Source organism: Oncorhynchus kisutch, linkage group LG11 (genome assembly GCF_002021735.2).
Source record: "Oncorhynchus kisutch isolate 150728-3 linkage group LG11, Okis_V2, whole genome shotgun sequence".
In the NCBI taxonomy this organism is placed as follows: Eukaryota; Metazoa; Chordata; class Actinopteri; order Salmoniformes; family Salmonidae; genus Oncorhynchus; species Oncorhynchus kisutch.
Genome location: NC_034184.2, coordinates 17067954 through 17128901, shown reverse-complemented (window position 1 = coordinate 17128901; position 60948 = coordinate 17067954). Strand labels below are relative to the sequence as shown.

Here is a 60948-nt window from a genome sequence, read left to right as displayed (position 1 = left end):
CAAATGTCCTGGTCAGTGCACCTATGGTGAACTGCAAAACCAGCCACTCGCCCCTACCAACTCGCTGGGAAGGCCATCCATTGTCATGTGTTTCTGGTGAAACAGAGGGGGACTTCAAGAGTGGCGAGGGGATCGAAGAAACCCATCAACTTCAGAACACTTGTGACTTGAATGATGCAATTCATGTTCCACGTTTCAATAATAAAACAAGCATTAAATTCAAATGAGAAAAATCCCTGTAATTTTACAAGATATAAACATTGGTAACATAAACATTTAATGTGGGAAGTATTTAATGTTACATGTGTAAAGCCTCAACATTAGACACAAACAAATAAAGGTGGCTCATAACAAGCCACACCGCATTTATTTTGTGTGAAATTGCGCAAACTCAAAAATAACGCAGTGAGTTATAGTATACCACATCACTCTGAAGCGGAGAGCATAGCTGACTCGGTGAAAGTGGCTATCGGGGATCTAATTAGCCATCCATTATTTTCACACCCCCAGCACAAAGTGTGCATATGGCGAATGGGGCACGTGAACACGGAATTGGAGGGGCGATTTGGGATTCAGCACTAGTCTGCCTTTTTAATTCAGTCGTGACAGGTTTCTTAAAGCTGCATCCTTTAGTGAGTCTCATGCTAACCTAAGTCTATTTCACACCAAAATAAAAAGAAATGTTACAGCGATAATAGGGGGAAAATGAAGCTCCCTGAAAAAGGAGATACTGAAAATAAGTGCAATACATAATCTAAAACATACAAAAACTTAAATGGCAGATTACCTAACGTATACATACGGTAGTGTATACATGGTTTTTGTTTGGAAAAAAAAGTTACATCAAGGTTGAAGAAGTGAAGGAATATACTGACATAGAAAATACACACCAGTAGAGGGTTGATATGGCAGATCTTTTGGCAGTTGTAGTAGCAGACAGCTTGTAGGAAAAGTGGTTTATTACATAATGATTTACGGGTTTGGCAAGAAACAAAATGCAGGAAAAAAACTGTCAATTCTTGTTTTCTAGAGCAGGTATGTCCGTTTAATCTTCATCTGTCCTCTTCCTCATCCAGACCTCTGTTCAGGTTTGAAGATTGGTAGGAGACGGTTCTGAGTTTGTGGTTCTGAGGGGAACCAGCCAGACAACCCAGTTCCAGAGAGACACAGTGTGCTTCCCAAATAGCACCCTATCCCCTTATATAGTGCACTACTTTTGACAAGGGTCCATAGGGCTCCTGTCAAAAGCTATGCACTATATAGGGGACAGGGTGCTATTTCAGACGCAGTCGTAGAGACCTCTTCACCTCCTCCAGTTAGATCCTCTGGATCTCAAACAGTCTGACGTCGGTGTCGTACCAGATTGGAGGATCCACGTTACTACGGTAACAAAAGCCCAGGGGAAAGGAGTTAATAAAGATCAGATTCAATTTGAGAGAATCACTCACAATCACCTGTGAGTCATGGAATAAGTGACTCGGCAAGTAGATGTGACAAACACACTGACTGACCACCAGCTGGTACACTTTATTCCTAGACCTGGGAGCTGGTAAAGATAGCTGGATCAAAAATAGTTAGCCAGATGACCAAAATTGCTTGAAATCATCTTGAGAAATATAATGATAATGTTTAACTGACTTGACAACAGCCAATATACAAATGTTGATTTCTTTATCAACCAGAAAATCAAGTTGTGTGGCTATTAATCAAAGTTAGCTGGCCAATTTAATAATCCTGCTTTTGGGATTCGGCAATACCCTGCACTGCTCTTTTGTAATTACTCCAAAGTAGATCTTAACTTAATTATATTCATTCTGTACATGGATTGGGTCTTATACTACAAGTATTTACTGTCATCACCATCAAATATTTTAATCTTTCCCTTTTCATTTGACCCATGTTGCTTACCGTAGGTAAATGACACCCCACGTGTATGTGCGGAACCACATGGCAGTGCCCGCGTTAGCCTGGTACTTCCTGATGAGGATGGGGTGTGGCACAGGCAGCAGGCCCACCAGGGTACCATGCTGCAGGAACTTCAGGATCTCTGACTCATCTGTCAGGCCCCTGGAAGAGAAAAATATATACTTTAGTTTTACAGGGACAGTGCACATTAATCAACAATACTGTCAAAGTGCCTGTTTTATCCAAATGGCTCATTTTTAACTGTAGTCCCTGGGCAGGTTAGATTAAAAGGATTGGTATATCTCATCCATGCTAATCCAGTTCTGGGGAATGATATTGATCACTCTGTGTTCTGGTCAGTTATGGGTTCCAAAATCAAAATCAAATGATCCTACAAATGCTCTGTCATACTCTCTTGAATTGAAAAGTAACCCCCTCCCCCCCGCCCATTTTACATTGTTGGAAAGATTAGGATCCTTCTCCCTTACTTGTCTATGCAGATCTTCTCCACCTGAGGAACCAGGACTTGTAGCAGCCTCATGATAGTCTGGAGAGGAAGCTTACTCTTCCAGGAGAGGACCTGACGGAGAACAGTACAGAGAAAGGAGAGCAGGTCACCATCTATCGGGAGGGAGAGAAGGAAAGATCTTACCAATGATGTACATAACACCCCAGCTGTGAATGTACTCTATGTTTAGGGTTGGATGGAAAGGGGAGGGAGTTCTCTTACCCAGTCTGGTGTAGGGTTCCAGTATGTAGCTGATGCTGACACTCTGGACAAACAACCCCTGGCTGGGTCTGACACTGGTGGAAAAGCCTCCTGACAGGAATAAGAATAACCATTGTGGTCATCACTAAGCTCAACAGCATTTTCTTTACAAAATCATGTCACTGAGAAGTTGCATTCTGTATATATTTTGTCCTGATACATGTTCGTAATTCACTAAATCATTCCCCCATGGATTGATTTCCAGTGAGCTGGGTTCATGAGTCTCCCCTATCAGAGCTCTTACCTCATTGTCTCTCCCTGAGTTGGACTCTGTGTTGCTGGCTCCTACTATACCACTGGTGTTGGTGTCAGAGGACTGTGGAGAGTGTTTGTGCTGGTCACCAGCCGTTTGAGGCTGCAGGCTGTGTGTATGCTGGTCAGCGGTCATCTGTGGAGAGTGTGTGTTGTGCTGGAGACAGACCATGGTGCCATCCTCAGAGACCTGAGCCTTCTTTGTCAGCTTGTCAATAGCTACAGTGACAGCAGATTCTTAGAGAATTGTTCAATGGTTTCTAACAATGGAACAAAACTGATGTCAAATAAGGGATTGCTATGATATTTGGTGAAAATGACTAAACCAAATCAACTGCTGTTTTTTTTAATAAAAAGGGCTGAGAGAATTCCAATATCTGTGATGAACTGAGTTGTAGAGTGATAGGTTATAAGTTAGTGAAGCTTAGCGGACAACCGGCAAAGCCAAGTTAATAGAAAACATTAGCATACCATTGGGAAATGTGCTTTGCAAAATACATGCATGCATGGAGAGCTCCAAAGAGGAGAGGGGGTACCTGGTATTGCCACGAGGCTGGCTTTGAGGGTCCCTGGCTCAGCTGGGACGGCCGGTCGGGACCCATCCATGGAGATGGTCTCCTGGGAGTTGGTACGGGAGATACGAGCCAATGTCGTCTTCTTCATCTCTAGGGCCTTGTTATGTGGATGGAGAAGAAAATTATCAATAAAAGCTTCAATGATTCAACTGCAACTGTGTCAAGAGAGTGCTGGCCCCTTTTTCATTTTAAGATCCACCGTTTGCTGTAACATGGACAAAGTTGTATGGTATAGACTTTTACATTAGAGAGCACATTCTCTCCCTCTTTACCTTGTGGATAGTGACCGGGTCAGAGGTCAGATTGGCCAGCTGATGGAAGATGTTGCGCTTGCGGATGAGGGTGTACACCAGGTTACAGTTACCTGGAGGGGGGAGGAACAAACAGTGGGCAGGTTTATAATGTAAAGAAAAGTGCTCTTAAATAGTGTCAGTCTGGCAGTTTATGTTCTGGTCATTTAAAGTCAACCATGTTGAAACAATCCCAATATCCACCAAGAGATGGTGTAGTTCCCATAATGCCCAGTCAGTGCTTGGTAAAATCTTTGGAGGAGTGAGCCAACCTAGCCTCATGACCCCAGGTTTGCTCTACTACTTTGTGATGACTGACAATGTGAGACTATAGAGCCTGGGTCCCAGATCACTTTGTGCTGTCTTGCCAACTCCTTGTCATTTATTGGCAAGACAGCACAATCAGATATGGAACCCGAGCTAGCTACAGCCAGGCCTTACCATCAAACTGATACTGTATGAGGTTGTTGAAGACCTCAAGCAGGAAGAAGATCAGATGATGGTTCTGGGAGGCAGAGAACAGGAACCAGTTGGTGGAGAAGGCTTCCAGGAGGTGGAGCAGCTTGTTGGCTGCTACCATGGACAGACTCTTCAGGTAGGGAGACACTGTGGAGTACTGGTGTCAAGAAACTGTAATACCCAGATGCTGCCAACAGGTGGTGACCATTTCACTGACAGTCAGACACTCACCCACAGATTTAAATAGAATAGGAGCGCTCACCATTCACTATGATGGTAAGCAGGCAGTCAAAGAGAGGCTTCAGGTGCTGGTGTCCACCTGTGATGATTTTGTGGAAAATCTAGACAATCACAAATGAACTAACATAAGGCAACTGTGCACAGTTACCTTAATAGTGTACTATGAATAGTCTCCACACACTTGAATCAGTGGTAGTTTCAGTTTATGTGCCAGGCTTTTCGGTCAACAAAGACTTTCATCAGAGCATGTAAAATATATAATTCCCTCCCATCCAGGGAAGCACTGAGAAATCTCCCATCCAGACAGCACCAGTAGCACTACTCACCATGATGAGCAGATCAGCATGTGTTCCAGTGAACACAGGGATGTCCATGGGGACCCGTACCGAGTAGGTTTTATTCAGACGCACACCAAAGTTCCTCTCTCCACTCAGCAGCAGCAGGATAAAGACACCAATGTGTATCAGGCCCACACAAGCTGCACACACACACAGTGCATGTCACACAAACACACACTATAAACTAAGACAGAGTGCATGTACACCTAGTACCCAACAATCCCAAAACATACAGACTGCATACGGAGCATGCACACAAATCACATTTTATTGGTCACCTACATATATTTAGCAGATGTTATTCCGGGTGTAGCGAAATGCTTGTAACTGCAAATCTGCTTAGGAGCAAGAAGCAGAGCTGTCATATCTCTCAGTGCCACCTACTCAGACAGTTCTATGTGACTCACACTGGTCAGCTCGTGCATCATTCAGGTAGAACAGGATAGGCACCAGGACATCCAGAACATCACTGCTCTTTAACACGAAGAACAGAAACTTCTGAAACACACAAAAAATAAAAACGTTTTTTTATTTGGATCCCTTTTAGCCCACAAAGGGGCTAAGAGATTGAGCTTCAATAGTATATGAATAGTCTCCCCTGTATGGTGTGCAACAGGAACAGCAGTACTGTACTTAAAAATGTCACAGACAGAAACCCAGAGGTTAGACACAAACACTTTAGACAAGCTTTGTCAAAGTTAAAACTAAATTATCAGAATCGTTAAGACCTTGCCCTCTAGAGAAGCTGCAAACTTATGTTTGCAGCTAGTTTACATTTATTTAGAGAAACACTTTAAAAAGGCACCTCATCTCCTCAGTGCATACCCGATGAGAGAGCGAGGAGTATGTAAACATGTAATCAACGTGCGACGCAATGAGGCATGTACCAGGTAGCGCAGTATTGAGGGAAGAACGGTAGAGGAACAGGATGCAGAAAGTGTTGAGAAGTGAATGGATGAGAGAGGCAGTGTGCAGCACAGAGCTCCAAAGACCGTGGTACCTAACAAACACAGATGTGCCACTTTACCCTACTCTCTAGACACCCCTCAGTGTTCTTAATGAACCGAAATGAGAGATGCAAAATTATTATTATTCAATGAACTGTAAATATATGACTAAGGACCACTAATGTTGGGAACAGCTGTGAAGAGTGAGGCTAGATGGGGGAACACATGTGAAGAGTGAGGCTAGATGGGGGAACAGCTGTGTAGAGTGAGGCTAGATGGGGGAACAGCTGTGTAGAGTGAGGCTAGAAAGAGGGAACAGCTGTGTAGAGTGAGGCTAGATGGGGGAACAGCTGTGTAGAGTGAGGCTAGATGGGGGAACAGCTGTGTAGAGTGAGGCTAGAAAAAGGGAACAGCTGTGTAGAGTGAGGCTAGATGGGGGAACAGCTGTGTAGAGTGAGGCTAGATGGGGGAACAGCTGTGTAGAGTGAGGCTAGATGGGGGAACAGCAGTGTAGAGTGAGGCTAGATGGGGGAACAGCAGTGTAGAGTGAGGCTAGATGGGGGAACAGCAGTGTAGAGTGAGGCTAGATGGGGGAACAGCAGTGTAGAGTGAGGCTAGATGGGGGAACAGCAGTGTAGAGTGAGGCTAGATGGGGGAACAGCAGTGTAGAGTGAGGCTAGATGGGGGAACAGCTGTGTAGAGTGAGGCTAGATGGGGGAACAGCTGTGTAGAGTGAGGCTAGATGGGGGAACAGCTGTGTAGAGTGAGGCTAGATGGGGGAACAGCTGTGTAGAGTGAGGCTAGATGGGGGAACAGCTGTGTAGAGTGAGGCTAGATGGGGGAACAGCTGTGTAGAGTGAGGCTAGATGGGGGAACAGCTGTGTAGAGCGAGGCTAGATGGGGGAACAGCTGTGTAGAGTGAGGCTAGAAGAGGGAACAGCTATGTAGAGTGAGGCTTGATGGGGGAACAGCTGTGTAGAGTGAGGCTAGATGGGGGAACAGCTGTGTAGAGTGAGGCTAGAAGGGGAAACAGCTGTGTAGAGTGAGGCTAGATGGGGGAACAGCTGTGTAGAGTGAGGCTAGATGGGGGAACAGCTGTGAAGCGTGAGGCTAGATGGGGGAACAGCTGTGAAGAGTGAGGCTAGAAGGGGAAACAGCTGTGTAGAGTGAGGCTAGAAGAGGGAACAGCTGTGAAGAGTGAGGCTAGAACAGAAACTAAGAACCATATGACCTAGGATGGTCTTAGGGCAGAAGAACTCTGTGTGCTCCGAAACCTTGTTGAAGTCCCAAACAGATCTGGGACCAGGCTAGAAGTGATGGGGTGAGACTACTAGTCCATCTAGGACAGTATTAAGGCTACTACAGCACTGTTGTATCCTTCAACATAGGAATGAGGGGATGCCGGTGCTAGGGCTCCAGTCCAAACCTTGTTGAAGTCACAGAGCTTCCAGAAGAGCACCAGGAGTTCCTGGTGGAACTGGATCTTCTTGGTAGAGTTGGGCAGGTAGGTTTGGATCAGAGGGTTGGTCATCAGTCTGGCCAGGCCCTTCAGAATGAAGCTGAAGTCCTGGGGAAAGACAGGAAGGAAAAACAACAATCTATCAATTTACAGTGACTTGAAAGGGTTAAAAAAAGGACCTCTGATTGACCCATTGAGTGATATGGCTCTGGTTTGACCGTTTGAACAGTGTACATTAGTCTCCTACCTCCTCCCTATGGATCCTGGACAGGTAGTTAACAAACAGGTTGTCTGGTCCCACAAGCTGAGAACACAAGGAAGAGAAATGTTATCAGATGATGCAACAACAATTCCATGTGGCCAGAGGCAAGCTGGAGCTACCACCATGTTGCTTATTCCTATCCAGTTCTCCACAAGTGGCTGAGATGTAAAGCAGGGGTGTCAAACTCATACCATAGAGGGCCTAGTCGCTGCTGGTTTTATTTTTTTCCTTTCAATTAAGACCTAGAAAAGTAGATGAGGGGAGTTCCTTACTAATTAGTGACTTTAAGTCATCAATCGTGTACAAGGGAGGAGTGAAAACCCACAGACACTCAGCCCTCCGTGGAAGGAGTTTGATGTCTGTTGGGGAAGCTATTCAGGTTCTCTTACCTCCTTGTCTTCCATCGCAGAGGCAGAGAGGGAGTGTAAGTGGTCCAGGTTGTGTTGAGCTGTGGCTGCAGCTGCCCCGGCCTCGTGCTCCAGAGTCACTATGAGGATCTGGACAGCATGCTCCACCAGCACCTCTCGGTAGTCAGAGAACATCAAGTAGTTGTAGGGGATACCGTACCCCACTGGGTCATAGGCGCACACCACGTTTAGGAGAGATGTGAAGAGAGGCAGGGCATGTCTGGGAGGGGGAGGAAGAAGTTAGGATGAGTGTAACACACACACACGCTTCAAACCAAATCAGTCATAAAGTGTGTGTGTGTTACCTGTTATCTGTAGAGCTGAAGAAGGTAACCCAGCGGTTGAGGATGTTGTTCTCAGCAGAGGGGGGCAGGTACATGGCGTCAGAGAAACAGGTCAGAAGCAGCTTCAGCAGCTCCGTCCTGACCAGGACAGTGGAGAGGAAGATGGACACATCTTGTAAATTCCAAATCAACCCCTTGCCCCTACCCTCTAGGCCAGAGGTAGGCACCTAGATTTAACCACGGGGCTGATTTAGTTTATCCCAGCAAACGGTCAGGTTTCAGAAAATAATTATAATAATATGTACATCGCGGAATTGTCGCCGTACTAATTATATCTATCCAATCCTCTCATATCTACACAAGTAGATCTAGGAATTCAGAGATGCCCTCTCTCCATCCTCCCTGGTGCTGTGATCTCACCTGTTGAGGTCGTGGATGTAGTCGAGAGGGGGTGACTGAGCGAACCCCACCCCTGCCTCCCAGATGTACTCACAACTGTCTATCGACTGCATGTCCTCCTCTGTGTCCTTGGAAACAAGAACACTGATGTGACCTTCAAACCTAATCAAGCAGGGTTTTTAAAAGTTTTTTCTTCTTCATGGAATCCTACAAAATTCGAATAAATGTTGTTACACTAATGTAGAACAATGATTGTTTGGTTTACTATAAAACATGGACGGACTGACTCAGTCGGGGTCTCAAGTTACTGTTGAGCATTATAATACAAAAGGAGCTATTTCAAAATATGGTTGTGCATCAGCAGTTTCTCTCTTGTTATGTCAGTCACTGACTGTCACTCAATTAGCCAATGTCAGTTTGAAAACTGTAAAGTTACTCTAGCGGCCAGCTATCTAAACTTTTTTTTTTAAATGGACCTTTATTTAACTAGGCAATAATAACAAATTCTTATTTTAAATGACCGCCTAGGAACAGTGGGTTAACTGCCTTGTTCAGGGTCAGAACGACAGATTTTTACCTTGCCAGCTCGGTGATTCAATCTTGCAACCTTTTGGTTACTGGTCCAACGCGCTAACCACTAGGCTACCTGTCGATTACTTGTAGTAATCATAGTTGAATAACTGTCCGGGGGACACAACAGATTTTTTTTAATCCACTCTCATTCAGATATCATAGTAAAAACTGCAAATATTTCTCTCTAGCCAATGGCAAAATGTGTAGAATTACAGCAAACTTCCTTTAAAACTGGACATTTTCTCAATACCCAACAACAAAATGTAGAATTGTAGGAAATAAACTCTAAAACTTCTCTCCACTGCCAAGAGGGGGGCCGCTGAAATGTTTTGCTTGCAAGGTGGGGGGGGGTTTGGGGCCCAACAAAATGTTGCTTATGGCCCCCCCAAAAGGATAGGGCTGGCTCTGACTACATGTGTGGGTACAGAGCTGGGTACGCAGACCTGCCGCTCATGTTGAGTTCCAATTTTTGATGGCTCCCATCCCCATCAAAGTTGCCCATCCCTACTTTATATACATCACTATTCCTGACCAGGAATATCAAACCGTTATTTCAGTTTGGTCAAAAGTAGTGCACTATATAGGGAATGGGGTGTCATTTGGGACACAACCTTTGTTCACACTTCTGTCCACCTTGTGATTTTACAAGTGGCCTGAGCTGAGCACTCATCTGACTTTGCCCACCTATTGTTCAACACCTCTGCAGAGAGAGATTTTAACTGCCTAGAAGGAGTGTCAGCAGCAGCCCCATTTTTAATCTTCATAGATTACTATAGTAAATTCAGTTGTGTAGGAACTCTGTCATGATATTATTCACTCTAATCAATAGTTAGACTCCAACCTTGGTAGTGATAGACGTGTGTGTGTGTCTGTGCATGTTCCTCAGGCAAGCAAATTAGCCTTTCCAAATAGTTAGCAGTCATTCAGCCTTAACTGCCTGTGTGTGACTGCCTGGATCCTTGAATCGATAGGGATACACAGAGTACACACAGCCCCTGGCTATTCTCCATCTCCACTCTGCTGTCCATTTTTTTCCTCACACCATCAAGTGCTCCACTGAGTGTGACATTTCCGTGTGCATGCACGTGTGTATGTTGAGTAGCTGTGAGTGAGTGGTCAACTGGAGGATAGGGAGGGTGGAGGGTGACCATTTTATTTTCACGGCCCTATCAAACACCATTGGGCCCTGTGTGGCCGGAAACAACAGCATAGAGGTGTTTGCACAGTGGATAAGGAGTGTCCACCACCCTCCTCCTCCTCAGCCCAGTTGACAAACATGGCCCAGGGTCACGCCTTACACTCAGGACTTGAGTCACTCATTAACCATGGCGCCTAGGTGCATTACACACAGCATGGAAGCACAACAGGGGTCTAATGGGACATTCTGTTCACTTTGGAACCAATATTAATTTGAGATTAATGCGAACGTCTGCATAATCTCGTTTTTGTGAGCAGATCTTGAGTTACAATTTTCCCCCACAAAATTAAATACAAACTTTAAATTAAACAGTTGGACGGACCCTATAGCCTTCTTAGACTCAACAACTCTGAAGCAATTATCAGCAGACAAAAAAATAAATCACTAAAAACAGATCACCCAAGAAGAAATATTCATGCAGAGAAAAGCACAAGGAATGGATGGCATTCCCATAGAATTCTATTCAACATTTTGGGACAAAGTAGCGCCTCTATTTACACAAATGACAGCACACGTCACACAATTCAGTACTTCCTAGTTCCATGTATCAAACCGTTATTTCAGTTTTATTAAAACCAGGAAAATCTGGAGAGTCTCTTACTGATTATAGACCCAAGTTTAAGTTTATTAAATTGTGTCAATAAAATAATAACAAAGCTTATAAGCAATAGAATGGCAAAAGTCTTACCAAATGTGATACATATCAAATGGTATTTATTCAAATTTGACACTGACAAACAAATACAATAAAATGTTCCAGTTTAATACAATACTCAAAAAACAAGCTATAGGTTTATCAATAATGGCTGTTGATATGGAAAAGACTCTTGTAAAAAAAGCTATAATATACACAAATAATACTGTACATTATCTGATTCAATTTCTTTAGAAAGGGTCAGGGTCACAAGACAGAGATGTCCCCTCTCCCCCTCCTGTTTGCACTGGCAATTGAACCAGACCCAAACATAACAGGTATCAGTAATGGTAAACATGAATATAAACTGAACTTATTCACAGATAACCTCCTGTGATACCTGACCAATATACTACAATCAAGATATAAAATTTACGTGGGGAAAAAAATATGGCAATAGGAAAATAAAAATAATAATTCAAGATCTGCAGCAATCCTTTAAATACTTAGGATGCTTACTAAGTGACAACAAACAACAAATATTTAAAGATAACTTTATTCCATTACTCAACAATATGAAAGCAGATTGAATTAAATAAACCTATTCAGAGTGGCATGGCCAATTACCTAACCGAAGACATTCTTTAAAAAAAATATACTCGGTCATAACAGACTTTATTTGGCCAATTAAAAATGTATTGAATAAAAAAGGAACGTTTTATATCTTTCTACGTCTGAAGGTGGTTTTAACCTTCCAGACGTGGGATTGTATGAACTAGCTACGCAAGGCTTTTTCTTAATAAATATAGTTAAATGCACTAGAAGAACAAATGGGTACAATTGAAGATGCGAATGCTCATCCCCAGAATACCTTCATAGTTTATAACAATACGGAAGAAAATGAAATGTATTCAACAAGAACCAATATCACAACATTATGGAACAATCCTTGGATAGCTTATCAGAATTCACTGATAAATTGGTCTACATGGAAAACTAAAGGCATAGAAACTGTAAATGACTTGGTAATAGGAAATAAAACATTTTCAATGACAGCTTTAAAAAGCCATTTTGGATTGACCAATGCAGACAAAATTCAATGGAAAGGCAAAACCCTCCCCTAACCCGGATGATGCTGGGCCAAATTGTGCCCCGCCCCATGGCTGTGACAGAGGCTGGACTCGAACCCAGAATCTCTAGTGGCACAGCGAGGCAGTGCCTTAGACCATTGCGCCACTCAGGAGGCCCCCTCTCATAGCGTTTCTGTATGAGGTTACTCACCGGGCCGGCTCTCTTGTGGCTCTGAACGGTGAAGTCTGGACAGAAGAGCAGGTCAGATACAGCCAGGAGGAGAGACTCAGCCAGGGGCCTCGCTCCATCATCATTATCTTCATCCTGCTAGGAGACAGACATCATCATCGTGCTCATCCTAGGACACAATGATCCTCCTTGCCTTCATCCTGCTAGGAGACAGACAATCATCCTGCTAGGACAAAATAATAATAATTATCATCCTGCTGAGAGACAGACATCATCATCATCATCATGCTCAACCTAGGACACAATCCTCCTCCTCATAACCTTTATCTTGCTAGGAAACAGACAAAGAGTTCGGCCACAGGAAAGAACACGTATTTTAGATACTAATAGTGCATGTATACAGTACCAGTCAAAAGTTTGGACACACCTACTCATTCCAGGGTTTTTTCTTAATTTTTACTATTTTCTACATTGTAGAATAATAGTGAAGACATCAAAACTATGAAATAACACATGGAATCATGTAGTAACAAAAAAGTGTTAAACAAATCAACATTTATTTCATTTGAGATTCTTCAAAGTAAATCAAATCAAATCAAAATCAAATCTAATTTATTTATATAGCCCTTCGTACTTCAGCTGATATCTCAAAGTGCTGTACAGAAACCCAGCCTAAAACCCCAAACAGCAAGCAATGCAGGTGTAGAAGCACGGTGGCTAGGAAAAACTCCCTAGAAAGGCCAAAACCTAGGAAGAAACCTAGAGAGGAACCAGGCTATGTGGGGTGGCCAGTCCTCTTCTGGCTGTGCCGGGTGGAGATTATAACAGAACATGGCCAAGATGTTCAAATGTTCATAAATGACCAGCATGGTCAAATAATAATAATCACAGGCAGAACAGTTGAAACTGGAGCAGCAGCACGGCCAGGTGGACTGGGGACAGCAAGGAGTCATCATGTCAGGTAGTCCTGAGGCATGGTCCTAGGGCTCAGGTCCTCTGAGAGAGAGAGAAAGAGAGAATTAGAGAGAGCATACTTAAATTCACACAGGACACTGAATAGGACAGGAGAAGTACTCCAGATATAAAAACTGACCCTAGCCCCCCGACACAAACTACTGCAGCATAAATACTGGAGGCTGAGACAGGAGGGGTCAGGAGACACTGTGGCCCCATCCAAGGACACCACGGACAGGGCCAAACAGGAAGGATATAACCTTAGCCACCCTTTGCCTTGATGACAGCTTTGCACACTCTTGGCATTCTCTCAACAAGCTTCATGAGTTGTAGCGATGAGACAAGACAGTAACTACTAACAATTGGATACCACGAAATTGGGGAGAAAAAGTTCATTTGTGGAATTAATGCTTTTGAGCCAATCAGTTGTGTTGTGACAAGGTAGGGGTGGACGACAGAAGATAGGGCTATCTGGTAAAAGACCAAGTCCATATTATAGCAAGAACAGCTGAAATAAGCGAAGAGAAACGACATTCCATCATTACTTTAAGACATGAGGTCAGTCAATTTGAAACATTTCAAGAACTTTGAAAGTTTCTTCAAGTGCAGTCACAAAAACCATCAAGTGCTATGATGAAACTGGCTCTCGTGAGAACCGCCACAGGAAAGGATGACCCAAACTTACCTCTGCTGCAGAGGATAAGTTCATTATCCCAAATAAATGCTTCACAGAGTTCAAGTAAGACACATCTCAACATCAACTGTTCAGAGGAGACTGCGTAAATCAGGCCTTCATGGTCGAACTGCTGCAAAGAAACCACGACTAAAGGTCACCAATAATAAGAAGAGACTTGCTTGGGCCAAGAAACATGAGAAATGGACAACAGACCGGTGAAAATCTGTCCTTTGGTCAGATGATTCCAAATTTTAGATTTTGGGTTCCAACCGTCATGGCTTTGTGAGATGCAGAGTAGGTGGAATGCAAGGTACACTTAACCAGCATGGCTACTACAGCATTCTGCAGCGATACCCCATCCCATCTGGTTTGCGCTTAGTGGGAATATCATTTGTTTTTCAACAGGACAATGACTCAACACCTCCAGACTGTGTAAGGGCTATTTGACCAAGAAGGAGAGTGATGGAGTGCTGCATCAGATGACCTGGCCTCCACAATCACCTGACCTCAACCCAATTGCGATGGTTTGAGATGAGTTGAACCGCAGAGTGAAGGAAAAGCAATCAACAAGTGCTTAGCACATGTGGGAATTCCTTCAAGACTGTTGGAAAAGCATTCCAGGTGAAGCTGGTTGAGAGAATGCCAAGAGTGTGCAAAGCTGCCATCAAGGCAAAGAGGGTTACTTTGAAAAATCTCAAATATAAAAATATATTTTGATCTGTTTAACACTTTTGGCTACTACATGATTCCATGTGTTATTTCTAAGTTTGACTTTCTTTACTATTATTTTACCATGTAGAAAATAGTAAAAACAAAAGAAAACCCTTTGAATGCGTAGGTGTCCAAACTTTTGACTGGTACTGTATCTTACATTGTAGTATAAAATGGGTTAAGGATTATCAATAACGAGCATGACAAAAACATATCAAACTCAATTGTGTTTCGAGACCATGGTACTACCCTTTCCAAATACTTAGCAGGTCTTCAGGCCACTTTCACCTTAACTGCCTGACTGTTTGTGACTGCCTGGGTCCTTGAAGCTATCGGGAAAAACATAGTACCCCAACCAGTTCAGTCTGTAGTAGAGAATGCCTCACCGATTGCTACAACCGTTCCGCATTCACACCGACTCCCATAAGAGTTTGGCATTCACCCATCCAGCCTCTCATTTTAATTAAAGGCTATCCAATACCTACCCAATTCAACCACTGGCCAGGAGGGAGGGATGGGGGAGAGCGACACAATAGGAACAGTGTTCAGGCAGGCTGAGATGCTCTACAGGCCAGGTTACAGGAGACCCAGCTGGTCCAACAATTAGCAGACATGGAGGGAGAAGGAAAGCCCCACCTCAAAAGAGTTCTCTGCCTGGGACAGTGACCTGACTCAACACCAGGTCCGTGTTCATAAGGCGAAAAACCCTGGAAGAAGATGGACTGTAACGGGGAGGTTCTACTAGGGCTATAGCGGTCACGACATTCCGTCAGCTGGTGAGAGTCAAGCAAATAACTGTGGGTCTCACGGTAATGGACATAAACACATTTAGCGTCTCCTGGCTTCCACAGGTAGCCTATAAGCCACTGATGCAGATCTTTGGAACATCTACTTTTTAAAAAAGTATAATAAATCCATGTAATATAGCCTACACCTTCACAATAAATCCATTATTTATTTTAAACAGGTTTAAAGGAGCATGATATGAGGAAAATATAGTCTATTTCAGAAGAACAGAATAGCATACTCTGATTTGACTTTATGTTAGGTCCTGATCTGGCTATGCCATATGGCTGTGGGCTACACTAGTTCCTTTAGCAGACCAGATTTGCTTAGAAATCTGTAGCATTATTGTATAGTATGAAGAAAACAATTGAACAAACGATGAGGGCGCAACATGATGCTATTATGTATTGAGCGGTTAACAAATAAATATGTATTCCTATATGCTTAATTTAGAGTTATTAATGTAACTTTAGTTCTACAAACATTGGGTTATATGTTTTGATTTTTAATACATTGTAAGGCTGTATGATGCGACGAATGATGATTTTAAAAAAGTTTATTGAAAAAGGCATGAGCTCTGCTTTGTTTTTTGCACACGCTGTACACACTACATCAGTTACTCATTTACAATTTGACAAGCACTAGATAATGCCTAGAATTTCAAGGAGGCATCCCCTTTGTTTGGCTGTAATGCACCCTAAAATAAATCCATGCCTTTTGTGGCCAGTGGCCTTTGTGCCCTTCTCCCTGAGTGTTGAGCAAGCCGAATCCCTTCTCACTCACATGGCTATCCATCATGTGATTGGGTCTTTCTCACAGGCTACAAGTGAAGAGAGCCACATCGGGGACGCAACTGCGTGCGACCTTGTCCAATTCTGAGGTGCATATTGAAGATATTGGAAGATCTGTCCACATTTACTTGTCGTCAGCCAACAAGAGGAGTAGGCTTAACGAACAGCAAAAATACATCTACTATCCTCCATAGTACGAAAGTCGACCTATTGTATTCTCTGCAAGAAATAAATATTCCAAACATAGTCTGGGACAATTGTGGGATGCAAAAGATCCCAAATTAATACAAGCACTAGCAACAACAAAAACCTTTTTACACAATGTGGCTGACGCATCAGATCAGAACGTTTAGTTTAAAACGTTGATAAACTATTAGGCCATTTCTTCACATTATAAGCGTAGTTACGACGGCTATAAGCGCAAATGTTCCATTAGCGGAAAACACCATTATCAAAAGTGACCGCAAATGCAATTATACATGTAATATTTTTATTAAAAAAGGTGCATTTTTATGGTGAAAATGATCTTCCCCAAACTTGAAACTCATGCGCTGATTATGTATGCAGGTTAGGCTCTACACTCCTTGCAAAGCAGATTAATTATTTGGCCACTTTAGTTGTGATACAAACCTTTTTAAAACATATAGCAGTCCCTCCAGGATTCCACGATCGCATTATTCAATGCAAAATCAACCAATCAGCGCATATTATGCAAGACCTCGCCATTTTGACCAATTCCCGCACTTTTAGAGCATAAAAGGGTCCAATCAAAGCGGGTTAGTAATTTTGACCAATTACTGCACTGTTACCGTGGAAAATGGCCCAATCAAACCACAAGTCAACAACGTTTTTTCCCCCCTGGCCTGTCAGCTTATTCACATGCGTAGAGGATGGGTGATTGTTGATGGCTGACAGGCAGTACAATGAACAGAAATCAATCTAATTTGCCAACAAAAATAACAGCTAACGACCGTGCAAAACAATTAAGTCACTTGGAATCCGCAAAGCATATGAGAATGTCAGAACAGTTCCCAAAGCAGAGGTAGATCACATTGACTGAAGTTAGGGAAGACTGTGGCAAGCCCTGAAAGCATCAAGGTGAGTGGCATTTTACTCAACTTTGACTCTGCTAACCTTGGATTTAATAGGGTGCTCAACACTGCTCTTCCCAGTCTGTCTATGGAGAGCACTGCTCAAAGCACTGAGTGCAATTTGTCAGCATTGCCGTATTAAACTCTAAAACTCTAAAATACGGATCACAAAAGCAAAATTCTGGATTTTTTTCAAATGGAATAATAATCAACCACAACTCTATTTTTTACGTATTCTGTTCTTTATCTCCCTTACGACCCTTTTCAGAAAAAAAATCACAATATCAAGAATTTTGACGACAACTTATTAGAAAGAAATATCAATCCTCAAATTGAAAGTGATTGATCAGCTTTTAATCTATTTGTTTTTTTTTAAGAGATGGAGAGAGAGTAGGAATGGGAGGTGCATCTCGTGTTGATAGCAAGCCCCAAGCCTGATGGAGAGGTGTGTGAGAGTGAATGTGAGTGAATTATGACAGAGCTGTTTGTTCAGGAAAATAAACAGAATTGAGCACTTTAGATGTTTCTAATTGTTTTTGTATTTTGTATTCTGCTTAAAATCGGCCTAAAACTGAGCACATATGACTTTATTGCTTTATATGAAATTAACGTGTAAAAAAACAAACATTGTATAGGCTAGGCTACATGGGGTGTGCGACTATGATTCGAAAAAGTCGCAAAAAAGGCATTATTTCTTATGCTGGGCATGATTCACAAGTGATAATATATCATTCATACTTGATAGGCCAATATTGTCACCCATCAGACTATTCTTGATTTAATCTTATCTTTACATATACTAAATAATATATGTGTGACATTTGTTTTGATTTAGAATGGACCATTATCATGCACCTGTATCGAAACAGGGGCAGCGGGAAAAATACATGTCATCTATGCACTTAAATAGCGAATGCTTTTCCCCATGGTTTATTTTCATGCCAGCCAGGTAGGCTATAATCCTGTGGTAAATATAACCAATGTGCTAAATATTAGGGAAGTTGAGAAATAAATATAGTAGGCCTAGCCTATAGAAAGCTGATGGCCTCTATTAAAAAGAACAGGATCCCATCACTCTGTTTTCTCCTGCAATTGCATAGCATATAGAAATGTTGCGCAACATGAGCTCATGGGCTCTCATGAAGTGTTTGATTAGAGTTTCGATACATTTGCATTGATGGTAGAGTGATTATAGGGACAATAGAGTGCTGAGTACCAGCAAGTTAGCAAGCAGCATCAGAGCTTGGAGAAGCCTAATTACTATGACTAAACGGTCATGTGGAATTTGACAGCCTTAATGACCGCCGGTGTGATGGTAATATGGTCATCGCAACAGCCCTAGGTACTACCTGATCTTGTCTAATAAGAAATGCACATTTTATTTTGCGTTACACAAAGATGTTAAACATTTTGCTACGGTGTGTCCAAATGAACACAACCCAGCTTGGGCTCATCCTACAATTTTTATTTTATTTTTTATTTCACCTTTATTTAACCAGGTAGGCTAGTTGAGAACAAGTTCTCATTTGCAACTGCGACCTGGCCAAGATAAAGCATAGCAGTGTGAGCATACAACAAAGAGTTACACATGGAGTAAACAATTAACAAGTCAATAACACAGTAGAAAACGAAGGGGGGGTCTATATACAATGTGTGCAAAAGGCATGAGGAGGTAGGCAAATAATTACAATTTTGCAGATTAACACTGGAGTGATAAAAGATCAGATGGTCATGTACAGGTAGAGATATTGGTGTGCAGAAGAGCAGAAAAGTAAATAAATAAAAACAGTACGGGGATGAGGTAGGTGAAAAGGGTGGGCTATTTACCAATAGACTATGTACAGCTGCAGCGATCGGTTAGCTGCTCAGATAGCTGATGTTTGAAGTTGGTGAGGGAGATAAAAGTCTCCAACTTCAGCGATTTTTGCAATTCGTTCCAGTCACAGGCAGCAGAGTACTGGAACGAAAGGCGGCCAAATGAGGTGTTGGCTTTAGGGATGATCAGTGAGATACACCTGCTGGAGCGCGTGCTACGGATGGGTGTTGCCATCGTGACCAGTGAGCTGAGATAAGGCGGAGCTTTACCTAGCATAGACTTGTAGATGACCTGGAGCCAGTGGGTCTGGCGACGAATATGTAGCGAGGGCCAGCCGACTAGAGCATACAAGTCGCAGTGGTGGGTAGTATAAGGTGCTTTAGTGACAAAACGGATGGCACTGTGATAGACTGCATCCAGTTTGCTGAGTAGAGTGTTGGAAGCCATTTTGTAGATGACATCGCCGAAGTCGAGGATCGGTAGGATAGTCAGTTTTACTAGGGTAAGCTTGGCGGCTTGAGTGAAGGAGGCTTTGTTGCGGAATAGAAAGCCGACTCTTGATTTGATTTTCGATTGGAGATGTTTGATATGAGTCTGGAAGGAGAGTTTGCAGTCTAGCCAGACACCTAGGTACTTATAGACGTCCACATATTCTAGGTCGGAACCATCCAGGGTGGTGATGCTAGTCGGGCATGCAGGTGCAGGCAGCGACCGGTTGAAAAGCATGCATTTGGTTTTACTAGCGTTTAAGAGCAGTTGGAGGCCACGGAAGGAGTGTTGTATATGGCATTGAAGCTTGTTTGGAGGTTAGATAGCACAGTGTCCAAAGACGGGCCGAAAGTATATAGAATGGTGTCGTCTGCGTAGAGGTGGATCAGGGAATCGCCCGCAGCAAGAGCAACATCATTGATATACACAGAGAAAAGAGTCGGCCCGAGAATTGAACCCTGTGGCACCCCCATAGAGACTGCCAGAGGACCGGACAGCATGCCCTCCGATTTGACACACTGAACTCTGTCTGCAAAGTAATTGGTGAACCAGGCAAGGCAGTCATCCGAAAAACCGAGGCTACTGAGTCTGCCGATAAGAATATGGTGATTGACAGAGTCGAAAGCCTTGGCGAGGTCGATGAAGACGGCTGCACAGTACTGTCTTTTATCGATGGCGGTTATGATGTCGTTTAGTACCTTGAGTGTGGCTGAGGTGCACCCATGACCGGCTCGGAAACCAGATTGCACAGCGGAGAAGGTACGGTGGGATTCGAGATGGTCAGTGACCTGTTTGTTGACTTGGCTTTCGAAGACCTTAGATAGGCAGGGCAGGATGGATATAGGTCTGTAACAGTTTGGGTCCAGGGTGTCTCCCCCTTTGAAGAGGGGGATGACTGCGGCAGCTTTCCAATCCTTGGGGATCTCAGACGAGATGAAAGAGAGGTTGAACAGGCTGGTAATAGGGGTTGCGACAATGGTGGCAGATAGTTTCAGAAATAGAGGGTCCAGATTGTCAAGCCCAGCTGATTTGTACGGGTCCAGGTTTTGCAGCTCTTTCAGAACATCTGCTATCTGGATTTGGGTAAAGGAGAACCTGGAGAGGCTTGGGCGAGGAGCTGCGGGGGGGGCGGAGCTGTTGGCCGAGGTTGAAGTAGCCAGGCGGAAGGCATGGCCAGCCGTTGAGAAATGCTTATTGAAGTTTTCGATAATCATGGATTTATCAGTGGTGACCGTGTTACCTAGCCTCAGTGCAGTGGGCAGCTGGGAGGAGGTGCTCTTGTTCTCCATGGACTTCACAGTGTCCCAGAACTTTTTGGAGTTGGAGCTACAGGATGCCAACTTCTGCCTGAAGAAGCTGGCCTTAGCTTTCCTGACTGACTGCGTGTATTGGTTCCGGACTTCCCTGAACAGTTGCATATCACGGGGACTATTCGATGCTATTGCAGTCCGCCACAGGATGTTTTTGTGCTGGTCGAGGGCAGTCAGGTCTGGGGTGAACCAAGGGCTGTATCTGTTCTTAGTTCTGCATTTTTTGAACGGAGCATGCTTATCTAAAATGGTGAGGAAGTTACTTTTAAAGAATGACCAGGCATCTTCAACTGACGGGATGAGGTCAATGTCCTTCCAGGATACCCGGGCCAGGTCGATTAGAAAGGCCTGCTCACAGAAGTGTTTTAGGGAGCGTTTGACAGTGATGAGGGGTGGTCGTTTGACTGCGGCTCCGTAGCGGATACAGGCAATGAGGCAGTGATCGCTGAGATCCTGGTTGAAGACAGCGGAGGTGTATTTGGAGGGCCAGTTGGTCAGGATGACGTCTATGAGGGTGCCCTTGTTTACAGAGTTAGGGTTGTACCTGGTGGGTTCCTTGATGATTTGTGTGAGATTGAGGGCATCTAGCTTAGATTGTAGGACTGGCGGGGTGTTAAGCATATCCCAGTTTAGGTCACCTAACAGAACAAACTCTGAAGCTAGATGGGGGGCGATCAATTCACAAATGGTGTCCAGGGCACAGCTGGGAGCTGAGGGGGGTCGGTAGCAGGCGGCAACCGTGAGAGACTTATTTCTGGAGAGAGTAATTTTCAAAATTAGTAGTTCGAACTGTTTGGGTATGGACCTGGAAAGTATGACATTACTTTGCAGGCCATCTCTGCAGTAAACTGCAACTCCTCCCCCTTTGGCAGTTCTATCTTGACGGAAGATGTTATAGTTGGGTATGGAAATCTCTGAATTTTTGGTGGCCTTCCTGAGCCAGGATTCAGACACAGCAAGGACATCAGGGTTAGCAGAGTGTGCTAAAGCAGTGAGTAAGACAAACTTAGGGAGGAGGCTTCTGATGTTGACATGCATGAAACCAAGGCTTTTTCGAACACAGAAGTCAACAAATGAGGGTGCCTGGGGACATGCAGGGCCTGGGTTTACCTCCACATCACCCGCGGAACAGAGAAGGAGAAGTATGAGGGTGCGGCTAAAGGCTATCAAAACTGGTCGCCTAGAGCGTTGGGGACAGAGAATAAGAGGAGCAGGTTTCTGGGCATGGTAGAATATATTCAGGGCATAATGCGCAGACAGGGGTATGGTGGGGTGCGGGTACAGCGGAGGTAAGCCCAGGCACTGGGTGATGATGAGAGAGGTTGTATCTCTGGACATGCTGGTAGTAATGGGTGAGGTCACCGCATGTGTGGGAGGTGGGACAAAGGAGTTATCAGGGGTATGAAGAGTGGAACTAGGGGCTCCATTGTGAACTAAAACAATGATAACTAACCTGAACAACAGTATACAAGGCATATTGACATTTGAGAGAGACATACAGCGAGGCATACAGTAATCACAGGTGTTGAATTGGGAAAGCTAGCTAAAACAGTAGGTGAGACAACAGCTAATCAGCTAGCACAACAACAGCAGGTAAAATGGCGTAGACTAGGCAACGGGGCCAACAGATAAAACAAACAAGCAGAATGGAGTACCGTGATTTATGGACAGTCCAGCGTGCATCAGCTATGTAGCCAAGAGATCAGTGCTGGCTGGTCAGAGCTTTGAAAACTTGAATACATGCAGTTTCCACCAGACAGCACAGCAGCGGCTGCAGTAGTGGGGGACAGTCAGTATGAGAGTGGGGCGCTCACTCACAAATTCAAGAAGAAAATATGTTCCTTAGAAAACTGAAAAGGGAGCTGAGTCTTGGGAAGAATTTTCTTCCTCTGTCTGTCTGTCTATTCTCCAAGCCCACAGTGCATGTTTCGTGCAAAATCACCAGCATCCTTTTCACCATAAGACAAACCTATTCTATCCAATGATCTGTAACAAGTAGGGGAGAGTGGGGTAAGTTGAGCCAAATGGTTAGTTGTTTCTAGGAAACCATACACATGGCTCTCGACCTTTGCCTCTCCCAAGTCTGTAGGGGAGTTGCAGCGATGGGACAAGACTGTAACTACCAATTGGAGATCACGAAATGGGGAGAAAAAGGGGTACAAATAAGTCTGTTTATGCATAATATGTCATGCATATGAACTCAAGATTTGTATTGTTACAGAGCAGACATCATTAAGCCTCTTGTATTCCAATATAAAACAAGTAGGGGTCTAGCACCCCTCGAAGTTCTTGTGATCTTTCAGAGTTACTCCACCTCAAGAACACTATTTGGCGAAAGGCTCGGCACACGCATACCCAGGCTAACTGGCTGTTGTTCAGGAGAAATAAGTGCACTCAGGCTATCTAGAAAACCAAAGTTACAGTAGATACCTCAATTTCTTAATGCACCCATCCCGTTAGCGGGATCATTTTAGTCAACATCTGCTGAATTGCAGAGCGCCAAATTCAAATTTTCATGAAATCACAAGTGCAATATAGCAAAACACAGCTTAGCTTGTTGTTAATCCACCTGGCATTTCAAAAAAGCTTTTCGGCGAAAGCTATGCAAGCATTTATGTGAAGATAGCTCTCAGTAGACAAAACATTACAAACAGCTAGCAGCAAAGTAGATTGGTCACGAAAGTCAGAAAAGCAATAAAATGAATTGCTTACCTTTGATGATCTTCGGATGTTTGCACTCACAAGACTCCCAGTTACACAATACATTTTCCTTTTGTTCCATAAAGACTCTTTAAATCCAAAAACCTCCATTTGGTTGGCGTATTATGGTCAGAAATCCACAGGCGCGAGCCGTCACGACGGGGCAGACGAAAATTCCAAATAGTATCCGTAAAGTTCGTAGAACCATGTCAAACGTTTTTTATAATCAATCCTCAGGTTGTTTTTACAATAAATAATCGATAATATTTCAACTGGACCGTAGCTTTTTCAATAGGAGTGAGAGAAAATGTCAGCTCCATGCTGCTCACGCATGCAAAACTCTGCTGGCACCCAGCCATCCAATGACGCGATGTGATCTTTCTCGCTAATTTTTCAGAATAAAAGCCTGAAACTATGTCTAAAGACTTCACACCATGTGGAAGCTATAGGAAAAGGAATCTGGTTGATATCCCTTTAAATGGGAGGGAAGGCATGCAATGGAACAGAGAGGTTTCAGGAAAAACAGCACTTCCTGGTTGGATTTACCTCAGGTATTCACCTGCAATACCAGTTCTGTTATACTCACACACAATATTTTGACAGTTTTGGAAACTTTAGAGTGTTTTCTATCCTAATCTGACAATTATATGCATATTCTAGATTCTGGGCCTGAGAAATAGGCAGTTTCATTTGGGTACGTTTTTCATCCAAACATCAAAATACTGCCCCCTACACTCAAGAGGTTAAGGAGTTCTCTCTCTGTGGGTCGAACCCCAAGAAGTTCTGGAAAACAATGAAAGACCTGGAGAATAAACCCTCCTCCTCACAGCTGCCCATGTCCCTTAATGCTGATGATGTGGTTGTTACTGACAAGGAGCGTATGGCTGAGCCACTTCATTAATTTGACTCAGCCATGCCTCCTTGCCCGTCCAACACTTCCTCATCTCCCAGCCCTTCTAATGCAACTAGCCCAATGCTCCTTCCTCTTTCTCCCTTGCCCTTCTCCCGCCACACAGCTTCTCCCTGCAAGTGGTCACTGAGTCTGAGGTGCTAAAGACAAGTGGAGAGCGAGACTGGCATCCTTGGCAGCATGCGATAGAGAATGCATCCCTCTTAATTCCCAAATAATAAAGAAACACCGAAGTGAGTCTCACCTAATTAAAATGACCCTGACCACTGATAAACTGATATGCAAATTGCATATATAATGAAATCACAACTTCAAAGGGTTACATGTCCAATGGGCTAGGATAGCACAGAACACTTCTGGGACACAGCATTTTTTATCTATATTGGATGGTGCCGTTGATGAGTAGTACAGTATTCTCACCCGAGCTCCAGGCACGTTAGACCAGAAGAACCCTCTCCAGTCTGCATCCTCAAAGATGTATGGTAGAATACGTGTGAGCAGACGGGTGCAGTTCAGGACTATCTGTCTTTCCTTCTCTGAGGGACAACCAGATTCAGCCGCCTGGACTAGCTTCTCCACCGCCTGGAATGAACACATGAACATGTACAGTTAGTCAAATACAACACACCCTCTCACACACTGTTTCATTTCTTGCTTATGTAAGCGTTTCCATTTGAGGGCTTATACAGTAGACCCTTGAGGCTCAACACAGGCATACAATTCCATTTACAATGGTGTTTGCTGCAACAAACACTAGCATTCCTTTAACACCATATGTATCCAAGGTACCCAATAGAATCTGCTTAAATACAGAAAAGGATGAAACACACAATTTAAAAACAACTAGAGACATATTGGAAGCAAACCCAGGTGGAACACCTGCCGGATACTGCAGTACAGCAGCACTTAACACACTCAGAATACACCTGTTACTAGGGCCGGGACAATGCAAGTATTGCAATACTCATTAGTATCGTGGCAAGGAAACAAAACACGAGGCGGATTGAACTTATTTAGGAAAACGGCCCTAATGTTGGAAACAAACATCATTATGTTGTCATCCTGAGTCCCATTTATTTATCTTCCAAGCTATAGCACACCATATTTTACATACAGCAGGTTTTTAAATAACCAAAGAGTGGTCTGGTTCGTGTTCTGATTTTTGCCATAGAATTTACTGTTACTGTATACCGTCTTGCATTCCTATTACACCAATTGTATCCAAGGTAGAAAAAATAAAGGTTAAATACACATACACACAGAGGATGTACTGTATCCTACCCTACATTACCTTGTAGCAGAGGGTTGCTAGATTGGAGGGAGATTCCTCCCTGACAGCTCGTATCTCCGCTGCCGGCACCAGAGCGAACACATCCTGGACGGTCGTGGCAGTATCCGCCCAGAACTGGTCCCAGAAAGCATCGTCTGTAGTCTCCACAGGCTGGGGGAGATGAGGCAACAAACAGGGATTAGATATATTCCCCATCCCAAAACCCTATCTGATGAAGGCTCTGTAGCCAAAATATTAGTCAAATAAATCCACAGCAAGAAAAATAAATGAGTGCAACTTTTTCTTTCGTCTGTTCTGTAGACATTTCCCTTGAAAATAAAGGAGAGCCACACACTCTAGGAGCTCAGATGCAAAAAACTTAATGACCAACGTTTCGACAGCCAAGCTGTCTTCATCAGGGTATAATCACAAACACTGCGGAATGACTCGTTTTTATAGTGTCACAGGTGTCTGTGATCATGGCCAAGTGTGGCCTAATATCATTGGTTAATTCTCAAATATTCAAATAGCATACAAACAGCATACAAAAAAACAAATAGATAGCATACGATCATAGATTCATTTTAGACTACTTAAGCTTATAAACAATTACAATGGCAAAGTCACAATAATCACAAGAATGGCTTCAGATCAAAGTCTACGTTGAGACCGAAGGGAGCAAGGGTCTTTAAATTAAAGATCCAGGCAGCCTCTCATTTTAACAATAAATTATCAAGGTCACCCCCTCTCCTAGGGAGGATGTTCAATGCCAATATAACGCAGAGATGAAATTGAGTGGTTTGCTTCCAAAAAGTGGGCCACAACTGGGCAAGTCGAGTTTTTGCACCTAGTGGTGCTACGATGCTCTGAGATACGTACATTGAATTCTGTAGACATTTCCCACCATGTGAGCATGGTAAAAAGAGCCTCCTCAGTCTGCACACTGCAGTCTATGCTCCCATGTGGTGGTAATGGTGACAGCGTTGCGACCACAAATTCAGGTCTTCGTATCCTTTATATTCCCCATGATGGCCAGTAGCTAGCAATGCACTGTTGCAGTCTGACGCTCTGACCAGAACAGTGAGTCAGAGGAAACGATCTCCATTCTGCACACCATCGCACAGATAGAACCAGACGTCACTCCACTCTCAGACACACAGAGCCAGGCCCCATCTAAACCCAGTCCCAGACGTCACTCCACTCTACATCATGTGAGTGTGCTCTCATTGATGAGCACAGACGGTTGGGATGCTGCCATTTCCCTTCTCTATTAACTCATACATTATTAATTCAGAAACCTGCTTGGCTGTAGCCTTCAGGAGCAGAGCAGATAAATATAAACATAATAAACTTAGTCATGGACTAAAAATCACTTTTGATGGAGATTCTTCATTGAGCATTGCTTTTTAGTCCAGGACTAAGATCTGTGCCCAGGAAACCATCCAATTTTTTATTTTACCTATATTTAACTAGGCAGGTCAGTGAAGAACACATTCTTATTTTCAATGACAGCCTAGGAACAGTGGGTTAACTGCCTTGTTCAGGGTCAGAACAACAGATTTTTAACTTGTCAGCTCGGGGATTTGATCTTGCAACCTTTCGGCTACTAGTACAACGCTCTAACCACTAGACTACCTGCCGCCCCAATGAAGAACACATATGATGAAATGTAATTTTGTTTTGTTGTACAGACAATATATTCAGCTACTTGTTTTGCCTTGATGACGGAGTAAATGTCACCTAAACAGTGCACTTTAGACTAATGCTTATTCAACTAACTTGAATGTCTTTCATCCCACCTTAAATCAGCCACATTGCCTGAGTGTTATGATTCATTCAACAACCATGTCATCATAAATGTAGCTGGAAATGGTTTCTAGGCTACCTTCATTCTATCTTCTTTTTTTTAAATCAAGGAAGAATAAAGCAGGAAAATGATTGATTCATATTCACATCTCATCATAGCTCTGTGAATAGGATACACCTTAGAACGACTGTCTGCACCTGATATGAGGCTCTTGGTTGTGTTTATTATAACTACAGAAGTATGAATACAATGTTACATTTGATTACAACATAGATACATTGTTGCCGATATTATGAGTCCACTATTTGATGACACAAATTCGCAGTATTTATAACAGTACCCTACAATTAAATCGAATTGTCAGTTTATAGCCAATAACAAAATATAATTATCCTAGTCCTACATTTTAATTAAAAGTTTACATTTAATCAGTAAACTCTGCTTTTGGACTGATGGTAACTACTACTGTATTTCTCTAGCACGCAATCATCCATGTCACTCATCCATGTGTGTCAAATACAACTTGTAGGCAGACTACCATCTGGCCCACTTGAATTGCTATTTTTATCTTGAAAAACAGAACTGTTCATAAATATTTAAATGCTGCATTGGCCTATACAAAAGAGCGTTATTATGTTAACAAACCTGTGTTTTGGTTGTTAGTCGTATCACAGCTTTCCTGAAGTTGAGTTTGGAGTCAGCGTTACCCATGTTGTACTAGGCAGCCACCTGTTTGCTTCGCCTGAAGCGCCTGAATACTGATTCGTCCGTCGGTCGCTCGTGCGTCGTCTTCCTCGTGGATAGTCTCCCTCATCCGTCACATCCTCCTCCAGTTGTCCTGAGCCTTCGCGACGCACAGTCTGGAGGAATTGAACTAAGCAGAATCCAGGCATGGCGACTTCCGGGATAAAAATGTACATATTTGTTTTAGTTCACATCTTTAATGTGAATTGACTGACGTAATTCCTTGACAATTTACCTAAACACCTGATGAATCAGCTCATCTACAGCCAGCAACCTGTAACAGCATGTACGAATAACAGGCCTACGAATTATACATTATAAATAATTAATTAGATGTGGTTTACCTTTCCTCTATAACAACACTGCACAATGTAGACTAATTATTATCAATACATTTTGATAGACTGATACTTAAAATACAAACTTATATTTAATATGATGCAGTCAATAGTTTATGTGGTTGCTGGTTAGCTGTGTTTTATGCTGGTTAGCTGTGTTTTATTCCTTCTCATAATGGCTTTGCTTATTAGTAGTACAACAGGGACTCTCAGTGGCATCCACAGGTACAATTGTAAAATGCATGAGGTGCCCATTTATTCAGAGAACTATCAACCCTGCCCTGTGGCTACGGGAAATTATTTTGTGGCGAGGGTGCTGTCCATGGGTGGGGGGTTTGATTTTCCCTATCAAAGAAGATCAGGTACATCAAGCTCAATCAAGCTCTTTGCCACCGAAAATGCAACAAAAACAAATCAAGTATATCTTCATCACATGTACTCAGAGCTTATCACTCTCTTGTTTTTCATTCGTTACTGTTTCTAGGTGACTTCTGCTTTCCCTGTGACACCTCTGTGCCCTCACTGTCTGTTAGAACCCATATTCTGCCTATGCGCAGATGATTATGGTGGCAAATACTGTGAGTTAGGTAAGGAACTATCTAAATTCAGGGGCGCAACTTTCACTGGGGACGGTAAAGAGGGATGGAGGGGGGGGGCAATTTTTGTCCGCAATGATCTCTGTCAGGATCGTAGGTCCCGCAGACATCCCACTATGCTCATCATGTTTTAGCGGAATCAGATGGTGACAGGGGTCCCAGCAGGGCCAGACAGCCAGGTAAGACCAGTCTATGGAGTTCAGGTGAATTTTGCAGTGTATTCAATGAATGATACAGGGTTTAATCCTGAATTGATGAGTAGACCAACAGTACCGCAGTTTAAACTTAAAGCTACAGTCTGGGATCTGGGAATAATGGTAATTTCAGTTATTGAACCATTGATTATATTATTGCATAATCAAATCAAATGTATTTATATAGCCCTTCTTACATCAGCTGATATTTCAAAGTGCTGTACAGAAACCCAGCCTAAAACCCCAAACAGCAAGCAATGCAGGTGTATAAGCACCTGAACCACCTATATAATGTATAAATGTACACCAAGGTAATTCTTTGTCATGCCTAAATTTTGGCGGATTCGATGGTGACAGGGGCCTCAACAGGGTCAGGCAGCCAGGGAAGACCAGTCTGTGACAGAGGTGAGGTGAAGTTTTGCAGATACAACACTTTATTCTCTCTGTCCAGCAAACACTGGACAAGCCAGATGTTATTTTAAGGCAGTCTGACAAACCTCCAAAGATGATTTCCAAACTGTGTCAAGGGTTGATAGAGGCTTTTCCCAATGTGTGAGAAAGACCTGGGAGACTTTATTGATAATGCTGAATGGATCCAGATATGTTAAAATGCCCAGTCATGTTCACAGAATCTCAGACATAAAAGACCATCCATGGAACGTACCTAATGCCAGTGAAACTGAATATCATGCACTCAGAAGTTGTATTCTGCTGGAGGTGTAAAGCAGAAAAGAGGACATATTTGCATATGTTGTGGTCTTGTGAAGGCTGGCTGAATTCTGACAAAGAGTATGTACTTTTATCTAAGTATGTCTACAGGTTCTCCCTTCTCCCTGTTTTTGTTTGCTTGAAAATGTTGATACTGGAGACTGTTATCAGAAGAAACGGTGTAACCTAGCATTTATAGTGGCAAATAAATGCATTGCCATTCATTGCAAGGTTGGTTATCCTCCCACACTGTTTGGAAGAAATGTCAAGTTATGTACAGTATCACTAGATTTGTTTTAAGATTAAGGGTATACTGTGCAACTTTCAAAAGGTCTGGCTGGATGCCTTATATGGAATACTGTACGACAAAGGGAGTCTGTATTGAAAACATGCATACGTCAGAGGAGACACCTGTTTAGGCAATTACTTGCTACTGGGCTGCTCAGTCCTGGCCGTGTGGGTCCGGTGTACTGTGGTCACTCTGGCCTTGGGCTAACACACCTGAAAACAATGAATGTTTCACTCAGATCCTAAAGCCGAGTTGGGTGTGTTGGGTTGGGGCGTTACAGGGCCATGGATCCCTAGGGGCAGGATGTGGTGACCCAGCTATATTGTGTGTAAGTAAAAAGAACTCTATAGTACTATTAGGCCCATGATATTTGTATTTGTATTTATTAGGGATCCCCATTCCTAGGGTCCAAACATATTAAAGCACTTACATTACATATACAACAAAATATAAAAAAGTACATCATATAACCTTATTACACCACTACATATCTACAGTACAACATTTTTAATATCACCATACAACAATGTCACAATGTATGCGTATGCATGTGTCTGTCTGTACCTTTGTGTCTCTTCACAGTCCACGTTATGAATTATATGGAGGTTGTACTGTTTGTGTGTTAATGTGTAGGTGTACAGTATGTGTGTTTTCCAAACCTTTCTATGCAGTGCATTCAGAAAGTATTCAGACCCCTTGACGTTTTCCACATTTTGTTGCGTTAGAGCCTTATTCTAAAATGGATGAAAAAAATATATACTCATCTACACACAATACCCCATAAAGACACAGCGAAAATAGGTTTTTAGAATTTCTTGCAAATATATTACAAGTCAAAAACATAAATACCTTATTTACAGAAGTATTCAGACCCTTTGCTATGAGACTCGAAATTGAGCTCAGGTGCATTAAGTAGATATTTTGACCCCTACTCTTGTCCACGGTGGTCTATGAACCCACAACCTTCTCGCCCGCAGTCCTGTGTGCTATAAAAATTCCTGTGAGAATGCTTACAGGATAAAGATCAGTTTCTAAAACTGCAGATCTAGGTCTCTGGTCTGTCCAAGAAGTGAGAGTAAATGGTAGAAATGTTCACTGCTATCCACCTTATGTTTTAATTATTATGTTGGGTATAGGGGAGGGTCACTTTTATTTCAAGCATTCAAGGGAGGGTTTAGGCAAAATATATTTTCCTGAAGGGAGGGCCATCCATTTTCCTTTCAGAGAGGTCCGATTTTGTAACCCTTATTATAAATAACCTTCACTTCCTAAACTAAAACTCATAAAGAACTACCTAAGAAGCATTAGTCTCTCGGTCTGATATTCGCTTTTGAACACCTTAGTAAGCTCCACTCTTCGTGCTGGTGCCGTCGTAGCCTTGACCACAGCATTTGTTCACCTATATCCCTTTCTCATTCCTGAAGCCCAGGAAATAAACACTTAGCTTCCTAGAACATATGGAAATGAAAAAGGTTCATATGAATGACATTTTGGAGGTTTACTGTCAAATTTATTTATTAAATTAAAGAAAATAGACATTGATGACAGGCGCCAGTTCTCAGGCCCTGGTGTAACCTCAAATCCCAGCGATAAAGCCTTGCATTACGCCTGGGAAGAAACGCTTCAATTGTGGCCTAGATGTGTCACGCCTTGGTCTTAGTATTTTGTGTTTTCTTTAATTATTTGTTCAGGCCAGGGTGTGACATGGGTTATTGTGTTGTCGTATTGTTTTTTTTGTAGGCATTGGGATTGTGGTTGATTAGGGGTGTTGTATAGGCTTGGCTGCCTGAGGCGGTTCTCAATCAGTAGTCAGGTGATTCTCGTTGCCTCTGATTGGGAACCGTATTTAGGTAGCCTGAGTTTCGCTTTGTCTTTCGTGGGTGATTGTTCCTGTCTCTGTGTAGTGTAATGAAGTGCTATTTTCCTATGCAAATGACCAGCTTACTGCTATTGCATTGCTATAACTGTGACAACACATAGCAACGTATTTTCACAGTAAAACATGGAAGGGCCATACAGAATCTCTCACACACGCACTCACTGAAAAGACACACAGACTTGCCAAGACAGGAACGCACACACACGCAGCCCCTCCCCTTCTGGATGAGCTCCGAAGACAAAGAACTCCGTCGAGAACCAATGGGATACTGACACCAGGCTGGAGGAGACTGTCTATCATCTGCAAGCAACCTATCAGAAAGCCAGGACTACTAGAATCTACCTACGTCATTTCAATGTATAAAATGAACTGTATGATTGTGACCGGCCTCATTCTTTTTCCAATGGTTCGCATGAGAACTTGACGAAAGGAGCCGTGCACGTAATTGCCAGATATCATTACTCTTGAATAAACGGCCTTTACTATACCGTATCCGCCTTGTCCAGCGTCTCGACTTGGTCTCGTTTCTCATATACCTATTCATCAACAGTAGTTTCACCAGATAGGCTGTAGTTAGGTTTCACGTTCCGTTTGTTGTTTTCGTATTTGTATAGTTATTTCATGTATCGTCATTTTTCTCATTAAACTATCATGATTAACCACCACGCTGCATTTCGGTCCGACTCTCCTTCAACAAACGAAGAACGCCGTTACAGAATCACCCACCACACTCGGACCGAGCAGCGTGTTAACAGGCAGCAGCGAAAGGAGGACGTTATGGACAGCAATGGCACGGAGTATACGACGTGGGAAGAAATCGACAGGTGGGCGGCAGACCCAGAGAGAATGCCTGAGCCCGCATGGGATTCGCTAGAGCAGTGCGAAGAAGGCTATAGGCGAATGGAGTTGGAGAAAAGAAAGACACGGCGGCGCAGAGCGAAGCCCGAAAAGCAGCCCCAAAAATGTATTGGGGGGGGGGGCTCAGAGGGAGAGTGGCTGAGGCAGGAGATAGACCTGAGCCAACTCTCCCTGTTTATCGTGAAGAGCCAAGGAGGAGACCAGAACCAGAGCCGGTGTTGGAGGTGAGCGAAACAGAGACTGTGAAGGAGTTAATGGGGAAATTGGAGGAGAGAGAAATGAGGGAGTTGCTGTGTTGGTGCTTTTTGCATAGAATTCGCCCGACGGAACGTGTTGGGGATTTGATGGCACCTGAGTTAGCGCTCCATACTCGTCCTGAGGTGCGTGTTAGTCGGCTGGTGAAGTTGGTGCCAGCCTCACGCACCAGGCCTCCTGTGCACATCCCTAGCCTTGCACGTCCTGTGCCAACACTGCTCTCAAGATCTCCAGTACGCCTTCACGGTCTAGCCCATCCTGTGCCACCTCCACACTCCAGCCCTCCGGTAGCAGCTCCCCGCACCAGGCTTCCTGTGCGTGTCCTCGATCCAGTACCACCAGTTCCAGCACCACGCATCAGGCCTACAGTGCGCCTCGCCTCTCCTGCGCTGCCGGAGTCTCTCGCCAGTCCAGCGCAGCCAGCGCTTTTCTCCTCTCCTGCGCTGCCGGAGTCTCCCGCCTGTTTAGCGCAGCTAGAGCCTTTCTCCTCTCCTGCGCTGCCGGAGTCTTCCGCCTGTTCAGCGCAGCCAGCGCTTTTCTCCTCTCCTGCGCTGCTGGAGTCTCCCGCCTGTTTAGCGCAGCCAGAGCCTTTCTCCTCTACAGCGCTGCCGGAGTCTCCCGCCTGTTTAGCGCAGACAGAGCTGCCAGCCTGCATGGAGCAGCCAGAGCTGTCAGTCTGCATGGAGCAGCTGGAGCTGCCAGCCTGCATGGAGCAGCCTGAGCTGTCAGTCTGCATGGAACAGCCTGAGCTGTCAGTCTGCATGGAGCAGCCTGAGCTGTCAGTCTGCATGGAGCAGCCAGAGCTGTCAGTCTGCATGGAGCAGCCAGAGCTGTCAGTCTGCATGGAGCAGCCAGAGCTGTCAGTCTGCAAGGAGCTGCCAGTCTGCAAGGAGCTGCCAGTCTGCAAGGAGCTGCCAGTCTGCAAGGAGCTGTCAGCCTGCATGGAGCAGTCAGAGCTGTCAGTCTGCAAGGAGCTGCCAGTCTGCAGGGAGCTGTCAGTCTGCAGGGAGCTGTCAGTCTGCAAGGAGCTGTCAGTCTGCAAGGAGCTGCCAGTCTGCAAGGAGCTGTCAGCCTGCATGGAGCAGTCAGAGCTGTCAGTCTGCATGAAGCAGCCAGAGCTGTCAGTCTGCAAGGAGCTGCCAGTATGCAGGGAGCTGTCAGTCTGCAAGGAGCTGCCAGTCTGCAAGGAGCTGCCAGTCTGCAAGGAGCTGTCAGCCTGCATGGAGCAGTCAGAGCTGTCAGTCTGCATAGAGCAGCTAGATCCGCCAGTCAACCAGAATCTTCCAGATCTGCTAGTCAACCAGAATCTTCCAGATCTGCTAGTCAACCTGAATCTTCCAGATCCGCCAGCCAGCCAGGATCTACCGGAGCCTACTACCTACCTGAGCTTCATCTCAGTACTGGGCTTCCTCTCAGTACTGGGCTTCCTCTCAGTACTGGGCTTCCCCTCAGTTCCGGGCTGCCCCTCAGTTCCGGGCTGCCCCTCAGTCCCGAGCTGCCTCAGTCCCGAGCTGCCCCTCAGTCCCGAGCTGTCCCTCAGTCCCGAGATGCCCCTCAGTCACGAGCTGCTCCTCAGTTCTGTGGGGTTCTGGGTGAGGACTATTAGGCCATGGTCGGCGGCGAGGGTGGATTATCCCAGGACGCGAAGGGGAGGAACTATGACATTTATGGAGTGGGGTCCACGTCCCGAGCCGGAGCCGCCACCATGGACAGACGCCCACCCGGACCCTCCCTATGGTTTTGAGGTGCGTCCGGGAGTCTGCACCTTGGGGGGGGGGGGGGGGTTCTGTCACGCCTTGGTCTTAGTATTTTGTGTTTTCTTTAATTATTTGTTCAGGCCAGGGTGTGACATGGGTTATTGTGTTGTCGTATTGGTTTTTTTTGTAGGCATTGGGATTGTGGTTGATTAGGGGTGTTGTATAGGCTTGGCTGCCTGAGGCGGTTCTCAATCAGTAGTCAGGTGATTCTCGTTGCCTCTGATTGGGAACCGTATTTAGGTAGCCTGAGTTTCGCTTTGTCTTTCGTGGGTGATTGTTCCTGTCTCTGTGTAGTTTCACCAGATATGCTGTAGTTAGGTTTCACGTTCCGTTTGTTGTTTTCGTATTTGTATAGTTATTTCATGTATCGTCATTTTTCTCATTAAACTATCATGATTAACCACCACGCTGCATTTTGGTCCGACTCTCCTTCAACAAACGAAGAACGCCGTTACAAGATGGGGGCGAACCCACCTGATGAAGACATTTTTCATAATTTGAAATTGACTAATCACACATATACAAAGTGTCTTCAAAATACTATGCATATTATTCATAAAACTGACTAAATATAATCATCATTGTTTGGGGTATATTGATTAGCCAAATGGCACAATTTACCCAAAGCAACCATTTTAACTATATTAGCCCACGCAGCTATGAGGATGCACTTTCATGCTAGGTTTAGGACCTCGTATTGTAGTTTATAGAGATGTACAAAACCATCTTAAAATGGTCTACTTTGGTTTCAAGCATCATGAAACCTATAACACAAATTAATTTGACTTTGTGATGACCTCTTCCTAAATATTTGGTCACATGATTCATTTTGTGTATGGTTTACTAAAAACAAGGGGGGGCTCAACTAACCCTTTGGCACAACTTATTTCACTCTCCCCTACAGTATGAAGACGGTTTTCCTTGTAATGCTGAGAGATTGAAAGAGACACAGAGGAGAACGAACTCGTAAAAGCACAGCCCCCTTCATTATCGACGCATCGTGGCGATAACATCAAAGCGGATTCCCAGACTCTGGAGTCAGCCAGAGTCTGTCGCTTCAGCCAGGCAATAAAACATTCCTAGCCTGGTTCCAAATTGGTTTGTGCTGTCTTGCCAACTCCTCTGGTCATTGGAGGGACCCACCAGGCTATTAAATTCTAATCTCACTGGTATTGATTTTTTTGTTTGTATGCTGTGTGAAGGTCAAGAGTAAAACGTTAGTGCATGTGTCATGGGATTTGAGACTAATCATAATAATGTGGATCAGAGTGGTTAATTTATGTTTTCCATACAACCCTACTGAAGCTAAAGGCTATAGATGGTCAGTGTACAGAGGAGAGCAGCTCTGTGAGGACTGTCTGTCTACCCCAGGCACGCCAGGCCATTGACACGAGATCCTGCTGTGAGATAGCTGTTTACAGCAAAGAGAAGGATCGTCTACAACATACAGAACCAGGGCAAGGTATTCATAAAGTATCTCAGAGAGGAGTGCTGATCTAGGATTCAGAGGCTATATGCCTTATTGTCCATTATCTTACAGAGAACAGAAATGTGTCTTTGTGCTCACAACCCAATGGGCGAGAAGCAATGGGTTAGCCACAGTTTAGCACTTGAAGGTGGTTAAGTGCCATGCACAAGGGCACACAATGGCACAAGATTTTCCCATCTGAGTTGGGATTTGAACTGGCAACCAGCCATTCTCCAGTTGCATGGCCTGCTTCTCTAACTTCTCAGCTACCTGCCACCCCAGAATAGGTGTTGATCTACGATCAGGTCCTTCCGGTCCATTTATTATAATCTAAAAGGCAACTGAGTCTGAGACACTTTTTAAATACGACCCAGACCTCTTAATTAAATGTATCAAACAATCACTTGATATCTATTCCCATTCCCTTCCAATGATAAATTCACTAGTTTTCATGCCAATGCAATATTTATATTTTTCCTTACCTGTTGAGTGCTTTGTTATACAGCATGTGTGTCCTCTCTTCATTAAGGTTTATGGTACAATTCACAGTACCAGGAGGCAAAGGTGAATGTTTTGGCCCATGAGTACTAAGGAAACATGAGCACAGAAAACATGTTATGTGCTGGAAAACCGGACTGGAGTCAAGATGCGTGCGTGCAAGATATGATACGCAGGAGTGACTTGAGATGACCATTTTTATTCAGCAGTTAATATGTATTTGGAAAATAACGGCATTCAAAGTTATTGAAAACACAGACATGTAAAGACGATATCAGGACAGTCTTTCTCCATGAGAAATATTCTGTATATTACAATAGTATTCTTCTTTTCTCCACAGGGTGATTCCAGAGGGCCCATGGTGTGTGTTACAGATACAAGTATCCTGTGTGTGTATCCTGTGTGTGTTTCTTTTATCTCCTTCTCCCCTCACAGGTGAAAATCATCACTCCCCAATCAGTCACCAATCAATCATCAATCAGAAGACACACCTTCTCCTGTTTCCTACCCAATCACAGTTCCTTTCCCTTGGTTTAAAAACCCTGTCAGTTGTTTGCGCTAGAGCTCAATCTCTCTTTTGTTTGAGCACTGCCATAGCACTTTGTCATCACCTGTGAGTATTGTTTTTGGTTATGTTGTTTGTTTGCTGGTGGGAAAAGGGGGAACCAAGACTAGTTGCCCATGGGCATACACTACCCGTAGGTAAACTTTGTTAAATACCCTAGTTAGAACTGGGCGGACCACCCACTGTATTTTTGGTTAGTTAGCTGTTGAAATAGGCTAGTCTAGCTTCGGTGTTTTTGAATACTTATTTCTTTCCTTGGGTCCAGCTCAGCCCCTTTTCCTGCTCTCCCCCCCCCCCCCCCCCATTACTGTGTTTTATTAATAAATCCTGAGTTTGATGGTAGCTTTCAGTTGTCGTGGTTATTTCGTTCACACTTTTACTTTGTCACTATTATAAATTGCATGAGTTGATACGGGTCTCATTACCATCCCCCCCCCCCCTAGACTGTCGGGCCAAAAGGGATTCGTGACAGTGTGAAGTGGAAAATTGGATGTTCCTCTTTGGAATCGTCAGTTGGGGCGAGGGGTGCATTACGACCAGACCTGTACACAACAGTGACCAAGTACAACAAGTGGCTAGAGAATAGTCCTATCCTCCCTTGCGTCAGGGTCCATGTACCAACAGAAATTACCGCCTTAGACGTGTAATATACTGTATATCATGTTGTATAATTGTACATATTGGAATGTAAGTATTGTAACTCCTGATTAAAATTAATATTACATTTTTATTCTGTTTTTGCAAACAGGGCGACAAAGCATTTTTATATTACTCACAATCCAAGGTTTTTCCAAAATGGTCCAACTTCCAACCTTGAAAATATACTGTAGCAAATCTGTGAAGATCTCCTTCCAGTGATTCACCAGTGACAGCTTCTTTTATGGTTATCCCCCTATACAACATGCAACCCTCACCGCCCACACAACCACACCACCCAGGAGCCTCGACCTAGTCATGCCTCTGGAATCCCTCTTGGTCAGGGCTCAACCTTAAACCACAAGGCTTCAGATCTTTTACCCAATGGTCATGTAAATCTAATTAAGGTTAGACTTGCCTTTCAAATTAGTCATCTGGATGAATGGAATACTTCATACCTCCAATTACGCTGGGAGGCCTGTTGGCGACTGATGACTAATGTGGTTTTGTAGGAGTCAGTCAGTTGATAGTCGTGTCCACCAGTCGGCTTTCTGTTGAACCCATACTTATGTGGTAGCAATTAGCCCGTGGACGAGGTTGTTATTAGTGCCTGATGAGTCTTGAGTTTTTCAACAACTCATTCATTCCATTCTGTCCATAAAAGGAGACAGTGTTGAATTGCAGCTGTTGAAAGATACATTCCTTCTCTATTGGCAAGAAATATTATCTGTGACTGAATCTTCATCTTTGTCACCCTTGTTCACACCATTAATTACAAGCCCCATAAACATTAACAATACAATAGTTGTTTGAGGTTATGAACCTAATGTCACCCTGACCTTAGATCCTTTTTATTCTCTATTTTGGTTAGGTCAGGGTGTGACTAGGGTGGGTAGTCTAGTTTTTTTCATTTCTGTTGGCCTGGTATGGATCCCAATCAGAGGCAGCTGTCTATCGTTGTCTCTGATTGGGGATCATATTTAGGCAGCCTTTTCCCACTGGGTTTTTGTGGGATCTTGTTTATGTATTGTTGCTTGTGAGCACTGCATAGCGGCATGTTCCTTCTGTATTTTGGTGAGTTTCTTAAATTAAACGAGTGGAACGCTACGCACTGTGCCTTGGTCCATTCAATATAACGTTCGTGACACCTATTATAACTTTATTACAAATGTGTGATATGTCCACAACTCACTCACTGCATATATACGTACACTTCCCTCATGTATTTGGACAGTGAATATAAAATGTTTTTTTACTCCAGCATTTTGGATTTGACTCAATGTTTCATGTGAGGAGACAGTACAGAATGTCAAATATCGGTTTTACATTATTATAAATGTACTTAGTGAATTAAAGTACTCAAAAGTTTCGTATTTTTGTCCCATATTCCTTGCACATAGCATGTTTTGTTGTTGCCTCTGTTACTTTCTCAATCATCACCATTCATGATTTTTCTTAAGGTCTCCACCGAACTAGGTAAATCCGCTTTTAGTTTTAAAGCATTTCAGTTGGATGTTCTGGTGCAGCACGGGCAATTACAAATATTGATTGGGGACCTTCGTCTTGAATGTCATTTTTCTTGAATATTTGTCTTGTGATGTATTTTAATTGTTTTGTAATTTATTTTGAAATAGTGTGTATGTGTATGCAGGTCTCCCTTGTGAAGAATACCCTGGTCTCAATGGTGACTACCTGCTTAAATGAACATATTTTTTAGATGTGTTCATAAACATCTTATCTACTCAAAGAGAATTAATCCAGTCATCGTTCACCATTTAAGTTCCTATTGGGCAAACACAACCCAAAACAAACTTTAAATGCATCCAATTATTTGGTAGTCACAAGCATGATGTAGTCATTGTGTGCTAGGAGTATGGGATCAAATGTGTGTGTGTGTGCGCCGTGTACAGATGTAGGATCTTAATTTGATCACTCTTTTGTTGCTGCAAATGTTCACAGCAGAAAATGCTAAAGTTCAAAGTCTTTATTTTGCCTTGATGAAAAATGTATAATCCACGTAATAATAAACATTCCTGTTACTGCAGGATTATTTTCCTGCGGTATAAAACTAACATCCTACATCTGTACTGTGTGCGAGTCTTGAATGTGTGATATATCATGCCAACTCTGTACAGTGCCAAGTATACAAAGGTGACTTTGGTTAAGGTAGGTTGGTCAAATGACACATTGGTTTCACTTATGAAGCTCTTAAGATTTACATTTCATATAAAACAGCATTTGAATGTCCTGTAGTCATTTTCCAGTAACAATGTGGTATAGTTTATAATTGGGCATGATAATTGAGTATCTAATTTCCTCAATTATTTGAACCTGTTGTCTTTACTACATTTCCCCACTAGAGGGTGTCAGGTGTTAACTATCTATAGCATCGCAGGGCCTTTGTACAGAGTAGTGCTGTTGATGCATAACTGAACCGAGGGTTCAAAATAGTATTTTCTCTCAAAGGATCTAAAGAATACTTTCAGCAATATCAGAACAATTCCTACTACATAGAATGATAGCATGGCATCATAGGAGCACATTATGGATTTGTTTACTTCACAATAGTTATAAAAACAATGGAATGTGCTAACACTTAACCTCTACGGGATCAATGTTGGATCCTTATTAAGTGTGCCATCATTACACTGAGGAAGAACTAAATACCAACTACCAACAATTCTATTTCGGTTTTGTGTGGACAGACAGTATCATTAAATTATTCTATCAGACATAGAGCGTAAGAAGGCGACCAGGGGCTGTCTCTCAAATTGCACCCTATTCCTTACAATCCCACAGTGCCCTGGTCAAAAGTAGTGCACTACATAGGGAAAAGGGTGCCATTTGGAACGCATCCCAGACCACCCATCTTGACCGGCAGGCAGCCCCACGTGCATTCCAGACTGTACACGGGAGGGCCCTGGGAGCAACCCGAGACTTCAGAGAACTACAGCCTGCTGCATTCCCTTTGATTTCTATATCTAGAACGGACTCTTCTGTTTGGTTATCCTCCGAAGGCATGGATTTTTAGAGAGGGAGGGGCCTTCTTGTGTACTGTCATTGAGGCCTATTCTATGGCATTAATCTATAGCATCTCCTTGGGCATTTTGGGTTATTAAGGATCCATCTAAGTAAGAGTGGTATTATGGAAAGATATTGTGAACTGCAGTTGCTTGCAACTCATAGTATAAGACTAAACAACAGAACTATATCAGATTTTCAGGCATTCTAAAATAAGGGAAATAGGCCTAGGCTACAGAGCCTGAATGGGCTTTTCAGTATTTACAAACACCACTCTGCTTCCTTAAAAAAATACTAATTTTGGTCGGTGAAACTAGGAATAGGTGATTACGAGGTAAGAGCATCTGAAATGGACTGCATTGAGCTATATGGCAGTAACCCTGGAGTGAGTAGTGATTATGTGGTGTTAGTGTGGTGTGCTACTAGGGATGCAGTGCACTCTTTAACCCCATGTATTTACACTACATGGAACTGAGTGTGCACTTCAAAGATGTGTCAGGCATCCAAGCCTAAATGAGAGATTAAAAAACCTTGAAGATGATTATATTAAACCTTGTATATTTCAGCATCTTATATTTAATCATCTTTGGAATAGGCCAGGGTTAGGTTTTTGGAACTCAGTTTGGGTCTCAACTTACTGTTGAGAGTTAGAATAGTAGAATAAACAAGGTGCATTTTCAAATGTTTGTTGTCCATTAGCAGTTTTTCTCTTATGTCAGTCACTCAATTAGCCCATGTAAATGTATATGTTAGTATAACGGCTAGCTATCTAAACTTGTAGAAATCATGGTAAAATGACCAACCTGAGGGCCCCCGTAATATATTTCACTCAGATATCATATTAAAATGGCAAACATTTGTCTCCACCCATGACAAAATGAGCAGTTTTACAGCAAATTTTCTGTAATTCTACACATCTTTCTCTCTCCCCTGGCAAAATGAGTAGAATTGTATGAAATTAGTTATAACATTGCAACATTTTCTCTATGCCCCATGGAAAAATGTGTAGTATAGCAGGAAAATTAACTCTAAAATATTGTCTCTCTCCGCTGTCAAGAGGGGGGGGGGTCTGCTAAAATGTTTTGCTCATAAGGAGTGTGAGTCAGGGGGTTTGGAAAGTGTCTGATGGATAGCTGTGAATCTAAGCTTTCCATTGTTATATGATTAAAGGGTATAAGTGAGCAACAACTTGTTGTATACTAACATTATTTGTCACAGTGTAAAATCCCTATGGGAAAAATGTATGGGACGGAGGGATTAACAAAAGAGTGATGACACAGAGAAAGCTACCATTGCTGCACTGCTACCACACATTTTCCAACTTTAGTGACATAGTGTTCAAGAAAATCTCTGAGACATTGTCACTCCAATTGAGCCCGAAGGCCCAAAAATCGGAGTTACCCATCCTTGGTATAGGCACCAGTGGTGTAATGTACTTAAGTTAAAATACTTTAATGCACTCCTTAATTACTTTTTACGGGTATCTTTACTTTACTTTACTGTTTATATTTTTGACAACTTATACTTTTACTTCACTATATTCCTAAAGAAAATAATGTACTTTTTATTCCATACATTTTCCCTGACACCCAAAATAACTAGTTATATTTTGAATGCTTAGAAGGACAGGAAAATGGTCCAGTTCATGCACCAGAACATCCCTGGCCATCTCTACTGCCACTGATCTGATGGACTCACTAAACACAAATGCTTTGTTTGTAAATGATGCCTGAGTGTTGGAGTATGTCCCTGGCTATCCTTAAATAAAGTAATATATATAAAAAATGCTGCCTTTTGGTTTGCTTAATATCAGGAATTTGAAATGGTTTATACTTTTACTTTTGACACTTAAGTATATTTTAGCAATTACATTTACTTTTGATATTTAAATATATTTAAAACCAAATACTTGTAGACTTTCACTCAAGTAATATTTTACTGGGTGACTTTCACTTTTATTTGAGTCATTTTCTATTAAGGTATCTGTACTTTTACTCAAGTATGACAATTGGGTACTTTTTCCACCACTGATAGGCACCAAAACACTGCAAGATAGAAACAGAACCAGAGCATGAGAGCAGCAGCTGCAGGTTCATCAATCCCTTGAATGTTTACATGATGTCTCAAACAGAGCAACTTCCTTGATTCTTTATTTTTAAGACTCTTCCTTTTTAGGAAGTAGGCTGCTGCCTTGCAGCCTCCTCTTGGGAATCTGTGTGAATTCCTTTGCTGGTTTGGCTGGCAGTTGATTTTCAACCCTCCAATATTGTTATTTAATGTTGTAAAGGGGAGATGGAATTTGAAAAATGTGTTATGCTACACTCAAGTTGCCAGAACGAGAATAAATAATTTTGACCTGAGTTCGAAGCTTATACAAAAGTGCACATGGTTGACACTATACTTCAGTAGGGAAATTGTTTTCCTACATTTACATAATTTAGCAGATGCCCTTATCCAGAGCAATTAGGATTAAGTGCCTTGGCCAACCAACAGATTGGATCCCTGAGCCAACTAGGTGAACAAACTGGCAACCTTTCGGTTACTGGCCCAACGGTCATAACCACTAGGCTACCTGACACCTTTTTTCCTATTAATGGTTCAAGTGTGTTGCCTGCTAAAGTCTGAAAGTGAAAACAATGTGATGAACTTGTTGGAGGGTGATTCCAATTTCACAAGATACAGAACTTGAAAGACTCATAGGATCAACTGTGATTATGTGGATGTAGGAAGAAAAGCTCTGAATAAACTATGGTCAATTGTTGCTGGCAGTGGATGGGACCCAAACTTGAATTTGGGCTCATAAAATCAAACCTTGGGATGGATTTAGCCTATTCAGTTTAGGTCTTATGACTGTCCTGTTAGACAAACATGTTACCTATAAGGATTCAAATTAGTTGTAGGTTACCGGTATGCTTAAATATGATTTCAATTACTTAATCACTGTAGTCTTTCAGCTAATGTGTTATGATAACTATGCAGAAGGCTAATGGAATATTTATCAAATCAATATCTGGGAATTTTATTCACCTAATCAAACCTAATTTTTATTTGGGATATTCTAACTTTCTATTCTATGCTAAAATTATATTGTACTTTACAATTGTTCATTGTACCTTTTTATATAGAAACTGCACAGAGCAGGTATAGCCTACATCCCAAAGCAACTAGACTATATTTCAGTCCCTTCTGCCAGCAATTTGTCACTAGAATTTACACTGTCTATGTCCTTACTGGTTGGAATTTGCTCCTCTCAACAGAAGACGCACGTTTCCCTTTTTAGGGCATGATAATGTATTACGTAATTTTGGGAGAACTCGAGCAAACGCGAATGTGTGGAATAGGTGGGGGCAAATCGGGAAAGATTGGCATCCACTTGCGCCAATCGCGTTGGCGGTAACATTATGCTATTTATCTTATTGGTCGGAGGGTGGACATTACGTTCATTATGGTAAAGTTGCAATTACTTTTCGCGAGGTGCGGTTGGGGATTCTCACGTTGATGGTTGCAAGGGGAGTAGTTCGTGTTCCTAGAGAGTGAAACTGTTCTAGGGAAGGAAAGTGTTGGAGTAACCAAATTAGATTTCATAAAGGCGCAAACAAGAGAGGGAAGTTTTGAAACACAGAACGGGTCTGCCTTTTTCTCTTGGATAGGAGAGCGGACTTAAGTTTTCATCATGCCGGTTTTTCACACAAAGACGATAGAAAGTATCCTAGAGCCGGTGGCTCAGCAGATATCCCACCTGGTGATAATGCACGAAGAAGGTGAAGTGGACGGGAAAGCTATCCCGGATCTCACCGGACCCGTAGCTGCAGTGCAGGCGGCTGTCAGCAACCTGGTCCGGGTAAGTGAACAGTCCACACAATACGCTGGCGTAGGGTTGTTTACCTGTTGCTTGCTGTCTGTGTAGTGCTACATGGTGCCAGTCCGCCGCGATTCCAGTCAATTGTCATTTTATGTGAGAAGTTACGGCTGTGGTTACTTTGTTTCTTTTCATCGGCTGTGGTTACTTTGTTTCTTTTCATCGCTATATCAGTTGGCAACGTAATGGTTTTAGAACTCGAGAGTTGTAGCTACAATGTATATATTGCATTTGGTTGAAGTTCCCTTTCACTTGGGTCATAAGGCAGTGACGCCCTTTTCCCCTTGAAAATATGCTCTGGGCCTGTCCCCCGGAGCTATGTATAAGTCCCCCCGTTGATGTATACGCTATTCTTATGCCAGAGTATTTCAATTGAAAAACTATTGTTAATTGTCATCAACTCAAGTGTTCTCTAAACAATTATTGATATATTCAGCAGTATTTGTATTGTAGCCTTTTGTAAATGCCAACATTTAATTGCATGGAACCACATTGTTTCCTACTTGTGCCAGTAGATGTTTTTTATGAGAATTAATGGAAGTGATGCCGTTATAGTGTAAGCTATTTGACTGGTAAGGGCAACCCCAGTGTATGACAGAGTAATAAGCATTTCTTCACCATATGATCTGCTAATGACAGACAAATCTGTTAGTTAAATCTTCTTCACGTTTGTCTCTGAATATAGCCTATGTATACTGTTCGTTTGCATTTTACTATCAGACACTGGGCATACGGTCGTAAAAATAGCCAAAAAATTTCACACAGTATATGTGTGCTTAACAGTTTTGAATGTAATTAACTACAGTCTGAGCTGTGACTTAGTTGGACAAGTGTAAATCGAATCAAAAGCAGTTAAAACCACTGTGGGAGTGGAAGTTGTGGTCCACACAACAACTTCATACAGTGGATGACTGACTGAACTCCATGGCAGCCAGCAAGCAAGCTAGACCCACAGTCTATGTCCTTATTTGTTAAATGGCAGTTTAGTACAGAATGCAATAGCAATCCAATGGTTTCCTCCCTAATACCGATATTAAGAAGTAGTTGTCTTCTGCAGTCTAAACATGACCATATTACACAGGACATGACCAATGGGAAAATTACCCATAATGGCATTTCCTCTTATTTACAAGAGCATAGCTGAGATTATCACTTTCTAAGTGAGGAAGCTAACAAAAAAGAAAAAGGTGTAATTATCAGTGTCTGCACAGAAATGGTGGTTTCCAAAAAAAGGGAATAAATTTATATTTCATCCAAGTACTGTAGCATCTTAGCTACTCAAACGTCAAATCAAATCAAATCAAATTTTATTTGTCACATACACATGGTTAGCAGATGTTAATGCGAGTGTAGCGAAATGCTTGTGCTTCTAGTTCCGACAATGCAGTAATAACGAACAAGTAATCTAACTAACAATTCCCAAAAAACTACTGTCTTATACACAGTGTAAGGGGATAAGGAATATGTACATAAGGATATATGAATGAGTGATGGTACAAAGCAGCATAGGCAAGATACAGTAGATGATATCGAGTACAGTATAACATATGAGATGAGTATGTAAACAAAGTGGCATAGTTAAAGTGGCTAGTGATACATGTATTACATAAGGATGCAGTCGATGATATAGAGTACAGTATATACATATGCATATGAGATGAATAATGTAGGGTAAGTAACATTATATAAGGTAGCATTGTTTAAAGTGGCTAGTGATATATTTACATAATTTCCCATCAATTCCCATTATTAAAGTGGCTGGAGTTGAGTCAGTGTCATTGACAGTGTGTTGGCAGCAGCCACTCAATGTTAGTGGTGGCTGTTTAACAGTCTGATGGCCTTGAGATAGAAGCTGTTTTTCAGTCTCTCGGTCCCAGCTTTGATGCACCTGTACTGACCTCGCCTTCTGGATGACAGCGGGGTGAACAGGCAGTGGCTCGGGTGGTTGATGTCCTTGATGATCTTTATGGCCTTCCTGTAGCATCGGGTGGTGTAGGTGTCCTGGAGGGCAGGTAGTTTGCCCCCGGTGATGCGTTGTGCAGACCTCACTACCCTCTGGATAGCCTTACGGTTGAGGGCGGTGCAGTTGCCATACCAGGCGGTGATACACCCCGCCAGGATGCTCTCGATTGTGCATCTGTAGAAGTTTGTGAGTGCTTTTGGTGACAAGCCGAATTTCTTCAGCCTCCTGAGGTGCTCGTATAAGCAGGATGATCCAGGCACGCTGTATTCAATTTCAGTATTAGACTCAGTCTTTATTATCAGATTGCTAAACAACCAGAAGTTGTGAAACATAAGTACATTTCACAATACATTTCTCACACTTAAACTAGGCTATATGACATTTACTGTAAGTTAGGCCTATTTCTGCATCACTCTGTGAAGCTAGGAGTCCTTGGCAGTTGTCTGGAGTATACATTTGGACAATTAGACTGGCATCTCCTAGCCTCTCCTCCCAGCAAAGTGATACTCAGTGTAGGAGTATTGGAGGTAGAGTGTTGTTTACTTGTAGGACTCACCCTGGACTGGCCAGGCCAGGCTGGCAGTTAAAGGGAAACTTCACCGCTCAACATTATTTGGGATGTTTTTCCAGTCTCCCTACATAATCATGAGTGCTGAGAGGGTATTTCAGACATAATTATTCACTATAGCTATATTTTTTTATATATTTTATGCACTGGGAGAGCTCAACCAATGATATCATTGCTTGATTTGAGCCTGCTGTCTAATCTAAAAAATAAATGGAGTCATGTTTTGTAGCAATGATTGTGTCCTTTGGGTTTGCGCAGTCACGCTAGCAGCAAGTAGATATGGTTGCCATTGTTCAATTAGAGCCATTGGACTTGTCTCTATGATGTGGCTATCTGCCAGGACATTGCAGGATATTCAGGTTGACAAATTTTCCCTGGCTTTGTAAAAAATTAGTCTGACGGGATGCCTACTTCCTTGTTCAGACCCTCGAAGGCAGGCTTTCCAAAACAGGGGCGGTACTGGTTTACAGGTTCATGGAAGCCATGTTGCCATGCACTGTCCAGCTGAGATTGCTAAATAATTAGCTACAATGGCTGTTTCTAATTCCTCTTTCCAAGAAGAGCTGGACGACAAAACATTTTTTGATCAAATAAAATTTTATTGATCACATACACATGGTTAGCAGATGTTAATGCGAGTGTAGTGAAATGCTTGTGCTTCTAGTTCTGACAGTGCTGTAATATCGAAACAAGTAATCTAACAATTCCCCAACAACTACCTAATACACACAAATCTAAAGGAATGAATAAGAATATGTACATACAAATATATGGATGAGCTGTATAGGCAAGATGCAATAGATGGTATAAGATACAGTATTAGAGGTCGACCGATTAATTGGAATGGCCGATTAATTAGGGCCGATTTCAAGTTTTCATAACAATCGGTAATCGTCACTTTTGGATACCGATCATGGCCAATTACATTGCACTCCACGAGGAGACTGCGTGGCAGGCTAACTACCTGTTATGCGAGTGCAGTAAGGAGCCACGGTAAGGTGCTAGCTAGCATTAAACATATCTTATAAAAAAACAATAAATCTTAACATAATCACTAGTTAACTACAGATGGTTGATAGTTTATCTAGCTTGTCCTGCGTTGCATATAATCGATGCGGTGCCTGTTAATTTATCATTGAATCATAGCCTACTTCGCCAAACGGGTGATTTTACAAGCGCATTCGCAAAAAAAGCACTGTCGTTGCACCAATGTGTACCTAACCATAAACAAACTCCTTTCTTAAAATCAATACTCAAGTATACATTTTTAAACCTGCATATTTAGTAAATATTGCCTGCTAACATGAATTTCTTTTAACTAGGGAAATTGTGTCACTTCTCTTGCGTTCTGTGCAACAGAGTTAGGGTATATGCAGCAGTTTGGCTGCCTGGCTCATTGCGAACTGTTTGAAGACTATTTCTTCCTAACAAAGACTGCCAACTTCGCCAAACGGGGGATGATTTAACAAAAGCGCATTTGCGAAAAAAGCACAATCGTTTGCACGAATGTACCTAACCATAAACATCAATGCCTTTCTTAAAATCAATACACAGTAGTATATTTTTTAAAACCTGCATACAAGAAATCCGGGTTAGCAGGCAATATTAAACTAGGGAAATTGTCACTTCTCTTGCGTTCATTGCATGCAGAGTCAGGGTATATGCAACAGTTTGGGCCGCCTGGCTCGTTGCGAACTAATTTGCCAGAATTTTACGTAATTATGACGTAACATTGAAGGTTGTGCAATGTAACAGGAATATTTAGACTTATGGATGCCACCCGTTAGATAGAATATGGAACGGTTCTGTCACGGTTGTCGTAAGAACGGGACCAAGGAGCAGCGGATATTGATTTCCACATATTTATTCCAAAGTGAAACTTAAGCCAAAAACAAATAAATCAAATACACGAACAACGGAACGTGACTACGTGGTGCACATGCACAAACACAAAATAATATCCCACAAACACAGGTGGAAAAATAGCTACTTAAATAAGATAAATAGCTACTTAAATATGATCCCTAATTAGAGACAACGATTACCAGCTGCCTCTAATTGGGAATCATACGAAACACCTACATAGAAATAATAAACTAGAATACCCCTAGTCACGCCCTGACCTACTACACCATAGATAAACAATGGCTCTCTATGGTCAGGGCGTGACAGGTTCCGTATTTCACTGAAAGTATAAACATTTTGTTTTCGAAATGATAGTTTCCGGATTTGACCATATTAATGACCTAAGGCTCATATCTGTGTGTTATTAGATTATAATTACGTCTATGATTTGATAGAGCAGTCTAACTGAGCGGTGGTAGGCAGCAGCAGGCTCGTAAGCATTAATTCAAACTGTAACGGTCGTTGGCGGTGGAAGAAGGTGAGGACCAATGCGCAGAGTGGTAAGTGTCCATATTTTTAACAACGTAATAGAACACTGAACAAAAACAACAAAGTGAACGAACGAAACCGAAACAGTTCTGTCTGGTGCAGATGTAAACATTCAAAAGAAAACAATCACACCCACCACACAGGTAGGAAAAGGCTACCTAAGTATGATTCTCAATCAGAGACAACTAACGACACCTGCCTCTGATTGAGAACCATACCAGGCCAAACACAAAAACACCACATAGAAAAAGGAACATAGACAACCCACCCAACTCACGCCCTGACCATACTAAAACAAAGAACTAACAAAAGAACTAAGGTCAGAACGTGACACAAACGGCACTTTACTGCTTTTGCCAGCAGCTCTTCGCTGTGCTTCAAGCATTGCGCTGTTTATGACTTCAAGCCTATCAACTCCCAAGATTAGGCGGGCAATATTAAAGTACCTTTTAGAACATCCAATAGTCAAAGGTATATGAAATACAAATGGCATAGAGAGAAATAGTCCTATAATAACTACAACCTAAAACTTCTTACCTGGGTGTCAGGCGTGTGCGTACTTGTGGTGAATTCAGGTGCAGGAGAGCAGAGAATTGTGAACAGGCGCACACTTTATTTTGGCAGGAGAAAGATTACAGACAGACGCAGCTGTGTCAAAAACCTCCAGCCAACAAGGTAAAGTGTAAAGCGTGCAAAAACAGTCACAAAACATGAATGTTTAACAATTCAAACAAGCTTCGTGAAATAACACGGAAATAACAACCGCCAGCCTGGAGCGTTACAAAAACACGTAACACACAAACAATATCACACAAAGACATGAGGGGGAACAGAGGAATAAATACATTCAGTGTAATTGGGGAATGTAAACCAGGTGTGCAAAACAAGACAATACAAATGGATGAATGAAAAATGGAGCGGCGATGGCTAGAAAGCTGGTGACGTCGCCCGCCGAACGCCACCCGAACAAGGAGAGAAGCCGACTACGGCGAAAGTCGTGACACTGGGAATATTGAAGACTCATGTTGAAAGGAACCACCAGCTTTCATATGTTCTCATGTTCTGAGCAAGGAACTGAAACGTTAGCTTTTTTACATGGAACATATTGCGCTTTTACTTTATTTTCCAACACTTTGTTTTTGCATTATTTAAACCAAATTGAACATGTTTCATTATTTATTTGAGACTAAATGGATGTTATTGATGTATTATATTAAGTTAAAATAAAAGTGTTCATTGTTCATTCAGCAACTATATATATATATATATAAAAATTGTCAGATTAATTGGTATCGGCTGTTTTTGGTCCTCCAATAATCGGTATCGGCGTTTTAAAAAATCATAATCGGTCGACCTCTATACAGTATATACACTACATTTCAAAGGTTTGGTGTCACTTAGAATGTCCTTGTTTTTGAAAGAAAAGAAGAAGAAAAAATGTGTCTATTAAAATAACAACAAATTGATCAGAAATACAGTGTAGACATTGTTAAAATTGTAAATGACTAGTGTAGGTGGAAGCAGCAGATAAAAAAAGATTTAAAAAAATGGAATATCTACAGGTGTATCTACAGGTGTACAGAGACCCACTATCAGCAACCATCACTCCTGTGTTCCAATGGAATGTTGTGTTAGCTAACCCAAGTTGATCATTTTTAAAGGCTAATTGGTCATTAGAAAAACCTTTTGCAATTATGTTAGCACAGCTGAAAAGTGTTGTTCTGCTTAAAGAAGCAAGAAAACTGGCCTTCTTTAGACGAGGTGAGTATCTGGAGCATCAGCATTTGTGGGTTCGATTACAGGCTCAAAATGGCCAGAAACAAATAACTCTTCTGAAACTCGTCAGTCAATTCTTGTTCTGAGAAAAGAAGGCTATTCCATGCAGGAAATTTCCAAGAAACTGAAGGTCTTGTACAACGCTGTGTACTACTCCCTTCACAAAACAGAGCAAACTGGCCCTAACCAGAATAGAAAGACGAGTGGGAAGCCCCGGTGCACAACTGAGCAAGAGGACAAGTATATTAGAGTATCTAGTTTGAGAAACAGATGCCTCACAAGTGGCAGTTTGGCAGTTTCATTAAATAGTACCCACAAAACACCAGTCTCAATGTCAACAGTGAAGAGGAGACTCCGGGATGCTGGCCTTCTAGGCAGAGTTGCAAGAAAAAGCCATATCTCAGACTGGCCAATAAAAATAAAAGATTAAGATGGGCAAAAGAACACAGACAATGGATAGAGGAACCATGCCTAGAAGGCCAGCATCCCGGAGTCACCTGTTCACCTTGTTTTTTGAGTGCTCAATCTTCTTAGCTCTTTATTCCATGATCTTCTTTGTTTGTCAGAAACAGAAATGTTGAATTTTAAGCACAATTTTGGCCATATTCCTTGGGTGGTTGTGTAGAAGAAATCAGCCATGATGGCCTGAATGCATCCCTAAAGAAAGACACGTCCCACTATAAATAAGAGTAAGTAGCCTGGCATTTGAGCCTTGGCTTGTGCGTGCCGGGATGACTCATTTCCCACTATAGCAAGTGTTATTTAGGCAGGCATACTAGTCAGCAGGCATAGTTTTGAGATGACTAAAAGGGTGATTTTCAAAGAGGCCTGCTGTACTTAATCATTTCTGCAGTTCCTTTTTATGGTCTTTTAAGAAGTGCCATTGACGTTCTACTCAGTCACAGGGTCTTGGCACAGACTGGGAACTGAATGTTTGTCGGCCTGCTTCTACAGCCAAGTCTCTCCAAGGCAAGGTCTGAAGACTGGAGACTTCATGCACAATTAAACAAACCTTCAGCACTGTGGTGTAGATGGTGCTTAACTGTACTTTGATTGGCCTTGCTAAGTCCTGGGCTAAGGGAAGGGAGCACTGCTGCTACTTTGCTCTTTTGGGATTTGCATTATGACACAGCTTTGATGCGTAGCTACACATCTTTACTCAACAAATAACTACATAATAAAGTATTTTATGTTAAGATATGGATTTAGCCTGTTTTGCCATCTAACTAATTGATTCAGAGGAACCGCCGCTTCCCAAATAGAACCCTATTCCTTATATAGTGCACTAGTCTTGACCGGAGCCCTATTGGGAATAGGGTGCCATTTTGGCCTCTGTTTTTCTCATCGATCACATGAAGATGGGCTTTTGAGAATAGGTGGAAGGAGAGGTGAGATGGGAGTCAGGGTGAGGTATAGTGAGAATGGAAGTGCAGTTAGTCAAATCAGGAAGCCTTGGATAAAGGCTGTGGATCTGAATCCACCAGCAGTAGTAGTCCAGTGCTGCAACAACAGCTGTTTCGTACAACATAGGAAGGGAGGGAAATAAATCAACTTCAACTCTGCTGGGCACTGATGAGCTATCCTCCCTCCCTTCCCTCCCCCCAGCGATGATACATTGCTGGCCCTAAAGACCACAACAGCCATGGGGAAATAGTGTGTAGTCAGATGTGTCAGGAAACCACCAGAGGTTTTGTGTTCCATCGAGCCACCTCAGCTGCTGTGGTTGTGTGGTGTAAGCTGCATCTCAAATGGCACCCTTTATCCTATATACGGTGCATTCGGAAAGTTCAGACCCCTTGACATTTTCCACATTTTGTTACGTTACAGCCTTATTCTAAAATGTATTTAAAAAAAAATCCTCATCAATATACACAATACCCCATAATTCATTAAGAATGAACTGAAATATCACATTTACATAAGTATTCAGACCCTAAACTCAGTACTTTGTTGAAGCACAGTTGGCAGTGATTACAGCCGAGTCTTCTAGGGTATGACACTGCAAGCTTGGCACACCTGTATTTGAGGAGTTTCTCCCATTCTTCTCTGCAGATCCTCTCTAGTTTTGTCAGGTTAGATGGGGAGCGTCGCTGCACAGCTATTTTAAGGTCTATCCAGAGATGTTTGATCGGATTCAAGTCCGGGCTCTGGCTGGGCCACTCAAGGACATTCAGAGACTGGTCCTGAAGCCACTCCTGCATTGTCTTGGCTTTGTGCTTAGGTTCGTTGTCCTGTTGGAAGGTGAACCTTCACCCCAGTCTGAGGCCCTGAGCACTCTGGAGCAGGTTTTCATCAAGGTCCTCTCTGTACTTTGCTCCGTTCCTCGTTCCTGACTAGTCTCCTAGTCCCTACCTCTAAAAAACATCCCCACAGCATGATGCTGCCACCACCATGCTTCATCATAGGGATGGTGTCAGGTTTCCTCCAGACGGGTCACTTGTCATTCAGGCCATAGAGTTCAATCTTGGTTTCATCAGACCAGAAAATCTTGTTTCTCGTGGTCTGAGAGTCCTTTTGGTGCCTTTTGGCTAACTCCAAGCGGGCTGTCATGTAGATTATACTGATGATTGGCTTCCGTCTTGTCACGCTACCATAAATGCCTGACTAGTGGAGTGCTGCAGAGATGTTTGTCCTTCTGAAAAGTTCTCCCATCTCCATAGAGGAACACTTGAGCTCTGCCAGAGTGACCATTGGGTTCTTGGTCACTTCCTTGACCAAGGCCCTTCTCCCCCGATTGCTCAGTTTGGCCAGGTGGCCAGCTCTAGGAAGAGTCTTGGTGATTCCAACCTTCTTCCATTTAAGAATGATGGAGGACACTGTGTTCGTGGGGGCCTTCAATGCTGCAGATATTTGTTGTTATTCTTCACCGGATCTGCTCTTTGAGCTCCTGTCTCGGAGCTCTACGGACAATTCCTTCGACCTCATGACTTGGTTTCTGCTCTGACATGCACTGTCAACAGTGGGACCTTATATAGACAGGTGTGTGCCTTTCCAAATCATGTCCAATCAATTGAATTTACCACAGGTGGATTCTAATCAGGTTGTAGAAACATCTCAAGGATGATCAATGGAAACAGGATGCACCGTAGCATAATTTTGAGTCTCATAGCAAAGTGTCTGAATACTCATGTAATTAAGTTTAAATTAGTTTATTTTTATAAATTAGCAAAAATATCTAAACCTGTTTTTGCTTTGTCATTGAGGTATTGTGTGTCGATTGTTAAGGATTTTAACGTAACAAAATGTGGAAAAAGGGAAGGGGTCTCAATACTTTCTGAATGCACTGTTGTGTACTACTTTTGACCAGGGCCCATAGGGCTCTGCTCAAAGGTAGTGCTCTATGTAAGGAATAGGGTGCCATTTGGGACGCAAACGTGGTGTACGGTGTGGCTGTCAGTGTCACCTCAGCTGTTTGAAAAGAAAAAGATTGAAAAGATTACTCTTAAGACTCGGATGGTAAATTCATTTTAGAAATAGTATGCTTGTAGACCGGAAGTTGTTCTCAATGAATTATGACCAAAAATATCTGCTCAATGCATCTTGTGAAAACGTATGAATAGGAATATTGTCATGAGACAGACTCATGATAGACTATTACTCTGTATCATGAGAGATGGCCAAGAAGTGTGTCTGATGCATGCTTCCTTGCTGTATGGTTTCTTTTGGCGCACAGGCCTAGTGAGGCATTTGATTTGTGTCTGTCACCACCTTGGCTACACTCTGTGCACTTCCTGAACTATATTAATAACCCCTGCTTGACGTGACGAGACAGTTGCGGGATAAACCTACACTATATATAAAAAGGTGTGTGGACAACCCTTTCAAATGTGTGGATTCGGCTATTTCAGCCACATCCGTTGCTGACAGGTGTATAAAATCGAGCACACAGCCATGCAATCTTCATAGACAAACTTTGGCAGTAGGATGGCGTTACGGAAGAGCTCAGTGACTTTCAACGTGACACCGTCATAGGATGCCACCTTTCCAACAAGTCAGTTAGTCAAATTTCTTCCCGCTAGAGCTACCCCAGTCAACTGTAAGTGCTGTTATTGTAAAGTAGAAATGTCTAGGAGCAACAACAACTCAGCCACGAAGTGGTAGGCCACGTTTTTACTCAAACGTTGATCAATGTACACTGTCCCTGTAAAAATAAACTCAAACCTCACAGAACAGGAATGCTGAAGCGCGTCACATGTGAAAATTGTCTGTCCTCGGTTGCAACACTCACAACCATGTTTCAAACTGCCTCTGGAAGCAACGTCAGCACAATAACTATTTGTCTGCTGGAGTGGTGTAAGGCTCGCCGTCATTGGACTGGAGCAGTGGAAACTCGTTCTCTGGAGTGCTGAATCACACTTCACCATCTGGCAGTCCGACTGATGAATCTGCGCTTGGCGGATGCCAGGAGAACGCTACCTGCCCCAAAACAACTGTACAGTTTGGTGGGGCCAGGCCTCATTGCCCGACCTCAACAATGCTCTTGTGGCTGAATGGAAGCAATTCCCCGTAGCAATCTTTTAACATCTTTTTATGTATTTATTGTTATTTAACTAAGCAAGTCAGTTAAGAACAAATTCTTATTTATAATGACAGCCTACCAAAAGGCCTCCTGTGGGGACAGGGGCTGGGATTAAAAATAAAATACAAATATTGGACAAAACACACATCACGACAAGAGAGACAACACTATATAGAGACCTAAGGCCACAACATAGCATGGCAGCAACACATGAAAACACAGCATGGTAGCAGCACAACATGACAACTAGAGGTCGACCGATTAATCGGAATGGCCGATTTAATTAGGGCCGATTTCAAGTTTTCTTAACAATCGGAATATATATATTTTTTTACACCTTTATTTAGCTAGGCAAGTCAGATAAGAATACATTCTTATTTTCAATGACGTCCTAGGAACGGTGGGTTAACTGCCTCGTTCAGGGGCAAAACGACCGATTTTTACCTTGTCAGCTCGGGGGATTCAATCTTGCAACCTTACAGTTAACAAGTCCAGCGCTCTAACCACCTGCCTCTCATTGCACTCCACGAGGAGACTGCCTGTTACGCGAATGCAGTAAGCCAAGGTAAGTTGCTAGCTAGCATTAAACTTATCTTATATAAAAACAATCAATCATAATCACTAGTTAACTACACATGGTTGATGATATTACTAGTTTATCTAGCGTGTCCTGCGTTGCATATAATCGATGCGGTGCGTATCGTTGCTCCAATGTGTACCTAACCATAAACTTCAATGTGTCACGTCTAATCAAGGTGGGTGGAATCAGGCGCAGAGAGCAGAATGCGATTTTGAAGTTTATTCTCCGGTAGACAAACAAACACGGTCAACCCAAACAAACACAGGGTGAAATTATCCAACATAGGATAACAAACAAACCGGAGAATAAGAAAACCACGACAGACGAAAATGAATGACAAAATAAACAATCCCACACAAACAAGGGTGGGACAACCTACATTAAATACAGACACTAATTAACTAAACAACACACAGGTGAAACCAATCAGACAAAACCAACAGATACACGAAAAGGGATCGGTAGTGGCTAGTAGGACGGTGACGACGAACGCCGAGCACCGCCCGAACGGGCAGGAGAGCAAACCTCGGCGGAAGTCGTGACACAATGCCTTTCTTAAAATCAATACACAGAAGTATATATTTTTAAACCTGCATATTTAGCTAAAGGAAATCCAGGTTAGCAGGCAATATTAACGAGGTGAAATTGTGTCACTTCTCTTGCGTTCATTGCACGCAGAGTCAGTGTATATGCAACAGTTTGGGCCACCTAATTTGCCAGAAGTTTACGTCATTATGACATAACATTGAAGGTTGTGCAATGTAACAGTAATATTTAGACGTATGGATGCCACCCATTAGATAAAATACGGACCGGTTCCGTATTTCACTGAAAGAATAAACATCTTGTTTTCGAGATGATAGTTTCCGGTTTCGACCATATTAATGACCTAAGGCTCGTATTTCTGTGTGTTATTATGTTATAATTAAGTATGATTTGATAGAGCAGTCTGACTGAGCGATGGTAGGCACCAGCAGGCTCGTAAGCATTCATTCAAACAGCACTTTTGTGTGTTTGCCAGCAGCTGTTTATGACTTCACACCTATCATCTCCCGATATTAGGCTCGTGTAACCGATGTGAAATGGCTAGCTAGTTAGCGGGGTGCGTGCTAATAGCGTTTCAAACGTCACTTTCTCTGAGACTTGGAGTGGTTGTTCCCCTTGCTCTGTAAGGGCTGCTGCTTTTGTGGAGCGATGGGTAAGGCTGCTTCGAGGGTGACTGTTGACGATGTGTTCCTGGTTCGAGCCCAGGTAGGAGCAAGGAGAGGGACGGAAGCTATACTGTTACACTGGCAATACTAAAGTGCCTATAAGAACATCCAATAGTCAAAGGTTAATGAAATACAAATGGTATAGAGAGAAATAGTCCTATAATTCCTATATTAACTACAACCTAAAACTTCTTACCTGGGAATAATGAAGACTCATGTTAAAAGGAACCACCAGCTTTCATATGTTCTCATGTTCTGAGCAAGGAACTTAAACGTTAGCTTTCTTACATGGCACATATTGCACTTTAACTTTCTTCTCCAACACTTTGTTTTTGAATTATTTAAACCAAATTGAACATGGTTCATTATTTATTTGAGGCTAAATTGATTTTATTGATGTATTATATTAAGTTAAAATAAGTGTTCATTCATTATTGTTGTAATTGTCATTATTACAAATAAATAAATAAAAACCGTCCGATTAATCGGTATCGGCTTTTTTTGGCCCTCCAATAATCGGTATCGGTATCGGCATTGAAAAATCATAATCGGTCGACCTCTAATGACGACAACATGGTACTGTAGCAACACATGGCAGCAGCACAACAGGGTAGCAGCACAAAACATGGTACAAACATTATTGGGCACAGACAACAGCACAAAGGGCAAGAAGGTAGAGACAACAATACATCATCCGAAGCAGCCACAACTGTTAGTAAGAGTGTCCACGATTGAGTCTTTGAATGAAGAGATTGAGATAAAACTGTCTAGTTTGAGTGTTTGTTGCAGCTCGTTCCAGTCGCTAGCTGCAGTGAACTTAAAAGACGAGCGACCCAGGGATGTGTGTGTGCTTTGGAGAACTTTATCAGAATGTGACTGGCAGAACGGGTGTTGTATGTGGAGGATGAGGGCTGCAGTAGATATCTCAGATGAGGGGGAGTGAGGCCTAAGAGTGTTTTATAAATAAGCATCAACCAATGGGACTTGCAACGGGTATATAGAGATGACCAGTTTACAGAGGAGTATAGAGTGCAGTAATGTGTCCCATAAGGAGCATTGGTGGCAAATCTGATGTTCGAATGGTAAAGAACATCTAGCCGCTCGAGAGCACACTTACCTGCCGATCTATAGATTACGTCTCCGTAATCTAGCATGTGTAGGATGGTCATCTGAATCAGGATTAGTTTGGCAGCTGTGGTAAAGAGGAGCGATTATGACAGAGGAAACCAAGTCTAGATTTAACCTTAGCCTGCAGCTTTGATATGTGCTGAGAGGACAGTGTACAGTCTAACCATACTCCCAAGTATTTGTATGAGGTGAGTACATCAAGCTCTTAATCCTCAGAGGTAGTAATCACACCGGTGGGGAGAGGGGCATTCTTCTTACCAAACCACATGACCTTTGTTTTGGAGGTGTTCAAGACAAGGTTAAGGGCCGAGAAAGCTTGTTGGGACACCAATAAAGATTTGTTGTAGAGCGTTAAACACAAAATCCGAGTATGACTATCATCTGCACATACAGTAAATGGACGAGAGAGCTTGAGCTATGTTGATATAAATTGACAAGAGCGTGGGTTCTAGGATCGAACATTGGAGTACTCCCTTGGTGACAGGCAGTAGCTAAGACAGCAGATGTTCTGACATTACACACTCTCTTTGAGAGAGGTAGTTAGAAAACCAGGTAAAAGACCACTCAGAGACACTAATACTCCTTATTCGGCCCACAAGAATGGAATGGTCTACCGTATCAAGTCAATAACAAGTAAATAAAAAAAGCAGCAGAACATTGCTTAGAATCAAGGGCAATGGTGACATCATTGAGGACCTATTTCTTTTACCAAATATTTTTTTTCTCCCCAATTTTGTGGTATCCAATTGGGAGTTAGTCTTGTCCCATCGCTGCAACTCCCATACAGACATGGGAGAGGTGAAGATCAAGAGCAGTGCATCCTCCGAAACACGACCCAGCTAAACCACACTGCTCTTATCACAATGCCTGCTTAACCCAGAAGCCAGCTGCACCAATATGTCGGAGGTGCCTGGCCCGCCACAGGAGTCGCTAGAGCACGATGGGACAAGCACATTCCGGCCGGCCAAACCATCCCCTAATCCGAACGATGCTGGGCCAATTGTGTGCCTCACCTTGTGTCTGCCAGTTGCGGCCGCTGCAACAGAGCCTGGACTTGAACCAAGATCTCTAGTGGCACAGCTAGACCAGTGTGCCACTCAGGAGGCCATTGGGGATCTTTAAGGATGCAGTGACGCATCCATAACCTGGGTGGAAAGCAGATTGCATACCAGAGAGAATACTATGGACATCAAGAAAGCCAGTCAGTTGATTATTGACAAGTTTTTCCAACACTTTTGATAAACAGGCCAAAATATAATTTGACCTATAACAGTTAGGATCATGTTGATCTCTACATTTTAAATAAAGGATGCACCTTGGCTGCCTTCCAAACAATGGGAACCTCCCCAGAGAGGAGAGACAGGCTTGGCGATGATAGGGGCAACAACCTCATTTTTGGGGGGTCAAGTTTAAGGAGCTCCTTTAGCACCTTGGACTCAGTGGAAAAAGAGGGAGGAGCATTGGGAATAGTCACATTAGAAGGGGTGGGAAATGAGGAAATGTTGGACGGGCAAGCATGCATGGCAGAGTCAAATAGGAATCCTGACTTATTGAAGTGATGATTAAAGACCTCAGTCGTACT

The 60948-nt window shown here is 42.7% G+C and overlaps 2 protein-coding genes across 6 annotated transcripts in view; one reads left to right on the top strand and one right to left on the bottom strand.

Moving 5' to 3' along the window:
- Positions 1-206: 206 nt before the first annotated feature.
- Positions 207-28471, bottom strand: LOC109899935 (protein HID1). Of its 4 annotated transcripts, none has more exons than XR_004211582.1 (20): positions 28208-28469; positions 25777-25926; positions 24906-25067; positions 12273-12389; positions 8608-8714; positions 8209-8325; positions 7886-8123; positions 7482-7538; positions 7202-7342; positions 5236-5326; positions 4817-4968; positions 4513-4591; positions 4233-4397; positions 3774-3865; positions 3463-3598; positions 2919-3145; positions 2636-2725; positions 2394-2526; positions 1909-2067; positions 209-1380 (listed from the first exon to the last, which is right to left on the bottom strand). XR_004211582.1 is itself a non-coding variant. In XM_020495590.2 (20 exons), the coding sequence occupies exons 1-20, from the start codon at positions 28271-28273 to the stop codon at positions 1317-1319; spliced, it is 2502 nt and encodes an 833-aa protein (XP_020351179.1). In that variant the 5' UTR covers positions 28274-28468; the 3' UTR covers positions 209-1316. The 4 variants fall into 4 exon arrangements, 3 of the variants coding, with proteins under 3 accessions (XP_031691245.1, XP_020351179.1, XP_020351180.1); XM_020495590.2 differs by having other exon boundaries at positions 2394-2485; positions 28208-28468; XM_020495591.2 differs by having other exon boundaries at positions 2394-2485; positions 12273-12386; positions 28208-28468.
- A 16353-nt stretch (positions 28472-44824) lies between these two features.
- LOC109899936 (vinculin) overlaps positions 44825-60948 on the top strand; it is a 76561-nt gene continuing 60437 nt past the window's right edge. For both annotated transcript variants that reach the window (XM_020495593.2, XM_031835384.1), the window contains exon 1: positions 44825-45209. In XM_020495593.2, coding sequence (XP_020351182.2) covers positions 45042-45209 — 168 coding nt within the window. In that variant the 5' untranslated portion in view covers positions 44825-45041. The remainder of the gene's footprint in view (positions 45210-60948) is intronic.

Excerpts from the sequence above, each read along its gene's own strand:
- LOC109899935 (XM_020495590.2), bottom strand. The coding sequence starts at position 28,273 with ATGGGTAACGCTGACTCCAAACTCAACTTCAGGAAAGCTGTGATACGA. Across the intron at positions 8,715-12,272 it reads GCCACAAGAGAGCCGGCCCG|GACACAGAGGAGGACATGCA; the intron begins GTGAGTAACCTC and ends CTTGTTTCCAAG. Across the intron at positions 5,327-7,201 it reads AGCTCTGTGACTTCAACAAG|AAGTTTCTGTTCTTCGTGTT; the intron begins GTTTGGACTGGA and ends TGTGTGTTTCAG.